General features: G+C 39.5%; 3 protein-coding genes and 1 long non-coding RNA gene across 4 annotated transcripts; 1 reads left to right on the top strand and 3 right to left on the bottom strand.

Moving 5' to 3' along the window:
* Positions 1–6,082: 6,082 nt before the first annotated feature.
* LOC120904410 lies at positions 6,083–8,388 on the bottom strand. The gene is made up of 3 exons (XM_040314365.1): positions 7,899–8,388; positions 7,527–7,834; positions 6,083–7,435 (listed from the first exon to the last, which is right to left on the bottom strand). Exons 1-3 carry the CDS (start codon positions 8,375–8,377, stop codon positions 7,197–7,199), a joined length of 1,026 nt encoding a protein of 341 aa, XP_040170299.1. The 5' UTR covers positions 8,378–8,388; the 3' UTR covers positions 6,083–7,196.
* A 3,879-nt stretch (positions 8,389–12,267) lies between these two features.
* On the bottom strand, positions 12,268–16,468 carry LOC120903144. Its single transcript, XM_040312394.1, has 5 exons — positions 16,372–16,468; positions 14,588–14,722; positions 14,078–14,501; positions 13,706–14,013; positions 12,268–13,614 (listed from the first exon to the last, which is right to left on the bottom strand). Exons 1-5 carry the CDS (start codon positions 16,391–16,393, stop codon positions 13,376–13,378), a joined length of 1,128 nt encoding a protein of 375 aa, XP_040168328.1. The 5' UTR covers positions 16,394–16,468; the 3' UTR covers positions 12,268–13,375.
* LOC120903145 (pro-resilin) lies at positions 16,459–39,577 on the bottom strand. Its single transcript, XM_040312395.1, has 4 exons — positions 39,399–39,577; positions 17,072–17,251; positions 16,813–17,004; positions 16,459–16,748 (listed from the first exon to the last, which is right to left on the bottom strand). The coding sequence occupies exons 1-4, from the start codon at positions 39,408–39,410 to the stop codon at positions 16,671–16,673; spliced, it is 462 nt and encodes a 153-aa protein (XP_040168329.1). The 5' UTR covers positions 39,411–39,577; the 3' UTR covers positions 16,459–16,670.
* Positions 39,578–61,935: 22,358 nt separating this feature from the next.
* Positions 61,936–62,985, top strand: LOC120904248. Its single transcript, XR_005739723.1, has 4 exons — positions 61,936–62,080; positions 62,153–62,441; positions 62,644–62,808; positions 62,900–62,985. It is a non-coding gene; the product is annotated as an uncharacterized LOC120904248 (long non-coding RNA).
* Positions 62,986–72,089: the final 9,104 nt, after the last annotated feature.

Below are 72,089 nucleotides of genomic sequence, written 5' to 3'. Positions count from 1 at the left end.
GCTATCTCATTCTCGCGTTTGGTCAATGCTCGCGAGCTGTTGTGGCGCCTAAAAATGCCGTTAACAAACATTGCGGCGATCAAGTTGCATTTTCACAAATCAAACCAAAAAAGCGCAATAAGTTCAATTGCTGCCACGTAAAAATGACTATGGAATCGCTAGTTCACGCAGGAGGGTTTGCTGTGCAAGTCGCTGAACTCTAATTCGCATTGACACGTTCAGCCCGGCGCTGATTTTCATCAACTTTCCGTTCCACCAGCATCAAGAACGCAAGCTGATTGTGAAACCAGCATCCAGGATGGGGGGCGGGGGATGGCCATGGGACCCCTACGATCATTAGTCACAGGCCCTAAAATTGTTGTCGCCATGGGGGGAGGGGAGGTGCAAATGGTTCTCCAGCCACGGAGCCCCAACGACCATCTTTCCGGGGGCCCTTGTCGTTAATACTCTGTCCACTTGTAGAGATCATCGGCAACCGCCTAGTCCGCCTACCGTTAGGTCCGCCGCTGGTACATGACGGTGTTTTTTTTTTTTATCGTGGAGGTGCATCCTTCCCCCTGCCTGCTGCGTATACATCGAGCAGGATACAGTGTGGCAGTACCCCCGTCGTGGGTTCTAACCGCGTATGAACCGTCCGCCGTAGCAAGAGGTGACTATCCGGCTACGTGGTACTCAAGTCCTGAAAAGGCCGGCATGATCGCGTTGGCTATTACGCCAATAATAATAATAATAATAATAATAATAATAATAATAATAATAATAAAAATAACTTAGCATAGCAGTCCACACCCGGGGAAGAGTTTGTCTTGACTTTGTTGCTGCCGGGCTACCGCTGTGACGAGACAAATACACGGAATGCACTCGACCAAAACATGAGCCTACCGATCCGAACCCATTCCAAGGCATTGCCGGTCAATCGGCGTCATGATAACTACTCCAAACCAACAAGCCACCAGATTCTGGACGGACAGGTGCAGCACCATACGCGCACCGTAATAAACAAATCCAGAATCCTCTTTTGTATGGATTCAATTCAAAATGTTGTTTCCACTTGCGTCCGCTAGCTGAATCAGAAATAAATGTGCAACATATCACACGCACGTTTGCTTAGATCGTGTGTCTTTTTAATACCCCCAACAGCAGAACCGATCATAAAGATCGTGGTGCCATTTCGATAGTTGTGTTGTCTCTCAGGTAGCGAGATCGAAAATGCATGGACTTTGTAGCCGCAGCGGATGAAAATGTACGCATCAGAATCAAATAGTTTTGGGGTTTCCAAACGCACGCACACACACAAACACGCGCGCGCAAACTCACAAACACACACACACACACACACACACACACACACACACACACACACACACACACACATACACGCGCGCGCGCTAAGGCACCTACGAACGCGCGCACGCAAGAACGCACCCCCACCAAACCCCCCTCCGCTTCCGCTATCATCAGCTATCATATAGCGCATCATCATCCAAAGCGCCGGGCGGGGTGGGGGATCGCGGCATGATAGAGTGAATGGTCACTTTCCCCGCGCTGTGTGTGTGTGTGTGTGTGTCGTGAAAACTCGAGACAGATTTCGACACATTAAAAAATAATTATTGCCACTTTACACTGTGCTACATAATGCTTAGAAGGTCGTTGAAGCATCAAACATGTTCAAATTAAAAAATATTAGTTTAGTGTTAGACGTTCTCCTACGCTTGTTTTAAATAGGCTTCTTCACCCTCAACTGGCAGGGGCATCGAATGGTCTCATCAGCAGCGGCACGAAATAAAATAAACCATCAATACACCGATAACACTTTGAATCCCAAGCCAACCCAACCAGCTTCTCCCGCATCGTCTCAAGGTCACACACAAATTAATAAATGCTAACACCCACCAATAACAATACATAACCGCAATGCACATATAAGTATCAACGCATACACCACAACACCCAATCAGCTGGCGGCGGAAGGCACGGGCTGAAGCGCAAGTAAGGCAGGGCACGGTGAGGGAGGGAGAAGAAGCGGACGAAAAAATGGGCGCCAATATTTTTAAATTTTTTTACCGTTTTTTTTGCTCCGCCGCCATAAATAGTTCGTCCATTTCGCCAGCAGATGGCGCAAAACTTGCTCGACCCAGCGCAGGAATCGCTGAAGAACAGCGCGGGAGAGCAGCCAAAATCTGCGCTGGCCAGCGCAGATTTTGGTGCATTTTCTGCGCTGGAAACTGCTCGAATTTGCGCAGCGGGAAGTTTATCAACACTCTTGTCAAATTATTTGACTGCAACAAACTGCAATATTAGCATGAATGAGCCAACCCGCTGCGCAAATTCGAGCAGTTTCCAGCGCAGAAAATGCACCAAAATCTGCGCTGGCCAGCGCAGATTTTGGCTGCTCTCCCGCGCTGTTCTTCAGCGATTCCTGCGCTGGGTCGAGCAAGTTTTGCGCCATCTGCTGGCGAAATGGACGAACTATTTATGGCGGCGGAGCAAAAAACGGTAAAAAATTTAAAAATATTGGCGCCCATTTTTCGTCCGCTTCTTCTCCCTCCCTCACCGTGCCCTTACTTGCGCTTCAGCCCGTGCCTTCCGCCGCCAGCTGATTGGGTGTTGTGGTGTATGCGTTGATACTTATATGTGCATTGCGGTTATGTATTGTAGACGATGGGGAAAGAAAAGTGTTATTGATGATTTTATTTCGTGCCGCTGCTGATGAGACCATTCGATGCCCCTGCCAGTTGAGGGTGAAGAAGCCTATTTAAAACAAGCGTAAACTAATATTTTTAATTTGAACATGTTTGATGCTTCAACGACCTTCTAAGCATTATGTAGCACAGTGTAAAGTGGCAATAATTATTTTTTAATGTGTCGAAATCTGTCTCTACACACACACACACACACAGCGCGGGAAAGTGACCATTCACTCTATCATGCTGCGATCCCCCGCCCGGCGCTTTGATGATGATGCGCTATATGATAGCTGATGATAGCGGAAGCGGAGGGGGTTTGCGCGCGTTCGTGCGTATGCGCGCGCGCGTGTGTGTGTGTGCGTGTGTGTGTGTGTGTGATTCTGATGCGTACATTTTCATCCGCTGCGGCTACAAAGTCCACCTCGCTACGAGCACCACGATCTTTATGATCGGTTCTGCTGTTGGGGTATTAAAAGACACACGATCTAAGCAAACGTGCGTGTGATATGTTGCACATTTATTTCTGATTCAGCTAGCGGACGCAAGTGGAAACAACATTTTGAATTGAATCCATACAAAAGAGGATTCTGGATTTGTTTATTACGGTGCGCGTATGGTGCTGCACCTGTCCGTCCAGAATCTGGTGGCTTGTTGGTTTGGAGTAGTTATCATGACGCCGATTGACCGGCAATGCCTTGGAATGGGTTCGGATCGGTAGGCTCATGTTTTGGTCGAGTGCATTCCGTGTATTTGTCTCGTCACAGCGGTAGCCCGGCAGCAACAAAGTCAAGACAAACTCTTCCCCGGGTGTGGACTGCTATGCTATTTTTATTATTATTATTATTATTATTATTATTATTATTATTATTGGCGTAATAGCCAACGCGATCATGCCGGCCTTTTCAGGACTTGAGTACCACGTAGCCGGATAGTCACCTCTTGCTACGGCGGACGGTTCATACGCGGTTAGAACCCACGACGGGGGTACTACACTGTATCCTGCTCGATGTATACGCAGCAGGCAGGGGAAGGATACCCGTCATAACTCCACGACAGAGTATGAAGGCGGGCTCCGTGGCCCCCCTCCCATGGCGACAACAATTTTAGGGCCTGTGACTAATGATCGTAGGGGTCCCATGGCCATCCCGCCCCCCATCCTGGATGCTGGTTTCACAATCAGCTTGCGTTCTTGATGCTGGTGGAACGGAAAGTTGATGAAAATCAGCGCCGGGCTGAACGTGTCAATGCGAATTAGAGTTCTTGCGACTTGCACAGCAAACCCTCCTGCGTGAACTAGCGATTCCATAGTCATTTTTACGTGGCAGCAATTGAACTTATTGCGCTTTTTTGGTTTGATTTGTGAAAATGCAACTTGATCGCCGCAATGTTTGTTAACGGCATTTTTAGGCGCCACAACAGCTCGCGAGCATTGACCAAACGCGAGAATGAGATAGCGCTAGGGAGGGAGAGCACGGACGATGGCTGACAGCGATTGGCCGTCTGACGCACCAACACATCCAAACCTTCGGCAGCGCGCTCAGGCGAGGGCAGGACGAGGACGAGCTGCTCGACAAATTTGCCGTTGGAGAAAAAGAGGGCATGATAAAATTCTCAGAACGCCATAACGCCTTCCGTCGCTTTGCGCAGCGGGAACATAATGAACGCCCAAGTAGAAAAATCGAGCAGTTTTTGCTCTTTTCTATTTGACATCTCCCGTTTTCAGCTTAGCGGGAGATGGGATTGCACGCACACAGGTCCAAGTTTTCGCGGAGACACGCACACATTGAAACCAATGGCAAATAGGTGACAGCAGGCGAAAAAAAATAGGTTATGTGATTGTAAACATTCTATTTATTCCAGCGCTCGCATCGGATGAAACCGCGCCTACTTTCTCAAGTTTCCCAGTGCATTGACTCCGTACATAGCTGTGAATTATAGTAGAGAATATTATGTACAGGTTGGTTATTAAATTTTGTGTACTCACGCAGATTTGATCGCAGTTCCATCGTTCAGCCGGCACTACCTCAATGAGATGTACTGCTTTCCGGATTTGCGTGAGCTGCGTTAATTGAGAACAAAAGTAATTGAATTGGTTTTACCTTTATAGGAAAATGTCGGAAGCTCCGGTCAACAACAGCAACAACAACAACTACGATAGCAACAACAACACCGTACAGCATCAGCATAAAAACCATCTCATACAAATTGGTCCAGCAGAAAGACAGCAATCGCGCGCTCCGATTAGTGTATCTCCAGGTGACATATTAAATTCACCTCCCCTGCTTGTTCGCACCACGTCCTTATCCTTTCCAAGTTCTTCAGGAGTTCACAACATTTCATTCCCTTCTCTGCCCCCCAAAATCACATCTCCCAATCCAATCCCGGTCCCTCCACGTACCTCTTCGTTGTTCCGTCCAACTTCAATTGTGCAAAACGTTTCGTTCCGGCATTCTGTTTTCCTCCCTCTCAGTCCTACCGTGCCACCACGCACGACTTCTCTGTCCCTTCCATGTTCTCCTGTAGAACCACCTGTGCCAATCCGTCCTGATCCAATAGTTTTCGATCGATCAAGTTCCTTACTCAATTCTTCCGTTGATGTTGTTTCGCATGTTCCCGTCGTACCTCCTCGAACCAGTTCCTTATCCATTTCCAACACCAATCATCCGATCCTTAAAAAAAATTCACCTGGAGATACACAGTTAGACCGTTTAGAAAAGAAAATAGATATTTTATCAAAAGTATGTTGCCACACTTCACAAGAGGTCAGCCTTGTTTTAAAAAATACAAGCGGCATGAAAAATTCTGAGAGCTTACAGGGACACTTAAGAAGATTAGAAACTCTGGAAATGCTTGAGGAAATGGAGGAAAAACTGAAAACGAACAGCATTTTCATGGCAGAAACAATATACCTGCTTATAAATATATTGAAAGGTATCAATGATGTTAATGAAAGATTATCCAGCACGTTAGATCTACTCTTTGATAGAGAGTTCTTTTCGTTGTTTACGTGGTCAGGAAAAAGCATACCAGAACCGAAACTACCTTTGGAAAAATATATACATGTAATAGCTCTTTTCAAATTTGTAGGCGGTAGTAACATGGTATCAATTTCAGATGGAACTGTGAAAGATTTTCTAGTTAAGAAACTTAACCATGGAAAGGCACGAAGTGATGTGAAAGGATTACGACATACGGTTAAACGTAAAAAAGAAGCTTAGATTTATATAGATATAATGGTCCATTAATTGTATAAGTTTTTTTATTGAATTAATGAGTTAGGCATTTATACAATTAGGATATGAGTTGTGATTCAAGTTGTGATATGAACTATGTTGGAGTAAACGTATATGAATTTAATAAGTAAAAATTATATATGAAATACTAACTATCTGTTCTAGTTCTTAAGGCATTTCCTCCTAGCATTTTGCCTTATCCCGGGCATACTCGGCTACTTTATTCAACTCATTTTAATACAAAACTAAACTAATAAAAATATTTACCTAAACTTAAACCTTTACTTCCTATTCTAAACCTAACAGCTTACATATAACAATTATGATCTAGCTTTCAAATGTATGTAAAAGAGGACTGAAATAAAATGTATTACCCTGATCTAAACTAACTGCTACTAGCTTGCATTTAATTTCTTTTAATTCTATCCTGACTACTTCCTGTGATAAATCTTCTACCCTAGCTGTAAAGTTATAAATTATCGCCGAGCTACATGGTTGGCTAAAAGTTGGTTGTTTCTCCTTTAAGAGTCGTCCTTCTATAAAATATGAACCTGATGACTTTTCTGCAGTACAATACCTTACTATCTGATCCCCCTGTGTTAAAAACCATCCATTTCTATTGCCCTTTCTTAACATAAATTTTGGTTTGACTAACAAAATTACCTCATCTTTTTTTACCTTTAGTGATGGATACACTCTATCATCCTTTTTCCTTGCATCTGCTGCCTCTAATTGTGTTAGTTCTATTAATCTACACACTATCTGGTTTTAAGTTCTATGTCCTGTTCTAGCTAAGTTTTTCATAAACCCTAACTTGTCCTCAATACGATAAGTTGATAAAAATGGAAGAGGCCCGAAATTTTCAACATCTGCTGCTACATGTAGTAAATTATGAACGTTAATTGTTAAATGTGTTCGACTATAAACTTTGCTATATTCTAATACAAATTGTTCGAGCAACTGACCAGCAAATATCCAATATTGTTCAAATAATCTTGAAGAGAATAAATTTACCGCAATGAAAAAAAGCTTATGGTGCTCAAAGGCTACATCTGATATTCTGTTTTTTAACAAAGGTATGCTAACGTGATGTAAAAATGCTGACAATTCGGACCCCTTCCAAAACCCTAAATATTTTAATGCCCTAGGCTTACGATGTATCTCTGACGGGTATTCGATCCTGACTAAAATATTCGAAATTTCTAACTGCTCCTGTTTTGACCACTTCGGAAAAGGGTGTAAAGCACCAGTTGTAAAACCTTTAAGTAATTTTTTTTTATATTCCTAGTGCGAACAAGTGAAGGTCATCGGCTATCGTTGTTTGTGTTACAATGTCTACTTCATCTATGTCTAATAATGGCGTATAATATTTTTGGTGTTTCACGTAGTCTCCGTTTCTAAATTCTTTGTCAGTGCGAACTTCAGCTGTTCCTTCATAAATTGTTTTGGTTCCGTCATGGCTGCCAACTATTTTGCACTTTATACATGCTTCCAGTCCAGGAGGATACGTTACTCCTAAAAATATATAATAAATTTGCTGTTACTTTCTGCTTTGCTTTGAAATTCTCATTTCGTACAATTAAGTTACTTATTGTATCATTCTTACCTTTGATGAACGCACGAGCTGGTGTATCTGCTACAATAGCTTTCAGGCGAAAGTCGATGGTAATTCCGTTGATATCAATGCCTTGCACCAGTACGCGGTTGATATCATCCACTAAAGGCCGGAGAAACCCTTCCAAACAGCTCGGTTTTGTCGCACCACAAAATACACCCAGCACCATGATTGGCAGTGCTGGTAGATTAACTATGTGCATTAATATAGGCCATAGCTGCGTTGGTCCACTATTATGCATCGGAAGTCCATCTACCGCAATATTTGCTTCTATCAATCTGATGACTGGTGGTACAGATCTAGAACGAAAAAGTAAAACAAAAATTACCACATGTTCATTCCAAACAGTTATATTATTCTTACCGATAATATTGTTGGAGAGTGCTTTGTATTCCTTGGTACCAAAGCTGCCCTTCTCCAACGGCCGTAAAATGTCTCTCCACCTGTTTCGGAGTCTTCAGTAACGTCTTTGCACACCTAGGAAGAGAAATATTTGTAGTTTCACGAGTCAACACCAGCAAATCACTCAATGCAGAATGCGTTATTTTATGAGTTAAAGCCCATATCCTAAGCCTGCTAGCATAAGCATTGCCTTCGGGGGCTTCATCAGCATCAAAATACTCATCCTCATTGACTTCGTCCTCCAATTCGCCTTCACTCCAATCGTCTTCCAACACCGAGCAATCAGCGTCTTCATCGTCATCAGAAACGTAATCCGCGGCTTCTGATTCCATGGGTATATCGGCAACTTCCACGGCATCCGGCTGCACATTCCCGTATGATGAAGCTGTAATGTGTAATAATATTAAATAACAAATTATTGCTCTGCTTGCGTTTTTCATATTTCATTGTTTTAACACAAACCCATGTGTGACCTTGAGACGATGCGGGAGAAGCTGGTTGGGTTGGCTTGGGATTCAAAGTGTTATCGGTGTATTGATGGTTTATTTTATTTCGTGCCGCTGCTGATGAGACCATTCGATGCCCCTGCCAGTTGAGGGTGAAGAAGCCTATTTAAAACAAGCGTAGGAGAACGTCTAACACTAAACTAATATTTTTTAATTTGAACATGTTTGATGCTTCAACGACCTTCTAAGCATTATGTAGCACAGTGTAAAGTGGCAATAATTATTTTTTTAATGTGTCGAAATCTGTCTCGAGTTTTCGGGTCACGACACACACACGCACACACACACACACAGCGCGGGGAAAGTGACCATTCACTCTATCATGCCGCGATCCCCCACCCCGCCCGGCGCTTTGGATGATGATGCGCTATATGATAGCTGATGATAGCGGAAGCGGAGGGGGGTTTGGTGGGGGGTGCGTTCTTGCGTGCGCGCGTTCGTAGGTGCCTTAGCGCGCGCGCGTATGTGTGTGTGTGTGTGTGTGTGTGTGTGTGTGTGTGTGTGTGTGTGTGTGTGTGTGTGTGTGTGTGTGTGTGAGTTTGCGCGCGCGTGTTTGTGTGTGTGCGTGCGTTTGGAAACCCCAAAACTATTTGATTCTGATGTGTACATTTTCATCCGCTGCGGCTACAAAGTCCACGCATTTTCGATCTCGCTACCTGAGAGACAACACAACTATCGAAATGGCACCACGATCTTTATGATCGGTTCTGCTGTTGGGGGTATTAAAAAGACACACGATCTAAGCAAACGTGCGTGTGATATGTTGCACATTTATTTCTGATTCAGCTAGCGGACGCAAGTGGAAACAACATTTTGAATTGAATCCATGCAAAAGAGGATTCTGGATTTGTTTATTACGGTGCGCGTATGGTGCTGCACCTGTCCGTCCAGAATCTGGTGGCTTGTTGGTTTGGAGTAGTTATCATGACGCCAATTGACCGGCAATGCCTTGGAATGGGTTCGGATCGGTAGGCTCATGTTTTGGTCGAGTGCATTCCGTGTATTTGTCTCGTCACAGCGGTAGCCCGGCAGCAACAAAGTCAAGACAAACTCTTCCCCGGGTGTGGACTGCTATGCTAAGTTATTTTTATTATTATTATTATTATTATTATTATTATTATTATTATTATTATTATTGGCGTAATAGCCAACGCGATCATGCCGGCCTTTTCAGGACTTGAGTACCACGTAGCCGGATAGTCACCTCTTGCTACGGCGGACGGTTCATACGCGGTTAGAACCCACGACGGGGGTACTGCCACACTGTATCCTGCTCGATGTATACGCTGCAGGCAGGGGGAAGGATGCACCTCCACGATAAAAAAAAAAAAAACACCGTCATGTACCAGCGGCGGACCTAACGGTAGGCGGACTAGGCGGTTGCCGATGATCTCTACAAGTGGACAGAGTATTAACGACAAGGGCCCCCGGAAAGATGGTCGTTGGGGCTCCGTGGCTGGAGAACCATTTGCACCTCCCCCTCCCCCCATGGCGACAACAATTTTAGGGCCTGTGACTAATGATCGTAGGGGTCCCATGGCCATCCCCCCGCCCCCCCATCCTGGATGCTGGTTTCACAATCAGCTTGCGTTCTTGATGCTGGTGGAACGGAAAGTTGATGAAAATCAGCGCCGGGCTGAACGTGTCAATGCGAATTAGAGTTCTTGCGACTTGCACAGCAAACCCTCCTGCGTGAACTAGCGATTCCATAGTCATTTTTACGTGGCAGCAATTGAACTTATTGCGCTTTTTTGGTTTGATTTGTGAAAATGCAACTTGATCGCCGCAATGTTTGTTAACGGCATTTTTAGGCGCCACAACAGCTCGCGAGCATTGACCAAACGCGAGAATGAGATAGCGCTAGGGAGGGAAAGAGCACGGACGATGGCTGACAGCGATTGGCCGTCTGACGCACCAACACATCCAAACCTTCGGCAGCGCGCTCAGGCGAGGGGTATGAGGCGGAGCCAGGGACGGGCAGCTCGACGAGCTGCTCGACAAATTTGCCGTTGGAGAGAAAAGGAAGGCATGATAAAATTCTCAGAACGCCATAACGCCTTCCGTCGCTTTGCGCAGCGGGAACATAATGAACGCCCAAGTAGAAAAATCGAGCAGTTTTTTGCTCTTTTCTATTTGACATCTCCCGTTTTCAGCTTAGCGGGAGATGGGATTGCACGCACACAGGTCCAAGTTTTCGCGGAGACACGCACACATTGAAACCAATGGCAAATAGGTGACAGCAGGCGAAAAAAAATAGGTTATGTGATTGTAAACATTCTATTTATTCCAGCGCTCGCATCGGATGAAACCGCGCCTACTTTCTCAAGTTTCCCAGTGCATTGACTCCGTACATAGCTGTGAATTATAGTAGAGAATATTATGTACAGGTTGGTTATTAAATTTTGTGTACTCACGCAGATTTGATCGCAGTTCCATCGTTCAGCCGGCACTACCTCAATGAGATGTACTGCTTTCCGGATTTGCGTGAGCTGCGTTAATTGAGAACAAAAGTAATTGAATTGGTTTTACCTTTATAGGAAAATGTCGGAAGCTCCGGTCAACAACAGCAACAACAACAACTACGATAGCAACAACAACACCGTACAGCATCAGCATAAAAACCATCTCATACAAATTGGTCCAGCAGAAAGACAGCAATCGCGCGCTCCGATTAGTGTATCTCCAGGTGACATATTAAATTCACCTCCCCTGCTTGTTCGCACCACGTCCTTATCCTTTCCAAGTTCTTCAGGAGTTCACAACATTTCATTCCCTTCTCTGCCCCCCAAAATCACATCTCCCAATCCAATCCCGGTCCCTCCACGTACCTCTTCGTTGTTCCGTCCAACTTCAATTGTGCAAAACGTTTCGTTCCGGCATTCTGTTTTCCTCCCTCTCAGTCCTACCGTGCCACCACGCACGACTTCTCTGTCCCTTCCATGTTCTCCTGTAGAACCACCTGTGCCAATCCGTCCTGATCCAATAGTTTTCGATCGATCAAGTTCCTTACTCAATTCTTCCGTTGATGTTGTTTCGCATGTTCCCGTCGTACCTCCTCGAACCAGTTCCTTATCCATTTCCAACACCAATCATCCGATCCTTAAAAAAAATTCACCTGGAGATACACAGTTAGACCGTTTAGAAAAGAAAATAGATATTTTATCAAAAGTATGTTGCCACACTTCACAAGAGGTCAGCCTTGTTTTAAAAAATACAAGCGGCATGAAAAATTCTGAGAGCTTACAGGGACACTTAAGAAGATTAGAAACTCTGGAAATGCTTGAGGAAATGGAGGAAAAACTGAAAACGAACAGCATTTTCATGGCAGAAACAATATACCTGCTTATAAATATATTGAAAGGTATCAATGATGTTAATGAAAGATTATCCAGCACGTTAGATCTACTCTTTGATAGAGAGTTCTTTTCGTTGTTTACGTGGTCAGGAAAAAGCATACCAGAACCGAAACTACCTTTGGAAAAATATATACATGTAATAGCTCTTTTCAAATTTGTAGGCGGTAGTAACATGGTATCAATTTCAGATGGAACTGTGAAAGATTTTCTAGTTAAGAAACTTAACCATGGAAAGGCACGAAGTGATGTGAAAGGATTACGACATACGGTTAAACGTAAAAAAGAAGCTTAGATTTATATAGATATAATGGTCCATTAATTGTATAAGTTTTTTATTGAATTAATGAGTTAGGCATTTATACAATTAGGATATGAGTTGTGATTCAAGTTGTGATATGAACTATGTTGGAGTAAACGTATATGAATTTAATAAGTAAAAATTATATATGAAATACTAACTATCTGTTCTAGTTCTTAAGGCATTTCCTCCTAGCATTTTGCCTTATCCCGGGCATACTCGGCTACTTTATTCAACTCATTTTAATACAAAACTAAACTAATAAAAATATTTACCTAAACTTAAACCTTTACTTCCTATTCTAAACCTAACAGCTTACATATAACAATTATGATCTAGCTTTCAAATGTATGTAAAAGAGGACTGAAATAAAATGTATTACCCTGATCTAAACTAACTGCTACTAGCTTGCATTTAATTTCTTTTAATTCTATCCTGACTACTTCCTGTGATAAATCTTCTACCCTAGCTGTAAAGTTATAAATTATCGCCGAGCTACATGGTTGGCTAAAAGTTGGTTGTTTCTCCTTTAAGAGTCGTCCTTCTATAAAATATGAACCTGATGACTTTTCTGCAGTACAATACCTTACTATCTGATCCCCCTGTGTTAAAAACCATCCATTTCTATTGCCCTTTCTTAACATAAATTTTGGTTTGACTAACAAAATTACCTCATCTTTTTTTACCTTTAGTGATGGATACACTCTATCATCCTTTTTCCTTGCATCTGCTGCCTCTAATTGTGTTAGTTCTATTAATCTACACACTATCTGGTTTTAAGTTCTATGTCCTGTTCTAGCTAAGTTTTTCATAAACCCTAACTTGTCCTCAATACGATAAGTTGATAAAAATGGAAGAGGCCCGAAATTTTCAACATCTGCTGCTACATGTAGTAAATTATGAACGTTAATTGTTAAATGTGTTCGACTATAAACTGTGCTATATTTTAATACAAATTGTTCGAGCAACTGGCCAGCATACATCCTATCAAATAATCTTGAAGAGAATAAATTTACCGCAATGAAAAAAAGCTTATGGTGCTCAAAGGCTACATCTGATATTCTGTTTTTTAACAAAGGTATGCTAACGTGATGTAAAAATGCTGACAATTCGGACCCCTTCCAAAACCCTAAATATTTTAATGCCCTAGGCTTACGATGTATCTCTGACGGGTATTCGATCCTGACTAAAATATTCGAAATTTCTAACTGCTCCTGTTTTGACCACTTCGGAAAAGGGTGTAAAGCACCAGTTGTAAAACCTTTAAGTAATTTTTTTTTATATTCCTAGTGCGAACAAGTGAAGGTCATCGGCTATCGTTGTTTGTGTTACAATGTCTACTTCATCTATGTCTAATAATGGCGTATAATATTTTTGGTGTTTCACGTAGTCTCCGTTTCTAAATTCTTTGTCAGTGCGAACTTCAGCTGTTCCTTCATAAATTGTTTTGGTTCCGTCATGGCTGCCAACTATTTTGCACTTTATACATGCTTCCAGTCCAGGAGGATACGTTACTCCTAAAAATATATAATAAATTTGCTGTTACTTTCTGCTTTGCTTTGAAATTCTCATTTCGTACAATTAAGTTACTTATTGTATCATTCTTACCTTTGATGAACGCACGAGCTGGTGTATCTGCTACAATAGCTTTCAGGCGAAAGTCGATGGTAATTCCGTTGATATCAATGCCTTGCACCAGTACGCGGTTGATATCATCCACTAAAGGCCGGAGAAACCCTTCCAAACAGCTCGGTTTTGTCGCACCACAAAATACACCCAGCACCATGATTGGCAGTGCTGGTAGATTAACTATGTGCATTAATATAGGCCATAGCTGCGTTGGTCCACTATTATGCATCGGAAGTCCATCTACCGCAATATTTGCTTCTATCAATCTGATGACTGGTGGTACAGATCTAGAACGAAAAAGTAAAACAAAAATTACCACATGTTCATTCCAAACAGTTATATTATTCTTACCGATAATATTGTTGGAGAGTGCTTTGTATTCCTTGGTACCAAAGCTGCCCTTCTCCAACGGCCGTAAAATGTCTCTCCACCTGTTTCGGAGTCTTCAGTAACGTCTTTGCACACCTAGGAAGAGAAATATTTGTAGTTTCACGAGTCAACACCAGCAAATCACTCAATGCAGAATGCGTTATTTTATGAGTTAAAGCCCATATCCTAAGCCTGCTAGCATAAGCATTGCCTTCGGGGGCTTCATCAGCATCAAAATACTCATCCTCATTGACTTCGTCCTCCAATTCGCCTTCACTCCAATCGTCTTCCAACACCGAGCAATCAGCGTCTTCATCGTCATCAGAAACGTAATCCGCGGCTTCTGATTCCATGGGTATATCGGCAACTTCCACGGCATCCGGCTGCACATTCCCGTATGATGAAGCTGTAATGTGTAATAATATTAAATAACAAATTATTGCTCTGCTTGCGTTTTTCATATTTCATTGTTTTAACACAAACATAACTTACCTTGTTGATCGACACCGCTGCTTGTTCCCGGAAGATTTTCCTCTTCCCATTCCTTTTCAAATCGTTCCCAAATTGCTTTGGCACGCTTGCTCGCCACTCCACTTTTCTTCAAACGTTTGGACATATCCATTTTCACTTGGTTTTATGTAAAACAAATAAAAAAACAACTTTAAGTTCGAAGCAAAAGAAATCACTTTCATCCGTTTCCAACACCAGTTTGTTTTGATTTGAAAATGCACCCGCAGCTCTTGACGTTTACACACACCATCATACATTTGATGCTCTTCCACACGGATCGAGCAGATTTTTACCCTTCCCCCCCTGTTTTGCCCACATTTCGCCTGACAATTTCTACTTGGGCGTGCGAGTGAATCTTCTCGAATGCCGACCGCAATATAATAGGCCTGCATGGCTCTGAAATATTTCGTATTCAAGATTGTTGAAAATTTATAAATGAAATATTTCAAAATTTTCAGCGCTGAAATTTTAGGATTGAAATATTTCTTCGATCGGAATTCAAGCGTTTTCCCTGACATCCCGCTGCGCAAAGCGATCGAAAACTTCTCACACTCAAACTGCAAACATATTTCACAGCCCATGGCTGTGAAATATTTCGTATTCAAAATTGTTGCAAATTTATAAATGAAATATTCCGAAATTTTCAGCGCTGAAATTTTAGAATTGAAATATTTCTTCGATCGGAATCCAAGCGTTTTCCCTGACATTTCTGCTCGCTTTTCGATCGCTTTTGGCGGAAAGCGATAAAAAATCCGAACTACAAAACTGCTCGATTTTGTCGTGCGGGTCTTGATCTATTAAAGCGTTTACGGTTGTTTGAGAGAGCACTCTGTATGTGTTTTTCTCTTTCTAACAAATAAGCTCTGGTACGCGACCGTGTTGATGAAAAAATAATAATGGCCGAAAAATAGTTCACCCACGTTCTGTTTCTTTCCTCCTTCCCCTCTTCACAATACTTTCACCTCGCTTTATCAATATTGGTTCTTGCTCTCTAGCTATATTGAGCGAGATGCTGAGAAGTTTTCGATCGCTTTGCGCAGCGGGTTTCTTTTTGACTATTATGTTTAGTTTGCATTTAAATCAGTTGTGTACTTTCATATCGTATCATTTACATAAACACCAACAATCATATAAACACCAACAACAAAAACTATTTAACCTCAAAATGTCTAACGCTAGACGTGCAATGAAGATAGCAAATATGCCATTGCACGCGGTTGTGGTTATGTGCCGAAAAAAACTCTGAATCTCGTACACTATTTCGTTTGTCAAATTGTGCACGAAATATTAATCAAAAACACAGCCAAAAAGAGACATTTTTACTCACTTGGGATCTTAGTAACCGTCTTGTGTACGACCAAAAAACGCTACATAACCGTACAACCACCTACCCGGGTAGGCCATACATTTTGTATGGAAGAATTTCGTGGTTAAAAGCGTATATCTTTTGAATTACTTGTTACATTTGAATGAAAATTGTCTTATAGGTTTATAATAATGTTTTAAAACATATCGTAGTAAAATTAGAATTTTAAAAATCCTATCAATATTTTTTTCAATCAAAACTGTGCTGTAACTCCAACACCCCAACCGGCCAAACCGCAAGTTATGAATGCAATTATTAAAAACAATATTTAAACATTGTTGGTTTTTTTTTTAGTTTTTGCTCATGGGTAGAAAACATCTTTTCTGAGGCATTTTTCAAATTTTAAGCCGATACGACTTCCTAATACAAAGATATTTTGGAATAAAGATGCGAAACTTACCCGGGTAGGGGGTCGAACACATGACGCTTAATCTAGAGGTCTCTGTACATAACAAACATTCAACCAATAATGAACATAAAACCGATGTTTATCGATGGTAACTAGTTGCAGTGCTTAATGCAAACTTTATTTGACCCATATATTAATTATCTTATTTTAATTATGACTTCATTGCAGTTATTGCTGGAGCTTATTTTGATGGTACATGTTTGTCAAAGAAATCGTAGTCTTATCGAATGCGAGTGTGGACAATTAGGTCCATCTATCAGATGAGCGACGAACGAACAGAGTTTCAATTTTTAGTACTTATATCCTCCTGCATTAGCACCACCTTGGCCAAGTCCTTCTGGATATTTTGCTTCGCCTTCGTATGATACCTAAAATAACAACCAATCTAAATTTAAAACATCCAAGACTCTTAAATTTTATTTAAATACAAACTTCTGCATTGTAACCATTCTTCCAGTCAGCAGTATAGCGCACAACTTGTGTACGTCCATCCGGAAGTTGAACTCGATACTCGCCACGAGTCACATCTCCATCACTCACTGCTTTATGAGAATAATCATTTTGAGTTTCAATGTCATTCACTTTGTAGTGGAAATCGAAAGGCATTCCAGGTTCATGATGATGCTTCAAACATTAGAAAAAACACATTAATAATTCATTCATTTGTACGTTCCAAACTCTAGGTACTAACGTTATCCTGAGAAGGTGGACCATAAGAGGGTGCTGGACGTCCAGGAGAAGGCTGTGGTTGAGGCGAAGAGGGAAACTGCTGGTTTGGTTTGTCATAAGCATAACCTTTATCCGGGGGCAAATATTGATTGTTTTGTGCTAATGAATCAACCAACATTAAAATAATGCAAACAACAACACACTAGAGAAAGGATATACGAATCATAAAAAATATAAATATTGATGTGTATATTTAAATAGCACAAAGATACAGGATTTAGGATTTCATTATAAATAACTACACATCCTACAGCGTTCCTACAGCGACTCAAGTTTTTTTTTTAGATATGCACAATGGACTCATTATAATTTCACGGTCAATTGACCAATTTGAGTTTGATTTTCTAATTCAGGGGTCTTCAAACTTTTCAGTTCGCGGGGCGCAGTGCTTCACATATAATGGTGTTGAGGCTCATTTTTCCGTTGCCTGTATCTAATGCGAACGTTTCAATTTCGTCTTTATAAGAATAAACTACCATAATATACAAAACTCCTATAGCTTTCTATTGCCGTAGTTTGGAGACCCCTGTTCTAAATAAAGCATTTTATATACTGCGTATAATGTGGAATGTGAGTGCAGTATAACCCAACTAGGCAAAGTACTATGTAACAACATATTTAGAAACATCAAGTTTTATTGGAAAAGAACCTGTTATCTTACAGAATGACATTAAAGCATTTGTTACAATTACAGCAATACAAAAGACCAACGAAAAACAGATCATTTGCGGGGATAGTGAACACACGTGAAGGATGAACCCATGCAAAAAAGAGCTAAAAATAGAAATGAACATTCGGATTCACTCCCCTCCCTCGTATTCCAATTCATGCTCATGCGTCATCCTTGATGCTACCAACCACATCGCTAATTCTACTTCGAATCACTTTGCCAGTTGCGCCGCCATATTACACCTGTTTTCATCTACGTTCGAATCTCGTGCCATTTGCATCGAATTGCAAACCGCCTGCCAGTGCTGCAAAATGTCACTATTAATGTCATTGAAAAACTGACTTAAACAAAATCCATATCAGCGTCACGTACTCAATTGTGATAATTAGAGGTGATACTCAGAACGATTGATGTGAATAATATATGCTCATGACATGTTTGCGACCATCGCTTGGTCAGTCACTATATCACGACTTTTTTTGCTGTGATTAATTTTGCAAAATGTCACTGACGTAGTCATGACAAATTCTGGTTCAAACAAAATCATCTCAGCGTCACGAGCTCTACTGCGAAGATCAGAGGCGAGCCTCAAACAGTTGGTGCGACCATCGCATGCTTGGTGACATTGTGTGCAACCAACTCGTGTTCAATCACTTGGTCGCGACATTTGCAGTCGGTGATCATCGCGATGGTCACGGGAGATATGCATTGCGTGCGAGTGGTTTCAAGAAACAAAATGAGCTTGTTTTCTCGCTCTGTTTGACCCGACACATAATTAAAACAGATAGAGGGAGAACGCATGCTCATTTTGTTGCTAGAGCCCACGCGCCAAGTATATTCCAAGAATGTCGCGATTATCCCCGACAACAATGTCGTGACCAAGTTAGTGACCAAAAGTTTGGTGCTAAACAAAAAGTCACCAAGCATGTGATTGATTCTCCAACTGATTGAGTATAGTCACTGATCATCTCAATTGTGTACGTGATCTGATTTGAACTTCGTTTCAGTCATGAGTGTTGATGATTGAAACAGTGGCATTTGGCAGCACTGTTCACAGCCAGAAAAAAACATGATAATGCTTGCGCCGGCATTAAGCTAAGCTTGTCAGTCAGAGTATCGCGTTGGACTCAAAAATTCACATGTCGTGTTCAGCATGTCATGGCGCACTTTTATTGACTATCAGCAATGAGCATCAAGCTACCACGGATATGTTCATTGTTTTCGTTGGTGAAAATCTCGTGATACTCATGACATTTTGCAGCACTGCCGCCTGCTTCGAATCGCATGCCACTACGATCGAATGCGTGCAATGATGGTTGAATCGCGTTTCACTACGGTCGAATCGTCTGCCACTACGATCGAATCGTGTGCCGCTACCATTCCCGCTGCGCAAATTCGAGCAGTTTCCTGCGCAGAAAATGTACCAAAGCCTGCGCAGATTTTGGCTGGTCTCCCGCGCGGGACTTCAGCGATTCCTGCGCAGGCCTGCGCAGGTTTAGCGCCATCTGTTGGCGAAATGGACGAACTATTAATGGCGGCGGATAAAAAAAAAACGGTCAAAAAATTTAAAATTATTGGCGCCCATTTTTTGTCCACTTCTTCTCCCTCCCTCACCCTGCCTTGCCTTACTTGCGCTTCTGCCCGTGCCTTCCGCCGCCAGATGATTGGCAGTTGCGGTGTATGCGTTGAAACTCATATGTGCATTGCGGTTGTGTATTGTTATTGGTGGGTGTTAGCATTTATTAATTTGTGTGTGGGCTTGAGACGCCGAGACCGTGAGCGGTTTCGGACACTCCTGAAGCAGGCCAAGACTGCAAAGCGGTTGTAGCGCCGGATAAGTACACCTGTTTCCAGCTACGTTCGAATCACGTGTCGTTTGCATTGAATCGCAAACCGCCTGCTTGGAATCGCATGCCACTATGATCAAATGCGTGTATCTACGGTTGAATCGCGTGCCAATACGGTTAAATCCCGTTCCACTATGGTAGAATAGCGTTCCAGTATGGACGAATCGTGTGCCACTACAATTGGATTTCTGAAAGGTGGCTTTCAGAAATCTAATGGTAGCGGCACACGATTCGATCATAATGGCACACGATTCGACCGTAGTGGTATGCGATAGTGATGGGCGTTTCGGAACGCACCAACGGCTCCGGAGCCGGCTTTTACTTTTTCCCGGAGCCGGCTCCGCACCAACGGCTCCGGAACCGGCTCCGCTCCGACGGCTCTGGAGCTGGCTCCGTTCTGGAGCCGGCTCCGTGGGAGCGGAGCCGGCTCCGGAGCCGTGGAAGCGGAGCCGGTTCCGGAGTCAAGGGAGCGGAGCGTTTCGAAAATTGTCGTTTTTTCGAAATTGTCTGGAGCCGGTCGGAGCCGGCTCCGGCTTCGGAGCCGTTTTGCCCATCACTAGTATGCGATTCATCCGTATTGGCATGCTGCGATTCAACCGTAGATGCACGCATTCGATCGTAGTGGTATGCGATTCGAAGCAGGCGGTTTGCGATTTTATGCAAACGGCACGAGATTCAAACATAGCTGGAAACAGGTGTAAGTAAGTAAGGCCTTGAGACGCTGTGGGAGAAGCTGGATTGGGATTCAAAGTGTTATCGGTGTATTGATGGTTTATTTTATTTCGTGCCGCTGCTGATAAGACCATTCGATGCCTCTGCCAATCGAGGGTGAAGAAGCCTATTTAAAACAAGCGTAGGAGAACGTCTAAGGCCGAGCAGCCATGGGGATTCTCAGCGCTCATTTTCTCAAGCACTCATGAGTGCTTTTGAGAGATCCTCGTTCTCAGCGTTTGTCGAATCGGAACAAAATCAGTTTTGAGAATCTTTGAGAAAGTTGAAATATTCAGAAATATTATAACTGAAATATAAGTAATTGTGCTATTTGTTTTTCGATAACCACTTTGGAAAATGTATTCAATATTTATAATTGAAAAAAATTAAAAAAAAAACCTGCGATCAAAAACATATTTTCTATTTAAAGCTCTAAATAAAATTTGAGTGGCTTTATCAGTTTCTCAAAGTGAGAAAAATTGACAACGGCCACGAGCTCACGTCTGAGAACAAGTTTTGAGTGCTTGAGAAACTTAAATGAGTGTTTGAGAATGATTTCTCAGCTTGAGAAAGCCCCATGGCCCCGCGGCCTAAGATTAATATATATTTTTTTTAATTTGAACATGTTTGACGCTTCAACGACCTTCTAAGCACCTTGTAGCAATGTATAATGGCAATATAATATTTGTTTTTATATGTGCCGAAATCTGTCTCGAGTTTTCGGGTCTCGACACACACACGCATACACACAGCGCGGGGTAAATGATCGTTCACTCTGTCATGCCGCGATCCCCATCCCCGCCCGGCGCTTTGGATGAGGATGCGCTACAAGATAGCTGAACCAGACTTTTTTCCCGATAAGGTAGCCGTGATCGATCATGCGTGGAGGGGGGGGGGGTCTGGTGGCCCGTTAAATATTGCGAGGGTTGCGTGTGGTATCATCTGCTCGAGATCTTATAATATATGACATAATCTTTGATTATTGGTCATAAATTATATTTTTTTCGGTGGTATTCATCGAAAAGATCACTAGTTCTAATTTTGTGGATATTTGCAAAATAAAATGTCAACCCGTTAAACATTGCGAGGGTTGCGTATGGTATCATCTGCTCGAGATCTTATAGTATGTGAAATAATCTTTGATTTTTGCTCATAAATTATATTTTTTTCGGTGGTATTCATCGAAAACATCACTACAGTAGAACGTCGATTATCCGGGCAGCTCGGGACCGGACGGTTGCCGGTTAATCGATTTGCTCGGATAATGGTCCAAGAAATGTCATTTTCATACAAACATTATTTTATTACTAGTTTTTTATTAGTTTTATGATAAATCCAACTTGAATAAATCGATTAATCGTTAGTAAAATATTATTTTAATCAATAACTATAGGTTTAACAACTGTTCATGAACGAAAATGAATTTCGAAAATATCACTAGACACTACAGAGCTGCTCAAAAATCTGGTTGCCCACTTGACTATCGCTGCAAATGTTCGCTGTACGTTTGAACAGCTGTCACATTTATGCTCACGGTTAAGCCGCCCGCCGGGTAATCCGCCCCCGGATAATCGACGTTCTACTGTAGTTCTAATTTTGTGGATATTTGCAAAATAAAATGTCAAAATTCAGGTGTTTAGTATGCTACAAATCGCTCTGTTACCCCGTCAAACAATGCGAGGGTTGCGAAACATTTCATGTGCTCGAAATCTTATCGTATTTTAAAAAATCGTTGATTTTTATTCAAGAATTATATTTTGTGCGGTAGTATTTGGCGAAAAGATCACTATTTAAATTTTTGTGGATTTTTGAAAACTAAAATGTCAAAATTCAGGTGTTTAGTATGCTACAAATCGCACTGTTATACCTGCTCTCGAAATGCTATAATTATAACTGCTAAAACTAGGTGTGAAAAAACTACCAAGGCTCGCAAGCTCTTTAATGCGAGGTCTCTGGGGCGGTGAACTTGTATGGCGTGCGAGCCCTCGCGCACCCTCGCAAATCCCTGTCAATTGCATGGCGGGATTAAAGAGCTTGCGAGCCTTGGTAGTTTTTTCACCCCTAGTTTTAGCAGTTATAATTATAGCACCCCGAGAGCAGGTATAACAGTGCGATTTGTAGCATACTAAACACCTGAATTTTGACATTTTAGTTTTCAAAAATCCACAAAAATTTAAATAGTGATCTTTTTGCCAAATACTACCGCACAAAAAATAATCCTTGAATAAAAATCAACGATTTTTTAAAATACCATAAGATTTCGAGCACATGAAATCTTTCGCAACCCTCGCAATGTTTGACGGGATACTAAACACCTGAATTTTGACATTTTATTTTCGAAAATATCCACAAAATTAGAACCAGTGATCTTTTCGATGAATACCACCGAATAAAAAATATATATTATTAGCAAAAATCAAAGATTATTTCATATACTATAAGATCTCGAGCAGATGATACCACACGCAACCCTCGCAATGTTTAACGGGATAGTAAACTGTTTGTTTACGTTTGAAAGCTGTTTCTTTCTTCGCTGATGGCAATTCGTTTGTAATATTCTAATAAAACGTAATTATTTACTGATTAAACGTAAAATCCTTGTTATCAACGAATATCGTGGCCCTTTGTTGATGGTAAAATCCTTGTTTTCAACTAATATTCGGTATTCGTTGTTGATGGTAAAATCCATGGTTTCAATTAATATTCATGGGGTTTACCTATAATCAGAGAATAATTCCCTTTTATTAGTATTTTACAAACGAAATGCCGTCGGCGAAGAAAACCAAGCTTTGAAACACAAACAAACAGTCTGCTGTGCCCTACCTTTCAGAAATCCAATGGTAGCGGCACACGATTCGATCGTAGTGGCATATGATTCGACCGTAGTGGAACGAGATTCAACCGTATTGGCACGCGATTCAACCGTGGATGCACGCATTCGATCGTAGTGGCATGCGATTCGAAGCAGGCGGTTTGCGATTCGAACGTAGCTGGAAACAGGTGTATTATTCATGGCCGTGCTATTTGCTTGTTTTTTTGTATGAAGTGGTACTGATACTAAATGAATGAAAAGAAATAAATAAAACAATGAAAATAACAGATTGACTATTAAACACGCATTTCTAACAATGAGTAAAGGGGTCTGAAGTTACTGGAGCTGCATGTTTTAAAAAGAAATCAAAACTTTAAATCATCAATGAAAACAATAAAAATGGAATTGAACTCATGTCGACCATAGTGCAAACATTACACCATTACCATTTGACCATTAGGCCATTAGGCCATACGGCCCGTTGAAGATTAAATAAATAATAATAATAATAATAATAATTACTAGTTCATGAACATGAATCGTTATCTATCAGTTTTAAACCCTTCAAATACAGAAGAACGTCGATTATCCGGGTAGCTCGGGACCGGACGGTTGCCGGTTAAACGATTTGCACGGATAATGTTCCAAGAAATGTCAAATTCATATAAAAATTATAAAATTCACTAGTTTTATGTTTAATTTACTTTGTATCAATCGATGAATCGTTAGTATAATATTATTTCAATCAATAATTATAGGATTAACAAATGTTCATGAACAAAAATGAATTTCAAAAACACCACTTGACACTACTGAGCTGTACAAAAAACTGGTTGCCTTCTTGGCTATTGCTGCAAATGTTTGCTGTACGCTTGAACAGCTGTCACATTTATGCGCACGGTTAAACAGCCCGCCGGTTAATCCGCCCCCGGATAATCGACGTTCTACTGTATAGCACAATGAACAAAGAGATGTGTAAAAGTTCATCGATGCGTGTGAGAGAGTAGAGCTGACGAATAGAAAGAGATGGCATGAGTTTATGTTCATTATCCCCGAAAAATTTCGCTTGGGTAAGTCACATTGCACGAAAACCAGTTTACACCGAATTGGCTATGAAAACCCTGTATTGTTTGTTATGTGTGATTTGTTTGTTATGCGTGATGCGTTAAAGGAGGCCCGCACGACAAAATCGAGCAGTTTTGTAGCTCGAATTTTCGATCGCTTTCCGCCAAAAGCGATCGAAAAAGCGAGCAGAAATATCAGGGAAACGCTTGGATTCCGATCGAAGAAATATTACAATCCAAAAATTTCAGCGCTAAAACATTCGGAATATTTCAGTTATAAATTTTCAACAACCCGTCAAACATTGCGAGGTTTGCGAAAGATTTCATGTACTCGAAATCTTATGGTATTTTAAAAAATCGTTGATTTTTATTCAAGGATTATTTTTTGTGCGGTAGTATTTGGCAAAAAGATCACTATTTAAATTTTTGTGGATTTTTGAAAACTAAAATGTCAAAATTCAGGTGTTTAGTATGCTACAAATCGCACTGTTATACCTGCTCTCGGGGTGCTATAATTATAACTGCTAAAACTAGGGGTGAAAAAACTACCAAGGCTCGCAAGCTCTTTAATCCCGCCATGCAATTGACAGGGATTTGCGAGGGTGCGCGAGGGCTCGCACGCCATACAAGTTCACCGCCCCAGAGACCTCGCATTAAAGAGCTTGCGAGCCTTGGTAGTTTTTTCACACCTAGTTTTAGCAGTTATAATTATAGCATTTCGAGAGCAGGTATAACAGTGCGATTTGTAGCATACTAAACACCTGAATTTTGACATTTTAGTTTTCAAAAATCCACAAAAATTTAAATAGTGATCTTTTCGCCAAATACTACCGCACAAAAAATAATCCTTGAATAAAAATCAACGATTTTTTAAAATACCATAAGATTTCGAGCACATGAAATCTTTCGCAACCCTCGCAATGTTTGACGGGATACTAAACACCTGAATTTTGACATTTTATTTTCGAAAATATCCACAAAATTAGAACCAGTGATCTTTTCGATGAATACCACCGAATAAAAAATATATATTATTAGCAAAAATCAAAGATTATTTCATATACTATAAGATCTCGAGCAGATGATACCACACGCAACCCTCGCAATGTTTAACGGGATAGTAAACTGTTTGTTTACGTTTGAAAGCTGTTTCTTTCTTCGCTGATGGCAATTCGTTTGTAATATTCTAATAAAACGTAATTATTTACTGATTAAACGTAAAATCCTTGTTATCAACGAATATCGTGGCCCTTTGTTGATGGTAAAATCCTTGTTTTCAACTAATATTCGGTATTCGTTGTTGATGGTAAAATCCATGGTTTCAATTAATATTCATGGGGTTTACCTATAATCAGAGAATAATTCCCTTTTATTAGTATTTTACAAACGAAATGCCGTCGGCGAAGAAAACCAAGCTTTGAAACACAAACAAACAGTCTGCTGTGCCCTACCTTTCAGAAATCCAATGGTAGCGGCACACGATTCGATCGTAGTGGCATATGATTCGACCGTAGTGGAACGAGATTCAACCGTATTGGCACGCGATTCAACCGTGGATGCACGCATTCGATCGTAGTGGCATGCGATTCGAAGCAGGCGGTTTGCGATTCGAACGTAGCTGGAAACAGGTGTATTATTCATGGCCGTGCTATTTGCTTGTTTTTTTGTATGAAGTGGTACTGATACTAAATGAATGAAAAGAAATAAATAAAACAATGAAAATAACAGATTGACTATTAAACACGCATTTCTAACAATGAGTAAAGGGGTCTGAAGTTACTGGAGCTGCATGTTTTAAAAAGAAATCAAAACTTTAAATCATCAATGAAAACAATAAAAATGGAATTGAACTCATGTCGACCATAGTGCAAACATTACACCATTACCATTTGACCATTAGGCCATTAGGCCATACGGCCCGTTGAAGATTAAATAAATAATAATAATAATAATAATAATTACTAGTTCATGAACATGAATCGTTATCTATCAGTTTTAAACCCTTCAAATACAGAAGAACGTCGATTATCCGGGTAGCTCGGGACCGGACGGTTGCCGGTTAAACGATTTGCACGGATAATGTTCCAAGAAATGTCAAATTCATATAAAAATTATAAAATTCACTAGTTTTATGTTTAATTTACTTTGTATCAATCGATGAATCGTTAGTATAATATTATTTCAATCAATAATTATAGGATTAACAAATGTTCATGAACAAAAATGAATTTCAAAAACACCACTTGACACTACTGAGCTGTACAAAAAACTGGTTGCCTTCTTGGCTATTGCTGCAAATGTTTGCTGTACGCTTGAACAGCTGTCACATTTATGCGCACGGTTAAACAGCCCGCCGGTTAATCCGCCCCCGGATAATCGACGTTCTACTGTATAGCACAATGAACAAAGAGATGTGTAAAAGTTCATCGATGCGTGTGAGAGAGTAGAGCTGACGAATAGAAAGAGATGGCATGAGTTTATGTTCATTATCCCCGAAAAATTTCGCTTGGGTAAGTCACATTGCACGAAAACCAGTTTACACCGAATTGGCTATGAAAACCCTGTATTGTTTGTTATGTGTGATTTGTTTGTTATGCGTGATGCGTTAAAGGAGGCCCGCACGACAAAATCGAGCAGTTTTGTAGCTCGAATTTTCGATCGCTTTCCGCCAAAAGCGATCGAAAAAGCGAGCAGAAATATCAGGGAAACGCTTGGATTCCGATCGAAGAAATATTACAATCCAAAAATTTCAGCGCTAAAACATTCGGAATATTTCAGTTATAAATTTTCAACAACCCGTCAAACATTGCGAGGTTTGCGAAAGATTTCATGTACTCGAAATCTTATGGTATTTTAAAAAATCGTTGATTTTTATTCAAGGATTATTTTTTGTGCGGTAGTATTTGGCGAAAAGATCACTATTAAAATTTTTGTGGATTTTTGAAAACTAAAATGTCAAAATTTAGGTGCTTAGTATGCTACAAATCGCACTGTTGTACCTGCTCTCAGGGTGCTATAATTATAACTGCTAAAACTAAGGGTGAAAAAACTACCAAGACTCGCATGCTCTTTAATGCGAGGGCTCTGGGGCGGTGAACTTGTATGGCGTGCGAGCCCTCGCGCGCCCTCGCAAATCGCGAATGCGAAATATTTCACAGCTATGGGCTGTGAAATATGTTTGCAGTTTGAGTTTGAGAAGTTTTCGATCGCTTTGCGCAGCGGGGGTATTTATTGACCTTTAAAATTTGCTTGTTTTGCGCAATACTCGCACACTACAGGATGTTTTCCGTGAATTGCTTTGCTTTGCACATTTTAACACGATCAGCCCGATGGCAGCACCAAGACCCAGGGAACTTTAGTGTATGCCGGTGGCAGGCCCTGTGGTGTGCCATTGAACTATTACAGGAAAACAAGAAACATTGCGCACAACTGTACTCTACCCACATCCATGGCATCGGTGCATAGGTAAAAAAATTGAGTTCTAAGAATTATTGTCCAAAAAACCTCATTCAAAACACAACAGTATTGATGAACAGAGAAGTGTTTAAAGTACAGCCTGTTCCCGAGTTACACGGTTCTCGACTTACGCGGATTCGGAGATACGCGATTTTCTAAATTTGACAGATTAAATGTCAAATCAATACAATTTGCTTCAAGAGAGGTATAAATTGCATTTTTGCTAACAAATTGAAACCGCTTAAAAGCCAGAAATACTAGAATTTTCTGCACGAATCATAACAAATAAATGATAAAGTATATAAAAGTACTACATTAAATAAAAAACTCGGAGTAATCAATATAATTTTAGTCAAAAAACGTGCAATTCGACTTACGCGGATATTCGAGTTACGCGGATTCGTTGGGAACGCAGAAACCGCGTATCTCGGGAACAGACTGTATAGGAAAATATCTCAAATTTACTACAAGCATGTTGGTTCAAAATCAACTGCTTGCATTCTAGATGCCGGTGGAACGGAATTTGATAAAGATCAGCGCCGGGTTGAACGTTTTAATTGATAGTCAAGAAAAAAAATGCATATGAATTAAATATTTTTTCCTCATAACAGCTTTTCTACACTAGGGTTACCAAATCACAGGAATACTGGCAGGATCACAAAAACTACTCGTTTACTTTAATTTTTAATGAATTTAAGTGCCTTTTTTTAACGATGAACTATCGAATTATGTTTTGCTATTTTTTATTTGCCGGTTTTAAATGAATTTTAGAGAGATATTCGTGAAAATGCGAACACTGTATTTGTTCCTATGTTCGGCAGGCTGTGCTCTTACAGCGTTTTCGAGCCCAAATAAACAATGGGGCCCTTTCCGTTTTAAGTTCGTAGGCTGAAATTTCAGCTGGGCTTATCCCAAGGTGTAAGAATTTAGAAGCCTGATTTTGATTGCTTCTGCTTCTGAATGAAGATATTAAGAGTGTTTTAAGTATTCGTGAAGCCACCAGAAAACTTGTTTGAATAAAAGTTTTCACCCGTCCTGTTAAAATCTGAGATTCAAATTAGGTTGTAAAAAACATGCTATGAGGCCACCTGAACTACATACACTTTGATTTTGGATTCCATCAGCAGATCTCTTTAATGCACCTTGGGATAAATGTAGACACCACGTTGTTTTGATATTTTTCGAGCAGGTACTCGAATCTTATTCTAGCTGTGAGGCTAGAATAATCTGGACTGAAAATTGCAGGCTAGTTTTTTATGTGGTTTTGTATGGAGTGTTTGCATGATTTCAGCCTCCAACTGTCAAACTCCATACGAAAAACTGACTAGAATCGTGAAGGGCCCTAATGTTAAGCTGCTTTACATAGCTGAACATTGTTCAACTATAAGTTGCATTTATGCGACGTCTAACTGAAATACTGATGCCTATCTAAACTTCGTTTAATCGTAAGGGCCTTAATAATCGGAGAAAAATACAGTCATTTCTCGATTGGCATTAATATGTCAAACTAAGACTTTGGCACAAAAATGCCTCTCGTATGGGTAAATAAGGCAAGAAAATAGTTCTGTCATTTTTCAAATTTATTATTAATTTTATTGATTTTCTTGGCTTTATCTGAAAGAATTATTCTTTATTAATTATGATATTTCTACACAATTTGTCTGAAGAAAGCAAGACGATTGAATGCGTATTTTTCTAATATAACTAAAAAAAAAATGCTTCACGTGGGGCAAAATGGGCAGTTACGCTTGGGGTATATGAGCAGATGCTTTTGACATATGGTCCTTGATTAGGCTATGGTCTTGTATTTGTACCCACAGTAATGGTAACAGGCACAACTTTAAAAAATCGATTTTGTACATTAGAACGTTTAAAAATATTTTAATGTTAATGTTTGTAATATCTTGTTCAATCTCGTCTCACCCCATGCGCCACAGATTAAGCTTAAACGACTGGAAAATTGAATATCCATAGAAAAAAAATGAAAGCTCCACAGCTTCATTGGTTTGATCAATAGATGGCGTATTACAACTCATCATTATATTGCTATCCTTTTCTTGCAATGTCTTTCGACAAGTTTCATCTAATCATGACCTATATATAGCCTTCTAACTTTCTGAGCAAAAATCTATATGAATGGTCGTGTGGTCAGATACGTGGGTATCAACACCAACGACCATTACTCAAATCTCACTTGCTTCAGTGCTGGTGGTTTCCGTTGGAGTTTAGTATTTAAACAAGCGTATCGCCGTTCTAGTTCTAGCGATGCATAACTTCAATGCGAACCCATACAACAGTACAGAGGAAATGAGAAAGCTCTCCTCCAAGCGATGAAGCTCAACTGGTTGGGGTATCCCACCAACAGAGAGCGCCACCAGCTTTTTTGCTATTTTTAGAATGCATGAGTCGTTTGCCGTCTGCTAAACGAAGTCTTTCTATATTCTGTTTAGGTAGAGAACTTGAGTCGGTTAGAAGCCGTTTAGTGGTCTTTAGTGGTTTAGTGGATTTGTGGCACTTGGGACCTTATATCTCTGTGAATCTTGATGAATGTCAAAACCGAAAGTGACAGTAGCAGAAAAATATAATGGGCATTCGAGTTTCGGAGGAAGGAAGGAGAGGAGGAGAAGTAGCATTTGAGTTTGAACAAGCAAACTGCAAGCGTCTTCCGATCTTCCGTTCTTCCGAAAATTTAAAACATTACATATTTAAATGTTTAAAGAGAAAACATTTCACGAAACGTGCGCAAAAGCATAGACAATTACCTAGCGCAGTTGTTGTGGCCCATATTGCCCCAGTGTTAATAGATTGAAAACAACTTATGACGAAAATACGTTAAGATGATAACTTATTATTTATTCTACTTGGTGTAACGTCCTACGTGGACATGTTGGCCAATACAAACTTTCGTGTCTTATTAAGTACCACGCTGCCGGAAAGTTAGTCCTTGCTACCGGGGACGGTCCATTTTAGATTAAAATTTGGGAAACGTGACACGCGGGTTCTCCAATGGCTAGCTGTCTGAAAGGCTATTCCGCCACCCGGTCTCTTATACAGGGTTTACCTAGCCAAACGGACGTCGTCAAAGCGTTATCGGTCGCCGTAAATACTTTTTCGGGCGACGTAAACACTCAATTGGGCACTTTGAATCGGGCAAAGTGCAGAATGAAAGTGTCCTACTCTTGAAGGTGTCAAATCGGTAGCTCTGTGTGTGTTTGATCCATTAAGTTGTTTAAAAATACGTAGTTTAATGTTGTTTAACCTTTAAGTTGGCAACCGGATACCCGGGTATTTTTTTAACTTTAAACTGAAATCACTTTTGATTCATTGCTTTTATTGACCTGAAATTTTCCGTAGCCTCCCAACTTTTAATTTCTGATTTTTTGGTGCATAAATTGTAATTTTAAACAGTCTGTAAGTATTTTATTTTGAATTTTTTTTAACTTTACCACGTAAGTTGGCAACCAGCATACCCGGATATTCCATATACAGGCGGTCCCCGAGATACACGGTACCTCTTATACGCGGATTCGGAGATACGCGGTTTTCAAAATTTGACAGTTCTTTGAGCAAATTGTACTGATTTGACACATCCATTGTGAAATACCAAATAATTTCCGTATTGATCGAATGTAAAATACCATTTGAAAAGGTTTAAAACTGTTCAATTCATTAGAAACATATCAAATAATTAATTTGGTGGCTAAAACCACCCCCTACTTGCAAAATTGCACGAAAATTAGTGATATTTTGGCTGGAAATCACGAGATTCGACTTACGCGGAAATTCGAGATACGCGGTATTTTGCGGCCGTTTTCGGTCCCCAATAACCGTGTATCTCGGGGACCGCCTGTATTTTGTATGGAGAATGACGTTTCTCTTCTTCCTCTTTTCGTATTGTGCTTATTTTCGAGTCAAATTCAAGCTATTCCAAATTTCAATTTGACCGTTATTTTTATAATAAAATGAAAAAACTTAATGAATAAATGAAATAGAAGAGAATATATGGTCGGTATTACTTGCTTACAGCATTAAAATATAGAAAGCATTGTTTACCTATGAAAAACGTTAATTTTTTGCATCAAAACGTGTGGAATACCCGGTTATGCCGGTTGCCAACTTACGTGTGTAAATCTGGTTGTCAACTCTACGGTTAACTTAGTATGCATTATTTTAAAATGTTAACCTAAATAAATCACCAAACATATAATATTATTTAAAAAATATAAAACCGAATTACATTGTACGGGCTTCAATGAAAAAAATTTAATAAGGAATTTGAATCATTTTTATTTGTAATTTAACTTAAAATAGTGAATTTTCTTACACATCAGTTAAACTAATCGCAAAAAATATTGTTTTACAAGTAGAAAGCAAGACAATATAGAGAAGGTCGCATTTATTCTGCACTATGCCCGATTCATACTTCAAAATTCTTACTAAAAATTACAGTGCCCAATTGAGGGTTTACGTCGCCCGTAAAAGGATTTACGGCGACCGAAAACGCTTTGACGACGCCCGATTGGCTAGGTAAACCCTTTAACATCCTTGATCCAACAAGATTCGCTATGTCTAATCTCATATATCTTCCAAATCCATGTATAATCATGTTGTATGTTTTTGACATACTTTACTTTGATTTGATTCAGAAAAATCATTTCTTAATTATTACTTAATTTAAATTCAATGGAGAGTGAACGCATTTTCAACAATTGCGTTTTATAACTTGGGAAAAGTGACACGCTGGTTCTCCAATGGCTAGTTGTAAGAAGAGCTATTCTACCACCTGGTCTCTTATAACATCCTTGCTTTGGACTCCGTAGCTGTCAAATGAAAATTAGTCAAAGTACACTGGGCGGACCGACCTGTAGTAATTAATAGAATTTAGTTTTGAGGTATTTATTAACGCGGTTTTGCTTTCTTTCACCATTTTAGTTACCCTGTCGAAAATAGATACACAGCCGAAAACTGGTGTAGATACTCTCATTGAAGAAAAAATAATACTAAAAATGTTACTATGTGATCACAGTATACACAGACATGGGAATTATTATATTTATTGTTCAGAATACACATCGACAAGTGAACAATAAAATCAATTGTAGATCAACCTTCAAGCTTAATAGTTGTGTTCCATTTGTTCCATTTGTACATTGTAATATTTGGTGACGAGGATTTGTGTGAATTAGAACCTTGTCATACATAAAAAATAAGAAGTACTACGATTTTCAAGACTTTGATCTAGAACTTCTTCGGATTTCAAGAGTTTGATCTAGAACCACATCGAAAATTGCTTCACCTCAAGATGAAACATTCAAGCAGTTTCTTATGGAAATTCTTGTTTCTTGCGTGACGGTGAAAACTCAAAGATGTTGTCAAAGTGAGACTGTTACTAAGAAAACTCAGTGCCATTGTCCACGATAAATATCAACATTTCATTCTACCGAAGCACCCACGAGAGTTTTCATTCGAAGAAACGGTAAAAAAAACTGAAAACGTTGTTTGACACAAGAACATTGTTAAAAGAAATTCAAAAAACAAAAAATATACAGGCGTCCCTCGAGTCAGTGGCGGATCTAACGACGATTTTGATTTTGACAGTTTAAAGTTGTCATTGAGACGAAAGACTACGGAATCGATTCCACGATCAAAATCAGTTCCGGCATTGACCTGGACATCGCAATTTGCCCCGATAACGGAATCATAATTGACTCCAGAATTAAAATTACCTCCGGAATGTGAATAAGTAATTGTATTGAAAAAGAAGTTTTAGAAGCGAAATCAGTCCGGGAATCTCTATGAGAATGGATCTTTTACTAGTAAATTTTGATTTTTTGCGTTTGTTAATACGTAGTATGATTGGACCCAAATACCTATTTTTATGGCAATGCCAAAACTAACTCCGTTTGGAAGCCGATTTTAATTTGGGAGCCAATTCGGTTTCGATAAGCGATTTCGATTCCGGAACCGATACCGATTCCGGAGCCAATTTGGGAATCAATTCTGGAGCCAATTCCGGAATCAACTCTGAAGCCGATTCCGATTTCGGAACCGATTCCGGAGTCAATTGCGATTCCGGAATCAATTCCGGAAACTGAATCTGCCCCTACTATCCGGAACTGCGAAAAACTGCGGAGCTAGTCGGAATCGATTCCGACAAAAACTTCATTTTTCCGATCACTAAATGACACATTTTGTACATCATCTTTTGTGTAAAGCAATGGTTTATAGAATGGGGCAACATTATTTTCTTTTATCAGCTTTTTGGCAATATTCCATAATGGGTTTGTGTATTTTCTTAAAATCGTGGGACTGTCAAAGGGTTAAACATTCATTGAACATGGGTCTTGCAGTTTACCATACTAAGCCAGTGTTCTTCCGTAAATACATTGTATGAATCACTATTTTTGGACATTTTTAAGAAGAGCAACACACAATCTTTTACTGTCAACCCTCTTTTATTTGAGAGCCGATGGGATTCCGACTTAAATATTTTCACATACCCGAAATATCTACAAAACCAATAAACAATTTAATTGAAATTAGATCAGGCTGTAGAAACCGCGTAACGCGAATTTCAAAAGTCGAATCACGCAGTATCCAGTCAAAATATAGCAAATGTTCTTGTAATGTAAGTAAGTCACTGACTAAATTATTTGATTTGACATTGAATAAAGGTCCACATACCTCAGGGACTACCTGTACTAATTATGATGTAAGCTCTGAAATGTTAAATAATTAAGAATAAAACAGAAAACTCTCATTCCAGCTTTGACTAATCTCCCTAAACACCCCCCTCCATCTCGCTGCAATAACAAAAAACGCTATACCACATTGGGATTGGGATTCAAAAATTCGAATCCCTTCAGAGATTCATTTTTCTCATCACTAATACAAAGAGGAGTTTCCAAACGTTTTCAATGAACATCTTGATCTGAAAATAAAAAAATAAGAAAATAAAAGTCAAGTTGTTCCTGAAACAGGATGCTCGTCCAATTTTCAGACCAAAGCGACCGGTGTCATTTACTGCATTTTCAAAAGTTGACGAGGACTTGATCATTTGGAAAAACTAAACATTATAACCCTTATCGATTTTTCTTCGTGGGCTGCACCTCTAGGGTAAACGTACCTATAGTGGTGCTAGTACCAATAGTGGTGGTATTGCACTAAAATACGTCTCATACGATAAATTAACAGTAGTTAAGTTATTTATGATAGTGTGAAATGTTCTCTAGCCTTTTACAAAGGATTTGAAAATGAAATGGGGCCATTCCATTTCTTAGTGACCGAAAAATCCATTATTTTGTGAAAGGTATCAACATTTTTCCAAAATCCTTAGGATTTTATAACGATACTCATATTCTTGTTAACGTTCTAAATGACCACATAACAACGCAATTAGTAGTTTTTTAACATAATTGTTATCAAATGATATTGTTTTATTCAAATTCATTGGCTTTTGACCATACCACCATTATAGGTACAACGAAGCAATCACAAAATATGTATTTTTTCGTAAATTCGATGTGTTTTATGGTAAAAATGGTTGTGATTGCGAAGATAAAACATATTCCAACTGTTATGTCTTGACGTATTCAGAAATTGTCATTTCTGACACTTTAAATCCATTAAAATACATCTGTACCACCACAAATTGCACCACTATTGGTACATTTACCCTAGTTATCATTAAAAAGCCGAATGGAAAAGTGCATATAAATGCGGACTATTTCACAGGTTTAAACGCTACTCTTGAATCAAACCATTACCCGTTACCTGTTCCGGAATAGATTTTTGCAAAAGTCAATGGATGGAAGGTGTTTAGCATCATTGATGCATATCTGTAAGTCGAAGTCGATGATCCCTACAAAAAATTGCTATCCATAAACACACATAGAGGTACCGATTCAATAGATTAGCATCAGGTATAAAGTCTGCTCCTGGAACATTCCAGTAGCTCATGAGTGGTATTATATCAAATCTTGAAGGTATGGAATCTTTTTTTGACAACATCATAGTCACGACATCATAGTAGAAGATTACGGTTTTCACCCTAAGGAGGAAAATGCAGTTTACTTAAAAAACAAATAAAATATTTACTTATTCGTCATACTAAAAATAAAATATTTAGAACACATCGTATATGCTAGCGTATCCTTCAAAAATTGAAGCAATAACAAACATACCTGCACCTACCGACGTTAAAAGCCTACGGTAATTTCTAGCTGCTGTTAACTTTTACGCGAAGTTTTTAAAAAACATGCATAAATGGAGACGGCCCTTGGATGAATTATTGAAGGAGGATGTTATATTCAATTGGGTAAAACACTGTGAATATTACTTCAGCAAAATTATGGAAATATTGCAGTCTGATTTGCTTTTAACACATTACGATCTAGAAACGAAATCATCATAGCAGCTGACGCATCAAAATATCGCATAGTCGCAGTGGCCTGGCGGTCCCGTGGTACAGTCGTCAACTCGAACGGCTCAATAACATGCCAGTCATGAGTTCAAGCCCAGAATGGACCTTCCCCCCGTAGCAAGGATTGACTATTCGGCTACGTGGTAATGAGTTAAGTCTCCAAAGCCTATACAGACCGGCATGTCCGTGTAGGACGTTACGCCAAATAGAATAAGATGTCGCAGTGGCCATGCACCGTTTTCAGGATGGGACAATGAAAGTAATTGCACACGCATCACACACACTTTCCAAAGCTGAAATCGGTTATAGTTTGAGAAAGAAGGTTTAGCTGCAGTACTTGTGGTGACGAAATTTCATCGGATGATTTTAGGAAAAAAATTCAAACAGATCATCAACCTTTGCTACGAATTTTCGGATAAAAAAGGTATTTCACTGCACCTAGCTAATCGTCTGCAAAGATAGGCTCTAGCATTATTATGCTATGATTTCGAAATTGAATACATATCTCCAACTAATTTTGAATATGTGGACGTTCTCTCGCAACTCATGAAAAATTAAACCAAACCAGATGAAGAGTTTGTTATAGCTTTAATACAATCCGAAGAGAACATTACAGCATCATTAGATGAATTTATTGAAACATTACTTATGACATTAAAGATAATCCGAAACTTGGATGTAGAGGTGTCCTGTAAATGAAGCAATGTAACTGTTTTAAAATGCGAGTTTGAAATTCTTCTGCAATTAATCATCTATCTGATATCATTAGATATCCTTTTGAAAATGAAAATAAACAAAGGAGAAAAAATAGCGCGCTCCCTACAAGTTTTCCTTCAGGTTTTCCGTTCGACATTATGCAGAACATTAAACGCAAAACGCAAGCTGAACTTATGTTAGGAAGGAAAATGAAAACGGTATTAACTTTGTTGGAACCCGAAAAGGAACATCAAGTCTCATTCGAGCAAGTAAGACGAAGATTTCGGAAGAGAGAAAATGTCTACGCGAAAGTGTATTCAAAAAACAAATGGACTTGGGCAGCTGGTGTTGTCATAGAGCGGATTGGAAAAGTAAATTAAACTGTTTTATTAGCCGATATACATAGTTATATACAAGTATGCAAGTAAGTAAATATACAAGTTGAAAACTCATTCGAAGCAATATCAACCAACTAAAATCAAAAACGTGTGATTAACCAGACGAAAAATAAAAAAAAACAGCTTTTCAAATATTTTGGTTGATATGTTTGGACTTAAACTGGAAATAGCAAATTTGGCAACCACAAATGAACAAAAAACAATGGTTTTACCTGATCCACCACTTTAACAGGAAATAGCAAATTTGGAGACCACCAATGAACATGAGACAATAGTTGTGCCTGATCCACTACTTTAATTGGAACCAACAAATTTGGAAACTGAACAAGAAATAATAATCGCACCTGTTCCAACACTTCCATCAGCAGAACAAGAACAACCATTACCACGAGACCACATGAGGTGAAATATACAGCGAAATGAACTATTTGACAGGTGAAATATCTGACAGATACAGCTAAAGGGTTGGGAGAGACACAAGGTCCCCTTTCGAAATTCTATTAAAACTAATATATTTTTAGGCAAAACATTCCCTAATTGGAAGAAATTATGAACTGTTGACTGAAAGTCGACACGAAGTACTCGATATTGAAGTTATTCAAAGGATTTAATTACGATTTTGTGCACGTTATTTGTTTACATTGCACATCAGCTGGTTGCTGTGATGCTTTATCCGTCAGATATTTCGCCTGTCAAATAGTTCATTTCGCTGTATATTTCACCTCATGTGGCCTCGCGGTTAAATTCCATTAATCGTCCAGTTGAACAACACAATGAAGAATAAAGACAACAAGGAGAGATCGTTACAGGACAACCAAAGAAATATTAAACGACCAGGAAGGTTCGCCCCATATTTCGTAAAATGAAATTAAAAAGGGAGATATTGTTACCATGTGATCACAGTATACATAGATATGGGAATTATTGTAACCGGGTGATCAGAGTACACATTGATAATTGAACAATAAAATCAATTGTCGATCTTCCTTCAAGCTAAATAGTTGTGTTCCATTTTTTCCACTTGTACATTATAAGAAACAAATAAGATATGAGAATACTTAACAGTGAGGCACGCGCATTCAATGAACATTTGACTATTCTCACTAGTACTGTGACAGTCATCCTCTTGTTGTATTTAAGTTCGCGAATAAATTAAATTATTATCTGATCGACAGCTTCGTCCTTTTTGCTCCTATGCATGGCCATGAGGTGAGACATCATTATCATTTTCATTATTTTTCTTTGTCGCAATTTTTAACAAAAATACTTAAAGCAAGAATCGAAGTAGTTTAACAAATATAATCACGTCTTCCATTTTTATGTGCAAACTGAAAAGAATCTGTACCTATAGCTTTTGTTCTCTCTGCGATTTAATGTGTTTTGTACCTTTAAAATACGTCTAGGGCGGTCTAGGGAATGAGTTCCATGTTGCAAAAACAAAATGTAATGCTATGGCTTAGCCCTTTCTCAACAAGCATACCGACAGGTGAATCCATTTGGTAGGGTTCCACGCAGGGGGTTTACTGGGTAAGAATCTCAATAAACACCCGTAAGAAAACGGGACTGGAAGAAGATTCCCCTTCCTGGTAAAATAAAATAAAACACACACACATTTCCACACACATATTCAACACACAATTCTCCATGATTGAATGGTTACAACCATTCTCCACGACACAAGCCCATTAATGGCCTAGGCCGACAATGGTTGTAACAACAAAGAAGAATAAGTTTGCATAACAACCAAATTGTATAGCTATTCAACCCAAATGAAATTTAGTTGGTATGTTTTGTGCTAACCAATTTGTTCCTTATATTATATAAAATTAAAAAAATATTGCAAACTGAAGAAATTAAAATGTTTTAAACATTATCACACTATAGTTTTTATTCTATTTACTGTTTACTGTAGCTAATGCATAGCATACTTAGAAAGTATTATAGGTTTTTGAAATCATTTCGGTGAAAAAGTAATGAGTTTCTTAAAGCAAAAAAGAGCAATTCTTATAAAAAACTACGGCTGATGATATAGATATTAATTTGAACGGCATCCTATGTCATATGCAACAAAAACACTCTCTACTAAAAAAAATGCATGCTAAAAAATCTTCTATAGAATATTGCAATTAATACAATAAAAGCACTACTTTAAAACACGTTGATTCCTTAATCCAACACATTAGTGTTAGTTTTGGAATTATATCATTACTTACCAGAATTTTCATCGCGATTTTTAAAACTATTTGGTACACAAAATTTGTACACTAAACCAATAAATACTCAAAGCAAATTTTTAAACAATGTTGCACTTTATACTGGGGAGCTTTTTGGATGTTAAAACAGTCGTATCCTGTGATGGACTATTGCTCGATTGTACATTGTGATCAGCCTTTATGTGAATTATTCATCCGGTGAGAGGTAGTTCTACCCCACTTATATTTTGAAACACTAATAGTGCGGACAGATTTTTTCCTGCTGTGTAGTTGTGAATGTTATGATTTTGAAGGTTTGTTTCTGTCTCTACAAAAACACCAAAACTTATAAAAACACCCCTCTCATTTTCGTTCCTGTCTCAATGTGGTAGTTGCACTCATACTTTTATAGTAATATATATGAACTGCACCACCCACCCTCTGAAGATGCTCAACTGTTTATATGGTGGCAGTAATTACGCTACCACCTCTTCTTGTGTTGTAGTTTCAATGTGTGCTCTGCAGTTGCATTGCAAATACGAACACGTGAAAGGTACTCGATCTAAAATAAATGTGTGTTTCTATGTAATAAAAAAAAATCACACACAGCTATATATACCCTACATCCAAGTGATGGACGGATTGTGAAGATGATGAGACAGATTCTGTGAGAATTTTTTGTTGATGATCGTTTTGAGTAGCCCCATTCGTTCGTAGTTTATACAGGTTAGTATGACTCAAATATCGGAGAATGTTTTGGAGCTTCGAGATGTATCAGGTGCACTACCAGATGAACTTCTTTGATAGCCACGAGGTAGAGAGAGAGAGAGAGAGAGAGAGAGAGAGAGAGAGAAAGAGAGATAAGATAGAGAGAGAGAGAGAGACCATCGATGGATTTACTGTGATCATGAAAGTAAATGCAAACTATACAATGCTTTACATTGAGTCTATGCATAACCAAGAAGTGGTGTGAGACGATCTCAATAAAAACGTTGAAAACCTTCAAATATATGCAGAAGAAGCTTCGTGATTGCTAACGTGGTCGTAAATGAAGCAGCTCAATTTCAATGTATGTTGAAAATATTTAATCTGTATTTATTTTATATTATTTAATTTTTAAATTTATATCATATTATTTTATAATATATATATATATATATTATATATATATATATATATATATATATATATATATATATATATATATATATATATATATAAATTTGAAAAAAATTATTTTCAAGTTTCGTACACATTACCATTTTGGTTTCCAAATTCAATGCTCTTCAACTCTTTTATAACAACAGTATAACAGCATTGTCCGATCTCACTGAGCGATACAAACTACCTATGATATCGCTTAAATTTTACTTTCCAAAAAAAATATTTCGAACACATCTTGTGAGAGGGAGCACTATCAGGGATGTAAGATCAGTATTATCAGGGAATGTAAGAAACTAATGTAGAGAATTTTTTTAAATTGGTGTTCTCAACCCTTTTTAGGATCGCGGATCACTTGGCTTTGAAAATAAATTTGTCTCGACCCACACCCATTGAGAGCATACATTTTGTAGACTTTGTTCAATGTTTTGATCAAAATATGTTTATAACTTATTGTAGACATGCTGAAAATTTAATCTTGATTGTAGGAAAAATGCACGACATGTTTAGAAATAAGCTTTTCTTTTTCAAAAATAAATTCATTCGCGGACCGCGTCTGTTAATGCCACGGACATCAAGTGGTTCGTCTGATTTAAATCGCAAAATAAATCGATAATCGCAACTTATTTTCTTTATTTTAATTTCTCACCATGCTGTACCAAAGTGTACAGCCTTAAACATTCAGCATTTGTTTAAACTTGCATTTTTATTTTTACCTTATAATCCATACCATATGATATTAAGTCCAAGAATTACAAGCCGTGCCGAATGAACATTGATCTAGTTTTCTAAAAATTTACTCATAATTTTATAAAATCTCAAGTGACATTTGTTCTAAATTTTTAACCATAATCTGCTTGAATGGTGCTCCAAATACCAAAAATTGTGGAAGTGTGTGTAATAAACCATGTAGAAAGCGTAAAACCCTCGTTTGTGCGTACGAATGACCTTTTCTATTGGATGGTGTTGGCGTCCAATACGATTAAGATGATTTGCTTTAATATTTGGCGAAAGGTACATTTCGTACAGCATTTTTTTATATAAGTTGACTATACGACCAGCAATAAGGAATCAAAACGTTATTTCCCCAAAATATATAACACAATCGATTTTGTTCTAAAAGGTGTAGTTTGAAGAAAGTTTAAGGCGCCAGTTTAAGGGAAATAGCTTGAAACCTCCATTTTTGAGCTCGAAAATGCCAATTGGGATGAGATGCTCCAAAACTATTGAACATGTAATAAAATGCATCCATCAAAAATACACAATACATAAAGATTAATTAGAGCGGTATTTTTCATGGAAATATAACATAGTGACCAATCCCTAGTTAGATCAAGAGCATATTTTGCATGACCCAGGAAATATAAGTGAGATTACATTGTAATTTTACCCAAGAATTAAATGTAAACGGTATTTTATGTAAATTCTCTTATATGATGATCATTCCGTTTTTCGGTAACTTAAATTTATAGCTTACATTCGATTAATCTTCTCGAAAAGATTTTTGGATCGAAACTATAAAATATCATTGGAAATATTATGTGAGTTACAGTTACAAATGATGGAATTAAGCGCAAAGTGAACAAACGTAAATCGTGACCTCTGTTATATGTGATATGATGTTATATATGATATGATACATGCTTTTATATATATATATATATATATATATATATATATATATATATATATATATATATATATATATATATATATATGTATATAGATATATATAAATAAATATATATATATATATATAAATAAATAAATATATATGTATATATATATATGTATATATATATATATATATATATATATATATATATATATATATATATATATATATATATATATATATATATAATAGCATGTATCATATCATATATAACATCATATTACATATAACAGAGGTCACGATTTACGTTTGTTCACTTTGCGCTTAATTCCATCATTTGTAACTGCACTCACATAATATTTCCAATGATATTTTATAGTTTCGATCCAAAAATCTTTTTCGAGAAGATTAATCGAATTTAAGCTATAAATTTAAGTTACCGAAAAACCTATGGAATGATCATCATATAAGAGAATTTACATAAAATACCGTTTACATTTAATTCTTGGGTAAAATTACAATGTAATCTCACTTATATTTCCTGGGTCATAAAGTTAATATATTCAATGTTTTGTCCAATAGCTCTTGGTCTAACTAGGGATTGGTCACTATGTTATATTTCCATGAAAAATACCGCTCTAATTAATCTTTATGTATTGTGTATTTTTTGATGGATGAAAAACATGCATTTTATTACATGTTCAATAGTTTTGGAGCATCTCATCCCAATTGGCATTTTCGAGCTCAAAAATGGAGGTTTCAAGCTATTTCCCTTAAACTGGCGCCTTAAACTTTCTTCAAACTACACCAATTTAAGGGATTTTTAGAACAATCCTTTTAAAATCGATTGTGTTATATATTTTTGGTTGTTTTCTCATCTATTCCTTAGGAAATAACGTTTTGATTCCTTATTGCTGGTCGTATAGTCAACTTATATAAAAAAACACAGAATTTTCCCCAAAAAATGCTGTACGAAATGTACCTTCTTTTTTCGCCAAATATTAAAGCAAATCAATCTTAATCGTATTGGACGCCAACACCATCCAATAGAAAAAGGTCATTCGTACGCACAAACGAGGGTTTTACGCTTTCTACATGGTTTATTACACACACTTCCACAATTTTTGGTATTTGGAGCACCATTCAAGCAGATTATGGTTAAAAATTTAGAACAAATGTCACTTGAGATTTTATAAAATTATGAGTAAATTTTTAGAAAACTAGATCAATGTTCATTCGGCACGGCTTGTAATTCTTGGACTTAATATCATATGGTATGGATTATAAGGTAAAAATAAAAATGCAAGTTTAAACAAATGCTGAATGTTTAAGGCTGTACACTTTGGTACAGCATGGTGAGAAATTAAAATAAAGAAAATAAGTTGCGATTATCGATTTATTTTGCGATTTAAATCAGACGAACCACTTGATGTCCGTGGCATTAACAGACGCGGTCCGCGAATGAATTTATTTTTGAAAAAGAAAAGCTTATTTCTAAACATGTCGTGCATTTTTCCTACAATCAAGATTAAATTTTCAGCATGTCTACAATAAGTTATAAACATATTTTGATCAAAAACATTGAACAAAGTCTACAAAATGTATGCTCTCAATGGGTGTGGGTCGAGACAAATTTATTTTCAAAGCCAAGTGATCCGCGATCCTAAAAAGGGTTGAGAACACCAATTTAAAAAAATTCTCTACATTAGTTTCTTACATTCCCTGATAATACTGATCTTACATCCCTGATAATACTGATCTTACATCCCTGATAGTGCTCCCTCTCACAAGATGTGTTCGAAATATTTTTTTTGGAAAGTAAAATTTAAGCGATATCATAGGTAGTTTGTATCGCTCAGTGAGATCGGACAATGCTGTTATACTGTTGTTATAAAAGAGTTGAAGAGCATTGAATTTGGAAACCAAAATGGTAATGTGTACGAAACTTGAAAATATTTTTTTTTCTAAAGAAAAAACAAGAAAAAAAAAAAAATATATATATATATATATATATATATATATATATATATATATATATATATATATATATATATATATATATATATATATATATATATATATATATATATATATATATATATATATATATATATATATATATATATATATATATATATGGGAGCGCAGTTGCGATCGCCAACATCAAATCAAAATGGGTTATTTTTCACGTGTATTATGTAAATTTTAATGCCAATAGATTATTGAAGAAGTATGACATATACATGATTGTCATTGGGCCATGTCCTTGTTCAAAACCTATCAGTTCCGATGATCTGAACTGTTTCTCAACTATTGCAGTGTAAATACGAACACCTAAAAGGTACTCAATCTAAAACAAGTTATATGTGTATTGCTATGTAATGAAAAGTTTTTTTTTACACTCAGCTATTCTTACCCTACATCCAAGTGATGGACTAAACAGTTTTTTTACTTTTTTGAGAATATTTTGACCTGAATCTATCAGCACTCAACTAAATTACATTTTTTACAGGTATGCACTTTAAATCACGATACATTATGCGAAACTTAAAACTTAAGACAATAAACTCCAGTATTTTTTTCATTTTTTAACCTTGACCTTCGCTTCATGTTGAGTGTATTCATCACGTACAAGATCTTATGAGCGTCGTGAGGTCGAGATCTACTTTGCACATTCTTTCGTCTTTTTTTCGCGTTGTAGAACTTTGGCCTCATAACTATAATAAATTCAATTCCAGAATTTACCGAAAGATATTTATTTGGGGTTTTTGACAATTTGTCAAATTTATCATAAGTTTGTTATCTTGTTGTTTTTGCAAATATTCTACTGGACTTCTGCGTAACTTCTGACGCAGAGATATTTTAGTCTTCTTTGCCTCTGTAATCTAACTCGAGATACTAAATTTCTGTAAATGTAAGTGTTTAATTTATGATCTAATGTTTGTGTGTTTAAATCGAGGATCGGCAAAATCCTGTTCACGAGCTGTCTTCATTCCGTGACAACATTTTACACTTCAAGTAGCAATGATTAACAACAGCAGGATGACAACAGTGTATTGAAATTGCACTTCTTTGGTTGAGAGCCTTAATACATCTGATTTTGATTGGATATCTGATGGCAGATGGCACGTGGATATTTTTTTTTCATCTACACTAATTTACTGAAGCACTTGTATCAACGCCTAATATTAAGTGTTGGCAAAAGGTTACTTTCTTCCTGTTTTTTGGCGCAACAACCGTTGTTGGTCAAGGCCTGCTTGTGCCACTTATGGGCTTGATTTGCAGTTACTTTTTGATTACACATAGATTAATAGTCTGTCCCATGTATGCAAGAACGGTTTCAAGAATAAAAAGCAGTTGGCAAAAGCTCAAATTGTATCTGCCTAAACCCGTTGTGTTTAGATTTTTTTTAAATTTTTTTATTAATTATTTTTGTGGCTTTCGATTTACTCTACATTTATTCCTCAATAGCATTGAATAAAAAAATATATTTGTCGTCCCATGGAATGAAATGAATATCTCAAGGTTTCTTGTGCTTTTGGTGTTTCAGGGATACATTTTACTTTATTATTTTTTTTTTATTCAGAAAGAAGACATTTTATTTTATAATAAGATAAAATATCAAATGTAGAAAATAACACGATTCCAGAAATTTTTCATAAACAGATTCCTTAAACACTAGTTAAGTTTGATACACTAGTTAATTTAGTCCAGTTACACGGCTGCATTAGAAATTGCATAGAAATTCGATTCTAAGATATATTCAAAAACCAAGGCATGCGTTATTTAAATTTCGTATAGAGTATAATTGATTTGGGTCGATACGATGTACATTGATCAACTCGTATAACTTAGCAACATGTTCGTCATGGGTTCAAGCCCCTTATGGACCCACCCCCCTGGTTTACTATCTTGCTATAATTAATAGATAAATCATTAATAGCCCAGCCCATTATTGGTTTACGATAGGCCTTGACCAATAGCGCTTGTTTCGCCAAAGAATAAGAAGAGCTACTGTCATGTTCTTCATGCTCTCCTTTTAAATGTTTGAGTATATCTCTAGATTTATCATGTTTGCTTCTGGCTAGTCATTTGCGGGGACGGTCTTTCGCCAATAATTATATGTGTTCCTGACGTATATATTTTGTTGTATTTTTAAAAATCCTAATATTAAATTTTTAAACATTATCTGATTGAATTGGATAATGTATCTGTCCTTATTAGATAATTATAGTTTATAATCATCATGAAACAATGATCATCTTCAAAAAACGTGCCAAGCACAAAGAAACGAATAGTTGAGATAGAGAGCAGCAAACAATATTTACAATAGCAATAACGGCTTACGAAAAAATAGTAACAAAACGACAGAGATATAGAGCGAGAGAGAATGTGAGCAAACGAAACAATTCGCCTCGAAAAAATGCAAAGACAAAAAAGTGAGAAAAAGTACGTTCATCAAAGAAGCCTGGATACTCGGCTTGCTCTATTGTTTCATAATGCCATGCAATAACGCATCGTTAGTCGTTGCTAGAATTATATAATATATGTATGTATTATAGAAGATTCTTCTTTTTCTTTGGCACAACAACCGTGGTCGGTCAAGGCCTGTCTATATCCACTAGGGAAGTGAGCTTGGCTTTCAGTGACTTATTGTTATCATAGCAGGATAGTCAGTCCTACGTATGGGGGCACGATCTACTCGGGACTCGAACTCATGACAGGCATGTTGTTAAGTCGTAAGAGTTAACGACTGTACCACCAGACCAGCCCCATCATAGATTATAGAAGATAAATTGATGTTTAATCATTCAATAACATAATAATAATAATATAAAACCAATAAAAAATATTATGTTTTATAAAATTGACAACCAGATACATAATACTCAAAATAATGAAAGCTATCCGAGCCAACATGAAAATCTAATTTGACCAATTAACATAGCCTTTTATTCGAATAGTTTGCCGACTCCTGGCCCAAATATTAAAACTGAAAAACCTCGTATATTCCATATGGATGTATTATTTGGTAGGTCCCATTGCACAGTCGTCAACTAATGCAATAGGACTGACTATGGGTAATTAATATGTCACTGACAGCCTAATCTTATTAGAGATAAAGACCGGCATAGACCTACAACGACTGTTGCTCCAAAGAAGAAAGATGTAAAGTATTATTTACTACCTATAATTACTACCTACTATAATTCACGCATTTTATCATTACATACAATCATTCAATTACGGCAATGTCAAATAGATATTTCGGAGACGCCTTCCGAAAGAAAAATTAGACCAGGTTCTTCAAAACCAAGCATTACCATTCGGATGTTTTAACCCTTACGATTGCTCAAACGTTATTTGCTACATATTCCCCTGACACATAAAGTCATACTTCTATTTAGCGTAACGACTTTCGCAGTTATTCAGTACCACGTAGCCGGATAGTCATTCCTTGATACAGGAGGATGGTCAATAGAGGACCTGAACCCATGACGGAAATGTTAAAAGGTCGTGTCAGTTGAAGACTGTACCACGTGACCGTGCCCGAACCTTAAAATATGGATATAACCGTATTAAAACAAAGCATACGTGAACCTTACAATATGGTAACTGCGGCAAAAAAAACATGTTCATGGTGTTTGAGTATGCAGAAATAGTGTATAGAGGACCAATAAAATCGCATGATTTTCCTCCCCACTAACCTTTCGATGTAGCGTAAGAGATATGCAACCCTACTTTCAATCTTTCGAAAAGGTTACGAAGAACACTACCAATTAATGGGAAGGTTCTTCGTTATGTTTGCGTAGATATGTAACCTTAACATATAAGGCCTGCTATGTTTGGACTTTTATTTCTGTGCTCCAGTTTGTCTAGCGAACTTATTTATTCAATGATCAGACAATTAGTAATTGACATTATATTCCTAAATAATTATTATCGTAAGTGTACCAATTGTGGCTACAGCACCAATTATGGCTATAACGAACACTATATTCGCTCTAAAACAGTCTATTTGCATTCTAAAACCACGAAAGGATTTTTCATTTCAAATATGAACATTTTAACACATGTGTGCTTCATCAGTCCCGTACTGCTCATATCCGTTTGTTAAATATCACCCTTTTAAATTATGTTGCCAAGATTTTTGGTATCTCTCACCGTTTTGCTAAGAGGAGGAACTGTAGGATATTAGCGATTTTCAAGCACCTAACCATAATTTTATCTCAAAATCATCATTTTGGTGCTAAATTGTTTAATTGTTTATTTCTCATTCAATGGATAACAGTGATCCGTGTGAATGTTCTTAACTCTAATATTAGTTTAAAAATATTAGTTATTCAACGACTTCTTATCAAAATCCATTATTTCATCGAAAATATGTCTTTTTCCGTATGTCCATTTTTGATACAACAAACCTTTGATGCCCCAAACATCGCAGTATACCATGGATACTTTGTTTAAAAATGTCGTTTTGGTCGTGGTAGTGCGTAGTTTACAAGTGCAGAAACCGGGTTTCTCGTTGTCATTTTCGCAATATTAAGTGTTATTTTGTGTTTTAAGCATAATTTTCTTATAAAATTACACAACATCGAATAAGTTTCATCAAAATAACGCAGTCTTGAATGACTTTGATACGAAAAAAGGTGTAATCTGAACGCCGCTCGTGTCGTACTATTGGCAAGTGCGCTCTTGTTTTTCTCTGATCAATAATTAGAGCATAATTTACCAAGTATCTTCAAGATAGTTCGGCAATGGCTACGATTCTTCATTTCAACCAATTCAAACGGGCCACCCTGATTTGTGCTCTTCTGTGTCTCGTACTGAAACGGTAGCTAGCTTCGGTATAGCTTCCAAAAGAAGGAATATGAAGAATTGTCAGGAGATGTAAAGTGCGGTGTCATCAGTAGAATAAGTCCCTAACATTTTAGAAGAACTTGTTGCAGCCACAGATACAACAGTGGAGGGGTGTAAATTACTGTATCGCCCCATCAATTGTGCGATTAATTGACCGTGGATATCAATACAAACAGTAATACAAAACAGAGATTTTAAATTGTTAATTTTACTTTTATAATGGTGTTCACTTACTAATTTACCCGCAGTGAACTTATTACTACATGATTTGAGTTAAAACAACGTCACAAATTGATTTTTGGTGTAAATATCCAGTTTTGGCTTACAACCACAATTGGTAGAGCTATGGCGAATTGCTAGGAACACTATAGCCATAATTGGTAACTTGAGATGCAATTTTTAATCAAAATGTTCTATTGTTTTGCTAAAAATTGATTCAAAATAAAAAAAACACACTTATGTTTTACACATTTAACGCTTTAAGAAAACATGAAGACTTTTAAAATTTTACCCAATACTTAGTTTCACAGCAGTAAAATCAGTATCTTGATGACACAATAAAGCCATAATTGGTACACTTACCCTTTTGTTTTTCTACAATTTCTTTCTATATGCATCCAACTTATTAAAATGAACAGAAATCTCAATTCACGAATGAACTTAGTTTTTTGCCACACATAGCAACAGCTATCACAGTATTAACTGGCTGAAACGGCAAGGTATCTAAAATGTACAGCAAATGAACTATATACCATAACATTTGACAATAAACAATAAACTGGTTTAAGTCAATGCATCTCATTGGTTAAAATAATAAAAAAGATATCAATGGAAAAATGTCTTAAATAAAATTAGTCTCTTAAAATTTTATTACTTTTCTACGACTGCGGTCGGCAAGGTATGTATCGCGGATTAGATGTGACCCGTCGGTACATGAAGTCCGGATCGAAACGTAATTGCTTGATTTTGAAAGATAGGAAACCCCTATTCGTATCCATATTACTGAACATCTTTTGATGTGACATTTCATACCGCCATCCTCTTACAACTCTCAATATGTGTTCGTAAAGCTTTATATTTGTTTGTAAAGCATTCTGATAGTTTATCGTTTACCTCGATTATTTTTTATCCGTTACGGCTATTGTATCAACCCTAGAATATCCATAGTGATGTTCGCGGCATGCAAAAAGGGTGTCAAAAATGTGCAATGATAATATACTCTTTGTTATTCAAACGAATCACACTTTCACACACTCTGTTGCTAATCCTTAACTAATGAATTTTTACAAAAAGTTTTAATAGTATGCATCAACAATTTTGAACCATGTTTGAATTATATCATTCCAGACAAATAACAATAATTATTTCATATCTATGAATTTTTAATTAATTTATTTTAGTATGAAAATAAAAATGCATTTTTATTTGCTCTGAGTCGTAGCTTTGATCATTTAATTAAATATTTACCTCAAAAGTTTGCCGACCGCTGAACTAAGAGAATCCCGATGAAATGGTCTCGTGTGGGGAATTAGTTGTAGTTCGCGGGCAAAGCTTTGTCGAACATTATATATTTTTCTATCTTGTTGGGTTTAAACTCTTAAACGAATGGAAGTTTAGAGTACTAATAAGATAAATCGAAATGAGAAACATGAACACACCCAAAAAGATATAACGTTGATAATTATGTATTTTTTAGAATATTGTTGACATTGAGACGTGCCGTAGAGCTACGACCGCACCTATAAGGTTCGATTCAAATAACTTCTGTAGGAACTTTAAGGTGGGAGTGATATGTTCCCTTCCATAGCGATTGCCTTGATATTTATGTTTAAGCAAATATGAAGTACAATACAATGCCACATCACAGAATCCAAGGTTTCGTTACTGTACTTCACCTCATGCATGTTTTAAAGTGTGGGAGAGGATTTTGTTACGGTTTGATGCGCACCACTCCTAGAAAGCAAACCCATTTTCCCATTTAGACTTTTCAGAGCATTCTGAACCATGTAATGCCAAGATTGAGCCGTGAACGTACTTAATGCATATGCTTTCTGTCAGTGCACAATGGGCAACGGCCATACAAACGCCAGAATGAAAATCAAATCCTTATGCTATTGCAGTTTTTCTTCGTTCAATACAATTGCTCTTACTATACAGGGCAGTCCTATAATAAAATCGCCAAGACAACGAATGAAACTTAATATTTATCGCTCAAAACATTGCATTCTTTCGTAATAGTTAACAGCATCAACAATAACTCTTAGAAATTAAAACGAAGGCGAAATAAGTTCCTTACTAAAATCGATTTTTTTAAGTATTACGCGCTTAAAAGCCGAGTTTTTTAAGGTTAGTTTTGTAAGAAGTTGATTCCTATCTTACGCCCATTTTTAAGCTTTTTTTCTCTGGTCAGCTTTGTTTCATATGCCTGTTCGTTTCACGCGTTTATGACAGGGTTACATACTGGTAGTGTATGGGTCATACAACAACACATGTCAAAATCGCTCGCGCTATTTTCAAAAAAAAGTCTAATAATTTTCGGGGTCGCAGATGGTCGCAGCTAATTTCAACGTCAAAACGAAGGAAAAATGTTGATCTTTCCTATGATAAACGACTCACTCCAAAATGAAAATATCCAAAAATTCAGCAGTGATGTTTGCTTTTCAATCATTTGTAAACTTTAAAAACGAATTTTTGCGAAATATTCTGACATTTCATCAAAGTATGACAAAAAACCTTTCCAACGACACATTGATTATCAAAATCGACACATTGATTATCAAAAGCCACGGTAGGTTCAATTCGACCCGACCCGACCCGAACTCGCCGCACCAACGGGTCGGAGTCGCTTATGCTTTCTCGCACCTACCGCCCAAATAGCCAAAATTGCTTAAGCAGCCAATTTTGGCATGCTAAAGATCGCTGCTTGAATTTGCCTTTTACAGTAGATAAATAGCATCCAACTTCCAGGTGGGTCTTTCAAACAGCGCCTAAGCAGCTTCCTTATGCCAGGGTACTGCGGACTATTATTCTTTATGTTTTATTTTCTAGCAAGCGCCATCGATGAAATAAACAACAGGATTTCTTTGGCTTGTGTGCATGTGTATATTTTTTAAATCCTTAATATTCATGGAAAAGCCGGTCTCGTAGTACAGTCGTCAACTCGTACGACTTAACAACATGCCCGTCATGGGTTCAATCCCCAAATAGACCGCGCCGCCATACGTAGGACTGACTATCCTGCTATGGGGGGAATCAATTAGTCACTGAAAGCCAAGCCCACAAGTGGGTACAGGCAGGCCTTGACCGACATCGGTTGTTGAGCCAAAAAGAAGAAGAAGAATATTCATGGATTATACAAAATTTCACACAATTTACTTTACAATCACAATCACTTCACTCAATATTCCTCCTTCAATTAACTTAACTAGCTTGGCCAGCAGCAACGAGATGATTGACGGCGTCAGCTTTGACAATTTGACAAGAGCCACCTTGTACCGATGTCATGCATTAAAAAGCTATAAAGTTCCACCAAGTTCGGTACGCTTTCTTAACAAGCCTTCAAGTTCCATCGTGAACCATACACATCAGGCTAATCAGCCACAAGGTTCCTGAAAGTACTATGGTGCCTTTTAAAAAGCTCCATAGTTCCGCAAAGTACCGTCTATCTCTTAATTAGCCACAAAGTACGACATCGGAACGATTTTTCGTTAAACAGCCCCAAATCAGCTATAAAGTACGAGCTGGCTATTTGGGCGGACTCTTTGCACTCCGGTGTAATTTGTAATTTAAATATGAACTTATTTATGATACGCATGTTCGTACATCGTTTCCTGTGTATGTTTTATTATTTTGGATAAATAAAAAAGACGATTTGCGAGGTATGTTCATTTTTAAGAATAAATAATTGTTTTAACGTTTCCTTTACCTCAAATCCGTAAATGACCGTTAGGTTTAAAAATGTGATCGTCGTGGCGATCGCTCGTAAAGAGAAATTGATTTAAATGAAAATTATGGAATTAAAATGTCGTGTTCGCAACAGCGGGTAAGATGCAACAGCGGGTAAGGCATTGATAAGACATCGTTAAAAAGTAGATGAGAGCTTCTACTGAATTATCTCTCTCTCTTTTGTTGGCCTGCTCACGAAAGAGCACGTCGATGTGATAAAACCCGTTCAACAAACATTCTCCAGGATGTTCGGTCCCTGGCTGCAGCCTCCCATCCATGCAGACACCCGATCTCCGGCCATCGAGTTCGCTGTGCTCCCCTGCGCCTTATGCCGAACTGAGGATCAAACACCTTCTTGGTGGAGCATAAGTCCGGCATCCTCATGACATGCCCCAGCCTTCGTATCCTGCCAGCTTTCGCCACTGTCAGGATGCTCGGTCTGCCGTACAGCTCAGCAAGCTCGTGGTTCATCCGTCTCCTCCACGCTCCATGCTCACACCGCCAAAGATGGTCCGGAGGATGCGTGGCTCAAACACGCCCAAAGCGTTTGCATCCTCCGCTCGGATGGTCCAGGATTCGTGTCCGTAGAGGACCACCGGGCGAATCAATGTGTGATATATTTCACATTTCGTGCGGGATCGTGTTCTTCTGGATCTAAGCAATCAGTGAAGCCCGTAGTATGCCCGATTTCCCTGGACAATGAGTCTCCCGATTTCGCTGCTGATGTCGTTGTCCGAAGTAAAGACCGTCCCGAGATAGCAAAACTCCTTTACCACCTAGAGACTGTCGCCGTCAACTAATACGCTGCTTCCCAGATGGTCTGAGTCACCGGTCCTCCTACCGGTCTATGGTGTCGTAAGTCGCCTTAAAGTCGATGAACAGATGGTGTGTTGGGATCTGGCGCTCTAGGCACTTCTGGAGGATCTGCCGCAGAGTGAAAATTTAGTCTGTGGTGGATTTGCCTCCAACAAACCTAGCTTGTTAGCTACTGAAAAAATTTATAACAAGGGGCGCAAATTTGCAGAACAGGATCTCGGACAAGATCTTGTAGGCGGCTTCAGGACTGTAATGGCTCGAAAATTCTATGGGATTATAAACATCAAAAAGTGGATTTTTTTTTACAAAAAGTAAAAAAAATGGCTATTAACTACTAACACGTTTCTAAAAAAAAAAAAATACTGGCGTCGTAGACTTTTCGCGGAGGTGTTTTTAGATTGTTGTTCTGTAAGTTGGAGCAACGTCAGCGGCTAGAACGCGATATTTCAATAACACTTTAGATTCTGCAGCCTACGATACATTACAAGCACCGCTTATAATGCTTAAATTCATGGTTGAATGAACCGTCGTTCTTAAATATGTTAAAATACTATGATTCTCTTGAACTTCCAACGTTTTCAATAGGTGTCCAATTTATCCTTCATAGTGTCTATCTTTCACATATCAGGCGTAGGTTATATTTTTCACCGCACCGGGGACTCTTTCGTACCACGTTACTTGCTTTTATGTGTGTGTTTGTATGAATGTGTGTGTGTGTGTGTATTATTTTTTACAAGGAGGAGTTGTCGCACACCCCCTCCTTGAACCATATACCCTTCCCCATGGGTTCAACTTTCGTTATGCTTCTTGGGGAAGGGCTTATGCATTAGCATTTCGTCCTTGCTATTGCACTATGCTTCAAAGTTCGCGGGACTGATTGACAGGTATCACGTGAACACAAAACGGTCATGACGACGACGCGAAACACTGGGCACTAAACGACACTTTTATCGACGCGCACTCACGCGTTTACTAACACATACACTCACGACGAATTTAAACATCGCAGAGCTGCTGATCGTACTTCCTTTTATGGTGCAGCTTGGTCAGGATCAGACGCATTGTTGTTGCGGCAGCCTCCCACGAGTTGGTGTACTGCAGCATCACTTGTACCAGATTAGAAAGGCTGCATCGGTGGCGAGCATCTCTACCTCTTCAATAGACACAGCTGAGACGGTGAAAGCGATGTCGTCTACAAAACCAGTGATTTCGACATCAGGAGGGAGGGCGAGGGTCAGTACTCCATCGTACATGACGTTCCACAGGGTGGGACCAAGCACTTATCCCTGGGGTACGCCTGCGGTGATGGGAGTAGTTTTGACTCCTTCCGCGGTATCATACTGCAGCACGCGACCGTCAAGATAATTCTTCAACAGCCTGCACAAGTGCGAGGGAATCTTCATGCGCTCTACCGCTGCCGCAATTGCCTCCCAACTAGCACTGTTGAAGGCATTCTTCACGTCGATGCTGATGAGCGCACAGTATCGAGCTCTGCATCCAGCACCGCCAGTATCGCGTCCACCGTAGGACGTTTTTTTCTGAAAGCCAAAGTGACAATCAGACAGACCGTGTGGTTCCTCCGTGTATTTTGTTACGCGGTCCAAAATTAGCATCTCTTAGCTCTTAGCTAGGTTATCCACAAGTCCCAAAGGCTTCAGGGCTGGCAGGTGGCATAGCGGCTTACCTGGCTTCGGTATCAAGACTAATTTTTGTCTTTTCCACATTGACTGAAACTGGCCGGTAGTCAGGGTGTTCATTAGAACGTTTTTGAACACGTCGGGGTATGCCAACATAGCCGCCTTGATAGCCTTATTAGGGATACCATCAATCCCAGGAGCTTTGCCACATTTTAAACGATCAGCCAGGTTAATAATCTTCTGTCTCGTTATAGGCACAGGGTCAGTCTCTGGCAAGTTAACCGTATGGCTGAGGTTCGATGGTACATGTGTTGGAAACAGGGTTTCAATAATGCTCTTCAGATTTACAGGACACTGTTCTAAAGGTTCCGAAGACTTTACCTTGTTCATGAGTGTATTGTGTAAGTCCCCAGGACTTCCGAACGATTTCGTCGCATAGCTCGAGGAAGTATTGCCTTTTACTGTACTAATAGCTCTTTTAAGCTCTGACCTAGTCGCGATGTATACGAACCTGAGTTGCTGTTTGACTTCATGGCATTTTGTAAGAAACTGGCGCTCTAACCAAAAATTGAGAGAACAAAGTGAATTTTTTAGGTAAGCACTGAGGGTGCACCAAAAAATCGGTTTTTTCTTTATTCTCCGTTATCTTCGCTCTTGGGTGTTTTTATCGCAATTCTCTTATTTTGCGCAGTTTTCTCCATTTTTATGCCTATGTACACACACACAAAAACATCGCCTTAGCTGACAGTTTCTGTTGTCAGTGTTTGTAGCAATACCGCACTGATACGGGTATGGTCTGACACCTCTCGAAGGCTAATATAGGATCTCCATACCCTACTCCGACTCAATACGTCCACGGCGTACAGAACGGTAACATATTTCTCCAAATATCTGAGCTTGGGTATACGGGGAAACCCAACCCCTTGGGAAGATGGGCTATATGGCTAAATTGAGCGGGGGGGGACGACGACGACCAGCGTCTGTTCTCCATGTTAGGGGCGGCTGGTTGCCCCTTCTGTCCTGGCATCCTACGGGACTTTAATCAGCTAAGTTGCGTAGGCCCTACGACGAGACTGGAGGTTGGGGGAGAGGCCTTGCAAGCCACCCCTGGAAAAACATAAACGCAACGAAAGGAAACCAAAGGATTTCGAACCGGACCAACCGATACCGACCCACGCAACCGAACAAGGCAAACGATTGGAAACTCGGAACATGGAACTGCAGATCTCTCACAGCTCCCGGAAGTACCCGCATTCTTTCGGACGAGGTGAGGGCCCGTGGCTTCGGAATAGTAGCACTTCAGGAGACGCGCTGGAAAGGAGTGACGGAGCGCCCCTAGCGATTGCATGATCTACCAAAGCGGTGGTGAAAAGCATGAACTCGGTACGGCGTTCCTGGTCATAGGTGAGATGCGAAAGCGAGTGATCGGGTGGAGGCCGATCAATGAACGGATGTGCAGGTTGAGGATTCGTGGCAGGTTCTTCAACCTGAGCATCATAAATGTGCATAGTCCGCACCTTGGAAGCACCGATGACGATAAAGACAATTAAAAGATAAAGACATAGAGGGAGTACGACCGCTGCCCACAACACGACGTTAAAATTGTTATCGGGGATTTTAATGCTCAGGTTGGACGGGAGGAGGCATTTAAACCGACGATAGGAAGTTTCAGTGCCCACCGGCTGACCAACGACAACGGGCTTCGGCTCGTAAACTTCGCCTCCTCCAAGCACATGAACATTCGCAGCACCTTCTTCCAGCACGCACCTCGCTTCAGTTACACCTGGAGATCACCGCAGCAAACACTTTCCCAGATCGACCACGTTCTCATCGATGGAAGGCACTTCTCGGACATAATCGACGTAAGGACCTATAGAGGAGCAAACGTCGACTCAGACCATTTCCTGGTTATGGTTAAGTTACGCCAGAAACTGTGCGTGGCCAACAAACTGCGCTAACAGCCCACCCCAAGGCTCAACACAGACCGACTGAAACAAGCTGTTGTGGCGAGGGACTTCGCAATCGCGCTTGGGGAAGCGCTGCCGGAGGACATCACTACCGAGGCGATGTCTCTCAATGACCACTGGCGCATGGTGGAGCAAGCCATCAGCAGCACGGCCGAGCGAACAATTGGCCGCGTGACCCATAACCAGAGGAAGGAATGGTTTGATGATGAGTGCAGGCGAGCACTCTCCGAGAAGAACGCCGCGCGGACCCGCATGCTCCAGCGCGAGACCCGGCAGAACGTGGAAGACTACAGACGACTGAGAAGGCAGCAGACCCTACTCTTCCAGGACAAGAGGCGCGACTTCGAAGAGTCGGACGAGCAACTCATGCAGCAGCTATCCCAGTCGGGGGAAACTCGTAAGTTCTACAGGATGCTGAATGCGGCACGGAGCGGTTTTACTCCCATGACCGCTATATGCCGCAGTGAGGAGGGAGATATCCTGTCGGACGAGCGAGAGGTGATCGACAGATGGAAGTGCTACTTCGACAGACACCTGAACGGAGCAGATACCAGAGCAGACGCAGGAAGCAGAGGAGAGCAACCCTACAACAGCCAGCATGACAATGACGAAGTGCCCCCGCCATCTTTGGACGAAGTCATCAGCGCCATCAAACAGCTGAAATGTAACAAGTCAGCTGGCAGCGATGGTCTGGTGGCCGAACTGTTCAAGATGGGTCTGGAGAGGCTTGCCGTCATCATGCATCGGCTGATTGTTAGGATTTGAGATCAGGAAGAACTACCGGACGAGTGGAAACTGGGTGTCATACACCCAGTGTACAAAAAGGGCGACAGGCTGGACTGTGCTAACTTCCGGGCCATCACAGTCCTGAATGCTGCCTACAAGATCCTGTCCCGAATACTCTTCTGCAGACTTTCGCCTCTTGCTACAGATTTCGTCGGCAGCTATCAAGCTGGATTTGTTGGAGGCAAATCAACTACCGACCAAATCTTTACTCTACGGCAGATCCTCCAGAAATGCCGAGAGCACCAGATCCCTACGCACCACCTGTTCATCGACTTCGACATCGACTTCAAGGCGGCCTACGACACCATAGATCGGACCGAACTATGGAACACCATGCAGCAGCACGGATTCCCTGGAAAGCTGGTGCGACTGTTGCGGGCCACTATGGACGGGGTGCAGTGCAAGGTGAGAGTGACGAACATGCTGTCAGAAGCGTTCGAATCTCACCGGGGTCTGAGGCAAGGGGATGGACTCTCCTGTTTGCTGTTCAACATCGCTCTGGAAGGTGTCATGCGAAGCGCGGGCTTCGACATCCGGGGCACGATTTTCACCCGAACTCTCCAATTCCTTGGCTTCGCGGATGACATCGACATCATCGGGCGAACATCTGCGGCGGTGTGCGAGGCGTACACCCAACTGAAACGCGAAGCCGCTAGGATTGGATTGAGGATTAATGCGACGAAGACAAAGTACCTGCTTGCCGGGGGCTCTGACCGTGATAGAGCCCGACTCGGAAGCAGAGTATCAGTTGACGGCGACGATCTCGAGTTGGTAGAGGAGTTCTGCTACCTTGGCACGATCGTAACTTCGGACAACAACGTAAGCAGCGAAATCCGAAGGCGCATTGTTCAGGGAAATCGTGCCTACTACGGGCTCCACAAACTCCTGCGATCCAGAAGACTCCAACAACAAACGAAATGCGCGATATATCGCACACTGATACGTCCGGTGGTCCTCTACGGGTACGAGTCCTGGACTAGTGTTGGGAATTTCGTTAAAAAAAAGGAACGGAACGGAACTAGTTCATTTTTCAAAAAGAACGGAACGTGAACCTGGGGTGCAAAAGAACCGACCCAGAGCTTAGAAGCCAAACTGTCATCCGGGGGGGGGGGTCATCCAAACTGTCATAATCATCCCAGCGTATGGGGGCACGATCCATTCGAGGCTTTTACCCATGCCGATGTTATTGAGTGCTACGAGTTGACGATTGTATCACGAGATTGACTAATTATTTGAATTTCACTTACTATTAAAACAAATAGTTTTTTGACACAAATCGTTTACAAGATCACGGCACTCAAACGGTTGTCGAATGGAACAGTATGCTTCAATCAATTCGAATGGCCAAATATTGGAATCATGCCGAGTTCCAAGATCATGTGGACATCGTGGTATAAAAAATAAATACATTTTATTTTGCGTTGTTCATACTCGCATATTATAATATATCTTTTCCAACCCGTTCTGCCATATGAGTACAGATTTAAGTTTTATAATAGTTATTTGTCTAGTTAAGACAAGCTAATTATAACAAAAAGTATGATAGATGTTACAAATTGCACCATAATACCAAATGCAATTCCATTTTTGGTTTCGCTTATCACCGATTTTTATAAACGATACGCGACAAAGTGCGATGAATATTCCTGTGAGCATGGGAGAGTGCACAGGCAACACATACTGTATGCGAGAAAGAGTGAACAGTTATCTTGCATGCAGCAAGCAACAGCCGGACAAAGCCGGTTTTTTCAAAGAACGGAACGCACGAACGATAGCACCTTGCTAACAATATTTAAGCGGCAAAGACCGGAACGGAATGAACGGAAAGAACGGAATGAACGGAAAGAACGAAATGAACGGAACGGAACGGAATGAACGGAATGAACGGAACGGAACGGAATGAACGGAAAGAACGGAATGAACAGAACGGAACGGAATGAACGGAACGGAACGATTTTGTATAAAGGATCGGAACGGAACGGCCTACATAAAGAACGGAACTTTTTTACTAGGTTCGAACTGGAACGGCCAACACTAGCCTTGACCGACAACGGTTGTTGAGCCAAAGAAGAAGAAGATCATCATTTAGAAAAGAATAGATAAAAGGTGTAATATAGTATCAATAGGACATTACAATTAATAAAAATGGAAAAGCAATGTGTTCATCAATAAATAATATGTAATATATATACAGCAACTATAAATAGGTAGAGAAATTTAACTAAATAAATTTATTTTTATTTCTTCCTTCTATGGCAGCTTGTTTTAACATTTCCCTGCATGTTTACTATTGCCGGTGCATGTGTCAGTTTTCTTTATAAATATTCTTTATCATATTCTATATCTACGTCTATTCTTACTTGGTTTGTGGCGATAGACTTAAATAAGCACTGTATTTGGGTAGATACTAAAAGCTATTTTTTCCTGACGATCCTTCCCAGGTACACCGTGCAAGAAAAGTCCCATCAAACAACACGTCTAGAGCCTCATGCATCCTGTTGTTGGCATCATGGTTGCTGATATTTGCATCTATTATTTAAGTATAACTGCCAAATGCAAAATCATCTCCAGCTATTTTTGCTTCAAATGCATCAAATTTTTTTTTCATTTTCGATTTTTTCTATTGCTAAACTCTGCGCATTTCTTCTTATACCGTTCATAGGATCCAGTATTGTGGACTACTCATTTAAAATCACCATTATCTGTGCGCTGTGTGCATCTATTTTCATTAACAGCATCCGACAACGAAGGCAGCAGCTTCCAGAATGCTCTGTAGATGTAATTGAAAGGACTGCTTGATTTGCTCCTGCTGCAGGCTGGTGTTCATCGTCGGTGATCATCATTATTAATGATGAAGGCAGCACAGGTTCGTACACCGGAAACGTAGCAGAACTCGTTGACGGTTTCTGATCACTTTTCCTGGTTATATTTTTAGGCAAATTTATCACTACAGGACCAGTTGCTCGTTCAGTCGTTATGTACGATGTACCGGCGCTTGTCGATGGCCCTTAGTTACCACCATTAACTATCTTGCCTGGCGGACGGATCTGGCTAGGAACACAGGTAAAAAATTGCTCAGATATAGCAGTACTCGTTGATGGTTTTTGAATATTAACGCCGATCATTTTGGCTAGTGTACGGCTCACAATACAAATAGATCCTCTAGCAGCCGCTATCACCGATGCAGAAGCACTGGTGAGTAATTGTTGTCTTACAACAGCGAACATCATACCACGCTGATTCTTCGGAGCATGAACTTCGACAAGCGATGCAATCGATGGTGCTGCAGATCCCGCCAATGCCTGTTGTCTACCGATCTTCATGCCTGATTCCTGCGGTAGAGCATCAGCAACCGGTACCACTGATGACGCAGCAGTACTAGTTGACGGTTGCTGTCCATGTTGCTGGCCTAACGGACGGAATGGTGCAGGAACACCAGGTAATGTTGACCGATGATGATTACCATCACCGGCATTCGAGACCAGCGCTGACACTTCATCCGTTACCTTCAGCTGTTCAACAACACGGACTGGCATTCTTTGTTGACTCGCGCTGACAGGCCACTGAAACCACCGAAGGCACTGCACTTGTCGTCGGAAGTTGTCCAACAACACGGACTGGTACATCTGACTGACGAAGCTACTTATCACATAACCGCGTTTTATGTCCCCATTCTTGGTGTTTCCGGGTTACTCGCCATCGCGCTGTAGTCGGATCATACTGCACCTGTCCTGCTTCGATTAATGTCTCCCCAAAGACAAAATTAGAGCACGCGTTCCTGTTCCTCATCCTCCGGCGCCGCCTGGAGAATGTAGGAGTCACTGCTCTATAAAAACCACCGGACTACCACAAACTGGAAACAGCGGAAAATCCCGTGGGTCACCGGCCACCATGCTAAATTGAAGCAAAGTTGAAGTAAGTCTGACAGTATCTAAAGTAATAGAAAGACAGTTTGATAAATTAACATTGTTTTATGTTTCATTTCAGCTAATCTGCCGTGCGAAATAGCAAAATAAATATTTCATTTTAATGTTTTATTAAGACATTATATTTTTCATCTAAAACGTTTTTGATGTGTTTTTTTCTCATCGCGTTTAGGCGTCGTGTATCAGATCGCAACTGCTAATAATTTCGTCGTCTGAGGCGGACTGTTATGGAGGTACCAAATCTTCAGTGATGATGAATGCGTTCACGCTTCTACGAGCCGGTAATTGGCGGTATCCAGATGGCCACAGAGGTGACGTTCCGAGATTGTAAAAACATGCCGGGCCCACAGGTACGCAACAACCGCGCCCAAATCTATGGCATAGTATTGGGTGTTAGCTCGTCCGCTAGCACCGGTTACACTGGTGCGGGTAGCAAGCGTGCAAATGAAAAAATCTGTAAAAATGTCCCCCTTATTTGTTTGTACATACAAGAAACGATCACGAACGATCAGCATGAAATGCACTTGACTGATATTATTCTTCTTTCTTTAGTTTCAGATAAGCCGTTCTCATCAATGCCATACCATGTACGGTCGGCTAGTTACACTTCATCACGAAGGACAATCACATCTAGGTGACGGAATGCTGCCAAAACGATGCAGCTGGCTTAGTCCTCGATGACGACAAACATGTTGTTTTGGCTTCTCACAATTACTGGTAATGTATTGCATTCTCTACACTTAATTTATATGAAACGCAAATAACTTTCTTTACTTATTCTATATTTTATTTTTTAATTTAATTACAGATGAATGCTGGAAATCTCCGTTATAGCCGTTTTATTGCGCTGAATTAGGTTTATAACTCTCGTGTGTGAGTTATCAATTAACATTTAACCATGGCCTAACTTGATTCAGTGGAAGGTTGAGGTGTACAGCGACAGGTGGCGTACCTGCTATAATGTGTTGCCTGCTAGGCGAAGATCGCTAGAACTGGTCTAACGCGAATCGAACGGTTAGAACTGGTCTAACGCCGTAACGGTCACTACAGAACCCCCCACCAGTGACGGAGTCACGAGATGAAATTGATATGAGCGTTAAAGGCGAAATCGCACCTCTCCAACCACCGCTCCACTCTGCCTGATCTTTGGTATGCTTGACGAGCGGTATGCTGGTTTCAGGCGATATATTGAGATAGACTCGTTTTTTCCTTTCCTATTGATTATAAAAAATTTCTGAAACGCCGAACTACGTCGAATGGTCCTTCGTAAGGAGCTTGCAGTCCAGTTTTAACTTTGTCCACTCGTGCAAAACCTTGTTCGCAATCATTTAGATTTTTAGGAACATAGGGAGTGATCGACGTTTTTTGTGTAGTGGCTGTAGGCTTCAAAGTTTGAAATGCCTTTTTCAGATTGACGATGAAGTCAGGGAGATCTTCTGAGTTGTTTTTAGAGGATGGTACAGATACTTCAGCTGGGAGTCTAAGGCTCTGGCCGTACACCATATCTCTGCTGGTGATCCCTGAATGTCGTCTTTAAAAGACAGCCTAATACCTAACAAGACCAATGGTAATCGTCTCATCCATCGCATGGAGTCTTCACTTGCCATGATAGCACCTTTTAGTTGTCGGTGAAATCTTTCGACCATCCCATTTGATTGTGGGTGGTATGCTGTGGTCTTGATGTGATGGGCCCCAAGGAGCTTGGTTAGCTCCTGAAACAGTTTAGAGATAAATTGTCTTCCACGGTCTGTTGTGATGGTTTCAGGGCATCCAAAACGTGAGACATAATTGTCGACAAATGTTTTTGCGATGGTAGCTGCTGACATATCTGCCATTGGATAGCATTCTGGCCATCTTGTAAATCTATCTACTATAGTGAGTAGGTAACACATGTCTTCCGAAGGAGGTAGAGGACCAACGATGTCCATGTGGATGTGGTCAAACCTGCCTTTTGGAATGTCGAAAGTTTCCAATGGCGAGTGAGTATGGCGTGTTATTTTGGCCTTTTGGCATCCAATACAGGCACGTGTCCAATCTCCCACGTCCTTCTTCATGGAAGGCCAAAAATAACGATCGGTTATAAGCTTTCTAGTAGCCCGAATGCCAGGATGTGAGTTATTGTGGATCCCTTGGAATGTAAGCTTGCGCAGAGACAAGGGAACATCCAAGCGTTGTCTTCCTGTCGAAGACTCAATAATTAGCTTAACATTGTTTGAAGATATTTGTGTCAGTTTATATTTAGTTTTTCTGTTCTGTTTTTCCAGCAATATTTTTAATTGTGAATCTTTCTTTTGCTCTTTTGAGAAGGTTTGATCCGTTAACACCGTTATGGAATCCATGCCCCCAATCCTAGATAAGGCGTCCGCTACTACATTGCTCTCTCCCCGAATGTACTGTATATCAGATGTGTACTGGGAGATGAAGTCGAGATGTCGACTTTGTCGCGGAGACTTTTCAGCCTTGGATTTTAACGCCATTGTTAGGGGTTTGTGGTCTGTTAATACCGTAAAGTCTCTCCCTTCGAGAAAATGCCGAAAATGTTTGATTCCTAGGAAAATGGCAAGTAGTTCTCTATCAAAGGTTGAGTATCTCTGTTCGGTTGGTGTTAGTGTTTTTGAGAAAAACGCCAATGGTTGACTTTCACCATTAAGATGTTGTTGTAGTACTGCACCAACTGCATAGTTAGAAGCGTCGGTAGTGAGAGAATAGTTGGCATTACTCTGTGGATGAGCTAACATAGTTGCATTTGATAGGTCATGTTTTACTTGAAGTACTGCTTGTTCACATTCTTCTGACCATTCAAAATTTTGTTTACTCTTTTTGCCGTTGTGCTCAGCGATGAGTTGATACAAGGGTCTCAACTTGTCGGAAACCTGTGGAATAAATCGATGGTAGTAATTTATCATTCCTACCAATCGCTGAAGTTGTTTAACGGATGACGGAGAGGGAAATTTTGTAATGACCTCTACCTTAGAAGAAGAAGGAGTTATTCGTTTTTCAGAAATGTTGTGGCTAAGGAAATCCAACGATGGTACGCCAAGAACACATTTAGATGACTTTATTTTTATGTCATGACTAGCCAGCCGATGGAACACTTTATGTAAATGTTCAATGTGCATTTCTTTCGTCGGACTAGCTATAAGGATGTCGTCAATATAGACAAACACAAATTCCAAATCTCTAAAAATGCTATTCATGAATCTTTGGAAAGTTTGGCTCGCGTTCCTAAGACCAAATGGCATTCTTAGGAACTCAAACAATCCGAATGGAGTGGTAATAGCAGTTTTGTGGACATCTTCCTCGGCAATAGGAATAAGGTGGTACGCCCGTACAATGTCCAATTTTGAGAAAAATTTGCACCCATGCAAGTTCATGGTGAAATCTTGCACGTGTGGTATGGGATATCGGTCGGGTGTGGTTATGGCGTTCAGTCGTCGATAATCCCCACATGGTCGCCAGTCGTGATCTGTTTTGGGAACCATGTGCAGTGGCGAAGAAGCTGGAGAAGAGGAAGGCCGGCAAATACCTAAGTTCAGCATATGCTGAAACTCTGCCTGGGCAATCTTAAGTTTCTTCGGTTCCAGGCGACGAGGCTTAGCAAATGGTAGAGAGCCTTTTGTTTCAATGTAGTGTGAAACAGAATGACTGACTGGTGTGTTGTAGTCAGGGGGCTCGATCAACGAAGGGTATTGCCGTAAGACTTCACCGAACTCATTTGCTTCCACGGAAAAATGTTTTGGTGTGGGAGTGTCCACTGTCGCTATAGTAGCTTTTGACACAAGATTTGTGGTTGGATCAATTAGGCGCCGTTCCTTAAGATCAACTAACAAACCTTGTTTGTGAATAAAGTCAGCTCCTATTATAGGACGATTCACCGCTGCTATAACGAAAGTATGAGTGAAAGACCGCCTCAATCCAAGAGATACCTGTATTAACTTGGTGCCATATGTAGCAATGGTACTACCGTTGGCTGCAGCTAATATGTGGTCAGTTGGTTTGGCTACAGTGCCTACCAAATTTTGTGGAATGACGGATACGTCAGCTCCGGTATCTATAAGAAATGTGAATAAAGTAATCTCATCATTGATGAAGAGACGACGTGAGGAGCTTAAAATTGCTCGTGGGCTATCCGTCAACGCTTCAGAGCAAATTAGTTTTTTTGAAGAGATAAATTGTTCCCTCCCTGCGTTGAATGAAAATTGCAAGGATTGATACACTTTTTCGCGTTCCGTCCATATTTGTGGTGGTACCAACATAGTGGACGTTGTCCCTGTTGTGAGGGTGTGTTGTTCCTATTTCGCGATTTTGAGCGATTTCTCTGTCGTCCCCTCCGCTGATGATTAGAATTGACAGCCATTTGGCTAATTATGTTTCGCAGCTCCGATATTTCTTGACGAATATCGTCAGTCGCATAATTGTGCGAAAAATGCTTTGGCTTAGATTCAACTGCAGAAACGCTACCTGAATTGGTGCATTCCCAGAGTCTATCAGCGATTTTCATTTGCTCATCGTGGTCCTTAGAATCGACTGCAATGAGTGCTACCTCAATGGATTTGGGTAATCTCGATTTCCACAACTTTTGTATAAGTGTAGAAGAGATATCAGCCGAACCACCCGCGAGCTGCACCATGTTCCGATAAAGCTCGGATGGTGACCTGTCACCCATCTCCACGTGATATAAAAGTTTCGAAAGTCGGGCCTCCTCACTGGTTGAAAGGCGACTCAAAACCTGTTCCTTCAAATGAGTGTATGGTGTTTTTTCATGTGGAGCCTTGATAACATCCAACACTTTCGCTAAGGTTTGCTTAGGAAGAGCGCCTATAAGATACGAGTATCGGGTGCGCTCCCTTTTAATTTGAGATACCTCAAACTCAGCCTCCGCCTGAGCAAACCAAATTTCAGGCATATCATCCCAGAATGGGGGTAGCTTGGTGGCGATGCGCTCCACCTGTGGCACTGATGTGGGGTTCTGCGCCGTGCTGGCACTAGCCCTCTCAACCTCCCGTTCTAATGTCATGTTATACAATTCAAATTTTATGTGTATGTGAATTAAGATAAAAATTTAACGCAAAAAAAATATAATGAAAACTTAGGCGAGTAATAAAAATATAAAGGAAATACGATAATGGAAAAAAATACCAGAAAATGAAATTGAACAATTAAAATAAGATAAAAAAATCTAACTGCTAATCCTAGCACTATCTTAATCTTAATATTCTTATAATATAATAATAAGATGATTGGTTGCTCGAAATCGAAAAGTGCGTGAGAAAAAAAATATAAACAGGATAAAAAGGAACGTGCTCACCGCCAATTATTGAATCACCGAGTAGATGTTTCCCTTAACCGTATGCTTCAACGGTAACCCTGCTGCCGGGGGATGCAGCGATGGTGTTCAGCGGTTGTTCCGCTCCTGGAAGATGCTGTGATGGTTCGCAGCGGTAACACTGCCGTTCCGATGATGATGTGACGATCTTAGCGATAACACCGCCGGTCCGATGGTGATGAGATGGTCTTCAGCGGTAACACCGCCGTTCCGATGATGATGTGACGATCCCTACCGTTGTTAGCTGCTGTTTCCCGCTCACCCGCGCCGTCGAACTTGTAGAATTTCGTGCCGAACTGTAGATCACTTCCTTGTCGCGGCCACTTCCAAAGTGGGCTTAAACGTTTTGCTCTCGTTCAACTGCGATGCACTGGACGTACTGCGGCGCATGTACCGAGGTGTGTCGATATGTGTGTGCGACGACAATGAAATTGCCTCGTGGTACTTGGTGTCGCCGACGGAGGATGCAATGATGATAGCTCTCCTCGTGCGCCACTGGTGTGTAGGTGTGCGTAGCGTGCACTTAGTACGTAATACGTAAGTCACCTCGTGGTCGCCGCTCGTCGACGGATTTCCGATGAGGTACCGTATCCGTGCGCATGAGGTTGCGAGGTGTGTAAGTGTGCGTAGCGTGCACTTATTACGTACCTTACCTCGTAAATGCCGTTGCCGGGGGAATCTGCGTTGCTGTGCAGAATCCGTGCGCTGGATGTACCTTTTTGTCAGCGTGTGTGTAGCGTACGCTGAATACGTAGGGGAAAGCGGGGCAAAATGGGCATGTTAAGCAGTTTACTGAATATCCCTTTGAATATGCCACAAAACACAATTTTTCTTTCATTATTTTATGCCTGCACCATTTATCTATGGATTAAAATTGCCACATAGAACGAAAACAACTTAAAAACATGAAAATAATGTAAAATAAAAGTTGATGTTTTACGAGAAGCTTTTTTGACACGCGGGGTAAAATGGGCATAACCCCGGGACAAAATGGGCATATGTAAACAAACTGTGAAACGTCAAAACACTGGGGCAAAATGGGCCACAACAACTGCGCTTAGGTAATGGTCTATGCTTTTGCACACGTTTCGTGAAATGTATTTTCGTTCTATCTTTTGTTTTGCTGGTCAGGAAAGCCTTTCAAATTCTTCCAAAAATATGTTATCAAAATTTAAACAGTTTTTACACGTTTAAATCTACAAAACTGAATCTTTTGAAGCTGTGCCTGTTATCATTATTGAGGCGACAAATACAACACCATAGCCTCACTAAGCGCCGTATGTCAAAAGCATATGCCCATTTTGCCCCAAGCGTAACTGCCCATTTTGCCCCATGTGAAGCATTTTTGTATTTTTTGTTATGTTAGTAAAAATACGCATTCAATCGCCTTGATTTCTTCAGACAAAATATAAAGAATTATCATATCTTTAAAAACATATCATGTAAAACATCAACACATCCCTGTGACAATGGTTTAAGCTTATTTTTGAAGTGGCAAAAATTATATCAATATGCTACTAAACCTTATTTTGCATTTTTCTTGGTTATTTATTATGTAATGGTTATGATACTTACAAGGTGTTCATAGAACACTCTAATGAATACATTTTGAGCATTGGAAAGTATTTTTGTAGTCAAATAATGCTTAAATAGAGGGTGCCCATTTTGCCCCACATGCCCATTTTGCCCCGCTTTCCCCTACTAACGTACGTTCTTTCTTTGCTGCTGCCGGAGAATTTCGCGTGAATGCAGAGCCGTTCAGCTGAAGCAGCATGTGCCCGTGTGACGTGAGCGCGGCCGTTAACCTGCCGTCCTAGCTGTATCAGCGTGTGCTCGTGTATATCGTGAGCACGGCTTTTACACGTGGCGTCACCGCTATCGCAATGTATCCACTCTAACGAGTATTAGGATTTTTGCGGGGCGATTAGCGTTTGCCGTATGTCTACTCAGATGGCGTAGAGAAGACAAAAAATAACTGCTTTTTCACTTCACTGCACAAACACAAGCTACTTTATTTCACTCGTCGGGGTCACCACTTATAACTCTCGTGTGTGAGTTATCAATTAACATTTATTGCGTCCTGTCTCAATAACGGTTAGCGAGCAAAGAGAGCGAGCTAAGGGCCGCATGTCCTTAGTTCCCCTATTCTAACTCCGGTTGCCAACGCAGTTGGCAACCATGGCCTAACTTGCTTCAGTGGAAGGTTGAGGTGCACAGCGACAGGTGGCGTACCTGCTATAATGTGTTGCCTGCTAGGCGAAGATCGCTAGAACTGGTCTAACGCGAATCGAACGGTTAGAACTGGTCCAACGCCGTAACGGTCACTACAGGTTTGTATGAAAAATAGTGTATTTTTAAAATATTTAATTATCAATAAAATAACGGTCAATTTGAAAATTCGCTGTGTTGATATACAACCCGAATGAAAGCAATACACGGATAAACGAATGTAAACAATACACGAAAGAACGGGAGGTCCGTTTCATCCGTACCCCCTACGCCCAATCATGTCTTCCGTTGGGCGCCTGAACCATGCACAGTTGGGCGCCCGTTTCTCCTCCTCCGGCGCCGTCAATTTAGCTGTCAATTGCCTGCCGGGTAACGACGTATTGCGTTACCCTCTTTTTTGATTCGGTTCAATATAACACACAGTGTCTTTCAAATTTTATCTACACCAGTTCCAATTTAGAAAAACTCTGTTCTCTGTTGCTTCTCAGTTCGAAGCAGAGAGGAACAAATCCGTTCATTTTTAACTTGTTTACGCTGACATCACTAGCGGTTTAGATTTAATAAATATATGACGAAAAGGCTTTTTCGTCCTCTTCTTCTCGGGCAAATCGTCGTTACAAGATTGGTAATTTTTGGTACATTAGAAAACAGAAAGAAACGCGCAAAACTTTATCCGAAATTCTCCTTCGAGTTGACGATCATTTTTATTTTTATTTATGTAATAATGCGTATTTATATTCACAACAAAATATTTGTTTGCTTAACGGTACGTAAACATGCTTTTCTTTTTGCATGCTTTTACATGCTTTTTTTTAATGAATTCATTTCAATCTGCGGTGCGAAAAATTTTTTTTGAAAAAATCTAATTTTAAAATTATATATGCAATGAGTTTGATTAAAGGTATGCAAATGAGATAAATCTTCATAAAACAATTTTCTCGTGCAAAATAATATGCTCTTGATGACGATAATTTTTAAGACATACTGTCACGTACAGTATCGGACAGAATGATAGGACCCTAGTTTTATCAATGCAGCATGCACCCGTTGGGACAAGTTTATGTGTGGTTTGTTTGTGTTTGTGTGTGTGTACATGTGTGTGTGTGTATATATATATATATATATATATATATATATATATATATATATATATATATATATATATATATATATATATATATATATATATATATATATATATATATATATATATATATATATATATATTAGTTTGCACGAGAAAATTGTTTTATGAAGATTTATCTCATTTGCAAATATTGCATACCTTTTATCAAACTCATTGCATATATAATTTAAAAATAAGATTTTTTTCAAAAAAAAAATTTTTTTCTCACCGTAGATTGAAATGAATTCATTCAAAAAAAACCATGTAAAAGCATGCAAAAAGAAAAGCATGTTTACGTACCGTTAAGCAAACAAATATTTTGTTGTGAATATAAATACGCATTATTACATAAATAAGAATAAAAAATGATCGTCAACTCGAAGGAGAATTTCGGATAAAGTTTTGCGCGTTTCTTTCTGTTTTCTAATGTACCAAAAATTACCAATCTTGTAACGACGATTTGCCCGAGAAGAAGAGGACGAAAAAGCCTTTTCGTCATATATTTATTAAATCTAAACCGCTAGTGATGTCAGCGTAAACAAGTTAAAAAATGAACGGATTTGTTCCTCTCCGCTTCGAACTGAGAAGCAACAGAGAACAGAGTTTTTTCTAAATTGGAACTGGTGTAGATAAAATTTGAAAGACACTGTGTGTTATATTGAACCGAATCAAAAAAGAGGGTAACGCAATACGTCGTTACCCGGCAGGCAATTGACAGCTAAATTGACGGCGCCGGAGGAGGAGAAACGGGCGCCCAACTGTGCATGGTTCAGGCGCCCAACGGAAGACATGATTGGGCGTAGGGGGTACGGATGAAACGGACCTCCCGTTCTTTCGTGTATTGTTTACATTCGTTTATCCGTGTATTGCTTTCATTCGGGTTGTATATCAACACAGCGAATTTTCAAATTGACCGTTATTTTATTGATAATTAAATATTTTAAAAATACACTATTTTTCATACAAACCTGTAGTGACCGTTACGGCGTTGGACCAGTTCTAACCGTTCGATTCGCGTTAGATCAGTTCTAGCGATCTTCGCCTAGCAGGCAACACATTATAGCAGGTACGCCACCTGTCGCTGTGCACCTCATCCTTCCACTGAATCAAGTTAGGCCATGGTTGCCAACTGCGTTGGCAACCGGAGTTAGAATAGGGGAACTAAGGACATGCGGCCCTTAGCTCGCTCTCTTTGCTCGCTGACCGTTATTGAGACAGGACGCAATAAATGTTAATTGATAACTCACACACGAGAGTTATAAGTGGTGACCCCGACGAGTGAAATAAAGTAGCTTGTGTTTGTGCAGTGAAGTGAAA

The sequence above is a fragment of the Anopheles arabiensis genome, chromosome 3 (assembly GCF_016920715.1).
Source record: "Anopheles arabiensis isolate DONGOLA chromosome 3, AaraD3, whole genome shotgun sequence".
Taxonomy (NCBI): Eukaryota; Metazoa; Arthropoda; class Insecta; order Diptera; family Culicidae; genus Anopheles; species Anopheles arabiensis.
This window is presented reverse-complemented; position numbering and strand designations above follow the sequence as displayed.

Excerpts from the sequence above, each read along its gene's own strand:
- LOC120904410 (XM_040314365.1), bottom strand. The coding sequence starts at position 8,377 with ATGAAAAACGCAAGCAGAGCAATAATTTGTTATTTAATATTATTACAC. Across the intron at positions 7,835-7,898 it reads ACTCTCCAACAATATTATCG|ATCTGTACCACCAGTCATCA; the intron begins GTAAGAATAATA and ends TTTTCGTTCTAG. Across the intron at positions 7,436-7,526 it reads AGCTCGTGCGTTCATCAAAG|GAGTAACGTATCCTCCTGGA; the intron begins GTAAGAATGATA and ends ATATATTTTTAG.
- LOC120903144 (XM_040312394.1), bottom strand. The coding sequence starts at position 16,393 with ATGTGTTCGACCCCCTACCCGG. Across the intron at positions 14,502-14,587 it reads CAGCGGTGTCGATCAACAAG|CTTCATCATACGGGAATGTG; the intron begins GTAAGTTATGTT and ends TACACATTACAG. Across the intron at positions 14,014-14,077 it reads ACTCTCCAACAATATTATCG|ATCTGTACCACCAGTCATCA; the intron begins GTAAGAATAATA and ends TTTTCGTTCTAG.
- LOC120903145 (XM_040312395.1), bottom strand. Across the intron at positions 17,005-17,071 it reads GTCCACCTTCTCAGGATAAC|CATCATCATGAACCTGGAAT; the intron begins GTTAGTACCTAG and ends TAATGTTTGAAG. Across the intron at positions 16,749-16,812 it reads AGAATGGTTACAATGCAGAA|GTATCATACGAAGGCGAAGC; the intron begins GTTTGTATTTAA and ends TTGTTATTTTAG.